This window comes from Pistacia vera, unplaced genomic scaffold (genome assembly GCF_008641045.1).
Source record: "Pistacia vera cultivar Batoury unplaced genomic scaffold, PisVer_v2 Contig910, whole genome shotgun sequence".
In the NCBI taxonomy this organism is placed as follows: domain Eukaryota; kingdom Viridiplantae; phylum Streptophyta; class Magnoliopsida; order Sapindales; family Anacardiaceae; genus Pistacia; species Pistacia vera.
This window is the reverse complement of record NW_022196791.1, coordinates 117,044-189,132: the sequence shown is the minus strand read 5'-3', so window position 1 is coordinate 189,132 and position 72,089 is coordinate 117,044. Positions and strand designations below refer to the sequence as shown.

The 72,089-nt window shown below is 37.7% G+C and overlaps 5 protein-coding genes and 1 pseudogene across 7 annotated transcripts; 4 read left to right on the top strand and 2 right to left on the bottom strand.

Moving 5' to 3' along the window:
* Positions 1-18,963: 18,963 nt before the first annotated feature.
* Positions 18,964-21,595, top strand: LOC116119899 (chitinase-like protein 1; the record flags this gene model as incomplete). The annotated part of the gene is made up of 3 exons (XM_031405838.1): positions 18,964-19,468; positions 20,400-20,559; positions 20,865-21,595. Coding segments are annotated over 3 exons (1,083 nt in total), but the record flags the coding sequence as incomplete, so codon positions are not given.
* A 772-nt stretch (positions 21,596-22,367) lies between these two features.
* Positions 22,368-23,862, top strand: LOC116119916 (annotated as a pseudogene).
* A 444-nt stretch (positions 23,863-24,306) lies between these two features.
* On the bottom strand, positions 24,307-25,925 carry LOC116119913 (UDP-glycosyltransferase 92A1-like). Its single transcript, XM_031405858.1, has one exon. It carries the CDS (start codon positions 25,923-25,925, stop codon positions 24,426-24,428), a length of 1,500 nt encoding a protein of 499 aa, XP_031261718.1. The 3' UTR covers positions 24,307-24,425.
* Positions 25,926-55,277: 29,352 nt separating this feature from the next.
* LOC116119908 (probable protein phosphatase 2C 58) lies at positions 55,278-58,311 on the top strand. Of its 3 annotated transcripts, none has more exons than XM_031405851.1 (6): positions 55,278-55,348; positions 55,739-55,984; positions 56,121-56,397; positions 56,763-56,917; positions 57,136-57,232; positions 58,249-58,311. In XM_031405851.1, the coding sequence occupies exons 1-6, from the start codon at positions 55,316-55,318 to the stop codon at positions 58,284-58,286; spliced, it is 846 nt and encodes a 281-aa protein (XP_031261711.1). In that variant the 5' UTR covers positions 55,278-55,315; the 3' UTR covers positions 58,287-58,311. The 3 variants fall into 3 exon arrangements, with proteins under 3 accessions (XP_031261711.1, XP_031261710.1, XP_031261713.1); XM_031405850.1 differs by lacking the exon at positions 58,249-58,311 and adding an exon at positions 57,374-57,506; XM_031405853.1 differs by lacking the exons at positions 56,763-56,917; positions 57,136-57,232; positions 58,249-58,311 and adding an exon at positions 56,653-56,723.
* Positions 58,312-59,618: 1,307 nt separating this feature from the next.
* On the top strand, positions 59,619-60,966 carry LOC116119912 (zinc finger CCCH domain-containing protein 2-like). The gene has a single exon (XM_031405857.1). The coding sequence runs from the start codon at positions 59,681-59,683 to the stop codon at positions 60,851-60,853; it is 1,173 nt and encodes a 390-aa protein (XP_031261717.1). The 5' UTR covers positions 59,619-59,680; the 3' UTR covers positions 60,854-60,966.
* A 1,921-nt stretch (positions 60,967-62,887) lies between these two features.
* On the bottom strand, positions 62,888-70,308 carry LOC116119898 (phospholipid-transporting ATPase 2-like; the record flags this gene model as incomplete). The annotated part of the gene is made up of 6 exons (XM_031405837.1): positions 62,888-63,516; positions 63,680-63,830; positions 69,008-69,135; positions 69,734-69,785; positions 69,893-70,066; positions 70,184-70,308. Coding segments are annotated over 6 exons (963 nt in total), but the record flags the coding sequence as incomplete, so codon positions are not given.
* Between the last annotated feature and the right edge of the window lie 1,781 nt (positions 70,309-72,089).

The window sequence follows — 72,089 nt, the reverse complement described above, 5'->3', positions numbered from 1 at the left end:
TTAGTGTTCATCCTTCATCAGGAGAATCTCTAACTTACCGGTCCTACAACAGCAAATTACCCGCCAACCTGAACCTGAGCAAACCAACCGGCGTGCTGAAGGGATTCCCTAAGTCCAGGGGGACATCTCTTCCAAAATACCTTCTGTCCCGCAAAATGCTGCAGGGGATATCCCTTCAAGTTCACAATTAGACCCTGTCATTAGAAGCTACCTGGAGAGGTTCGACAATACTCTCCAGACGATCAACCGAAGGTTAGACCGTTTGGATCAAGGCGTGCCATCCAGATCAGATAGGGCGGTGCAACCACCAAAAACGCTTGTAGGTCGCGCGAAAGTGCGGCAACAGGAAACAGCCCGTGCCGCGACCATTGTAGCGCTTCGACGAAAGGGGAAGCAAGTGGCAAAAAAGGGGCCTACGGGCTCCAAAGGGCCAGCAAACACTGACCACGTCCCAAGCAGAATACTGGTCTCGTTAAGACTCGGTGAAAGGACGCAACCCGAGCTGTCCCATGCCACGTCGCAAGTACACCCCCATAAAAGTGATGGGCGGGAAAATTCTTATCACCGCTAGCAAAACGATCTAGATCGTCACCGTGCGAGAGGTTCCCACACTTCGCGGGGCGGTTCTTACCACCGCGAAAGTCGTGAAAATATGCCGCACTGTTCATCGTCATCATGTGCCTCTAGCCAGCGTGTGTCGAGAGTGGTCAGAACCGCCGACCGAGGCGAAGAGGAACCCGACCTCCAGATTTTCATCAACCATAATCGCGAGGGCCGAACTCGCATGGGTGAAAGCAATCCCTAAGTGGCTCCATTGCCACAAATTGAGGAGCTGCAGCGAGCTCTAGACAGACTAAGAGCTCAGCAAAATGAGCAAGCGCAGGTAGCGTCTGCGTCCCCCTTCTCTCCCAAAATGCTAGCTGCTCCACTCCCTCCAGGATTCTGGATGCCCCACATGCGGGCATTCGACGGAAAATCTAATTCGCAGGATCATCTATATGAATTTAACGACCTGATGGAGCTTCACCAGGTCTCAGATCTAGCAAAATGTCGTTGTTTGGCAGTGACTTTGAGCTCTCATGCCAAACGGTGGTTCAGGTCGCTCCCAGCGGGATCGATCAGTTCGTGGCCTCAGATGAGTGCGACGTTCCTAAGGCATTTTCAAGCAAATCGAAAGTTCTCAATGCCTTTGAGCTACCTCAACAATATAAGGCAAGAAAGGGATGAATCCCTCCAGTCCTACATCGACCGTTTCCACAAGGAACTCAACAAGGTGACTCATACTCCAGAAGAGTCAGTTTGGACTCTCATCATAGCAGGGGTTCATCACAAACCGACCTGTGGAAAGAACTACAGGTTGAGGACGATGTTTCCCTCACAGAGTTCTATAACCTTGCGGAGAAGTACCTCCGGATAGAAAATTCATTGGCGGCGCTCCGCCGTCGTGACCTCGGCGCTTCAGGCAGTACGTCTGGTCGGGGGGAAAGTAGAAGAGCTAATCGCGGAAAGGCCGCTGACGATCAGCGAAAAGGAAAGAAACCTCGCTACGAGCCCAAAAAATCTTATGCTTCTATCCCTCGTCGCGATCGCGACAGAAACCAATATACGCCTCCGAATACATCTATCTCGGCTATTCTTGATAAATCTGAAGAAGCCAGCCTGCTCGGGGAACTTGAGCCCATGAAAACTCCTGCGACAACTAGAAATAATAAAAAGTATTGTCGCTTCCATCGGGACAATGGGCATCACACAGATGTGTGCCGAGCTCTCAAACAGGCAATCGAAGAGCTCATCAAGAAGGGGCATTTCAAGGAGTATATTGACGACTCTGCTCCTGCACAAGAGACAAGTCAAGGGGAACAGGGAAAAAAGCGTCATGATCGCTCAGGGTATTGCAATGCAACCTGATATTCGGGGGCCGCACCTCGCGGGGAACACGCGGGGTGCCCAGGAAAGATATGCTTGCGCGGCTCATCACGACCCAATCAGTGTGATGAACATGTCGCAACGACCACAAAAGGTTCACAAGGAGGAGCCAATTACCTTCTTCGAAAAGGATGCAGCCCATTTGCATCATCCCCACGACGACGCACTTATGATCACACCCCTCATAGGACACCATAACGTCTACAGGATGCTAGTGGACAACGGAAGCGCTGTGACCATCTTGTTCCAGAGCGCTTTTGAAAGAATGAACTTGGACGAGGCCGACCTGAAGCCCGCCTCGATCCTTTTATATAGTTTTACAGGGGACCACCTGATCCCCAAAGGAACGATCCAACTTCCAGTCACGCTGGGTGACTATGATGAAATGACTAAAGTTACTGAATTCTTAGTCGTGGATTGCCCATCTGCCTTCAATGGAATCTTGGGGCGACCTCTACTAAGAAGCTTCAAGGCAGTCACTTCGATATACCATCTGAAGATGAAGTTCCCCACCCCGATGGGGATAGGGGAAGTTAACGGATCACAACATGTATCTCGCGACTGTTACATAAAAGCAGTGCAGATGGCGTGCAAAGGGAAGGGTATTTCACGTGGCATTCCTCGACAGGCTATGGCGATCAGCCGGGTCGAGCCACAACCTGGTCCAACTGAGGATAACATGGATCCTCGAATTCAGGGACGCCCTTCCAACGGGCCAGTTGAGGATCTGTCCGAAGTTTCAGTCGACTAGAAGGAACCGAGCTGAGTATTAAGGATTGGGAGCGATCTCAACCCCTAGCTCGCCTCCGAGCTGATCGGCTTCCTAAAAGAAAACATTGATGTGTTCGCCTGGTCGCACGCAGATATGGTCGGGATCAGCCCGGATATCATTTGCCATGCGTTGAACATCAACAGCGAAGCTAAGCCAGTTCGCCAGAAAAGAAGGGCGATGGATCCGGAGTGGTATACCGCCTTAAAACTAGAGGTGGATAACCTCTTTCGAAACGGGTCCATCCGTGAAGCACTCTACCCGACCTGGGTTGCCAACCCGGTTCTGGTAAAGAAGCCCAATGGAAAGTGGCGAACCTGCGTCGATTTCAATGACCTCAACAAAGCATACCCGAAAGACAGCTTCCCCCTCCCCAGGATAGATCAGCTCGTGGATGCCACCTCGGGGCACGAGCTGCTAAGCTTTATGGACGTGTACTCGGGATATAATCAAATTTTGATGTACACACCGGACGAAGATCATACATCCTTTATTACAGATCAGGGATTGTACTGCTATAAAGTTATGCCCTTTGGCCTCAAGAACGCTGGCGCGACCTACCAGCGATTGGTTAACTGAATGTTCTCCGAACAGATTGGCAAGTCAATGGTGGTCTATGTAGATGACATACTAGTCAAATCCCATGTCGCTTCAGATCACATAGCGCATCTCGCTGAGATGTTTGAAATTCTCCGACTATACAGAATGAAACTGAATCCTCTTAAGTGCTCGTTCGAAGTATCCTCGGGGAAGTTCCTAGGGTACATGGTTAACCAACGGGGAATAGAAATCAACCCCGAGAAAATTCAAGCTCTCCTCAATATGGAAAGCCCGACCAGTAAAAAGCAGGTCATGAGCCTTAATGGGAGAATAGCGGCGCTGAGTCGCTTCATATCGAGGCTAACATATCGCTGCTTGCCGTTCTTCAATGTTCTGAAGGCCAATAAGAAGTTCGAATGAACTCTCGAGTGCGAACAGGCTTTCCAAAGTATTAAAGAACACCTCGGGAAGCCACCTCTCCTGTCTAAGCCTTTTCCGCAAGAGATCCTGCTCCTGTACCTGTCCGTCTCTCAGTTCGCGGTCAGTGCAACCTTAGTTCGGGAAGAGGAAAAGGTCCAATGGCCAGTATACTACGCGAGCAAGCATCTGTTGGATGCTGAAATGCGATATCCTGAAATGGAACAATTAGCCTAGGCCTTGCTGATCGCTTCTAGAAAGCTGCGACCTTACTTCCACGCCCATAAGATCCATGTAATGACTAATTACCCGTTTAGGCAGGTCCTCCAGAAGCCAGAGGCATTGGGTAAATTGCTTAAATGGGCCATGGAATTAAGTCAGTTCGATCTTAAGTACAAGCCGAGATCGGCTATCAAGGGGTAAGCTGTTGCTGACTTCATCTCAGAATTTTCCTATCTTCCAAGTGAGTCAGAACAACAACCCAGCGAAGCCATCCAGGAAACTGCTTAGAATCTATCGACCTGGAGCCTCTACGTCGATAGATCATCAAACAGAAAGAGGGCTGGTGCAAGTCTTCTCCTATTGAGTCTCGAAAGGGCTCGCGTTCATGGTATCCTCCGGTTCGGATTTAAGGTAACCAACAATGAGGCCGAGTATGAAGCTCTGCTCGTTGGATTACGGTTGGCTAGAGAAATGGGCGCAACTGCGATCAGCATCCACAGCGACTCCATGCTGGTCGTTAACCAGATCTTAGGAGAGTACCAAGCCAAAGAAAATATGATCCGCTATTTAAAAGAAGCTAAGGCCGTACTCGAGTCGTTCAAGTACTTCGCGATCACTCAGATCCCTAGAGATAGCAACTCTTTGGTAGACGCCTTGGCAAGGATAACCTCATCGTTGGACTCAGACGCACCGGATAACATTCCTGTTTGATTCATTGAGACCCCTAGTATCAGCCCGATTGAACAAGCCATGAATGTAACAGAATCAGATTACCGGATGACTCCCATTTTTTAATACCTGAAGGATGGGACCTTGCCTGACGACAAGGTTGAAGCAAGGGTTCTGCGAACAAGATCTGCTCATTACACCCTCATCAGGGACCAACTGTACAGGCGAGGGTTTAGCGCCCCTCTCCTCCGATGTGTAACCAACGACGAAGCATATTACATCATGAGGGAAATACATGAAGGGATGTGTGGTAATCACACCGCCGCACGATCTCTTGCAAACAAGGTTGTTTGTTAAAGGTACTATTGGCCTCGAATCTAAGATGACGCCTACAACTTTGTCAAGAAGTGTGATAAGTGTCAACGGTTCGCGAACATTCCGCGAGCTCCCTCTTATGGGCTAATAACAATGACTAGCCCCTGGCCATTTTCCATGTGGGGAATCAATCTCATCGGTCCCATGCTAGTCGGTAAAGGGGGAGTCAAATATGTCGTGGTCGCGGTAGATTACTTCACTAAATGGGTAGAAGCTGAACCGCTAGCTGCGATCACGACTAGAAAGCTCAAAGACTTCGTTTTTAAGAACATTGTGTGTCGATACGGAATTCCTTACACCCTCATCTCAGACAATGGTAAACAGTTCGACAACAATGAGTTCAAGCAGTTTTGCGACGAGCTGGGCATCCATAAAAAATTCGCCTCAGTCGCAAGACCACAAGCAAACGGTTAAGTTGAAGCTGTCAACAAAACCATCAAACACACTCTGAAAGCCAAGCTTGGCGCAGCCAAGGGGAATTGGGCCGACGACCTCCCCAAAGTCTTATGGGCGTACAGGACAACTTCGAGAACCTCTACCTCAAAAACCCCTTTTTCGCTAGCATACGGTTGCGAAGCGATGATCATTGTGGAGGTAGGAACTGGTTCGCTGCGGAGGGACTTGTACAATGAGGTTGACAATGAGCAAGTCTGGACCTTGTTGAAGAGCATCGCAGCAAGACATCGCTTAGAATAGCAGCTTATCAGCAACGCGCGAAGAGGTTCTTTAATTCAAAGGTCAAACGAAGAGACTTCCAGGTCGGTGACCTCGTATTAAAGGAAGTTCTTCTCGGTACTAGAAAACCAAGTGCGGGAGTGTTAGGACCAAACTAGGAAGGTCAATACCACATCAACAAAGTGATAAGACCGGGGACTTATCATCTTAAAAGGCTGAATGGTTCCAAAGTACCCCGAGCTTGGAATGATGAGCATCTCCGACCTTACTATCAGTAATTCCGAACTCAGTTTTCCTTGTAAATTAATTTTTGATCTTTGCAAATTATTTCCTTGTAAAGTATTGTTTTGTTCGCTTGTAACAGTCTTCGCATGTAATCTTGCTCGTATAAATGTGTAATCTTGTTCGCATATACTTGTTCCAAAACTGTAAGTAATCAAAATGTACTAATGTATAATAAAGCGAACAGAAATTGTAAAAGAAAAATGTATTTCATTAATGCGAAGAGTACAACAAGCAAAATGATAAGACTATTAGCCTTAATCTGACTCCTCGAGGACCGACCTCATCATCCTAAGGCTGGTCGGCTGTGGGCTTCTTCGAGGCATGTCCCGAGCCTTCTGTCTGATCAAATTTTCGGATGGCCGTCGCTGCATCATCCTCATGCTCCATGGACCTGAGAGTTTCCTGCCAATCCTCCAGGAGGTCAGACACATCAATATGCAGGTTCTTTGGCCGCAAGGCATAGATAGATTCGATTGCCCACTCAGCAGCCTTCTCCTCGACCTCTTCTGCCTGCCTCTGCATCTCTTCGGTCAGGGAAGCGACCTTTCCCTGACTTATCTGAAGTTCGGCCTTGAGAACTTGCCTTTGCTTCTCAAATGCATCCCTTTCTTGTTTTGCTCGCCATGCCCGCAATAGGTCGCTTTGAGCTCCTGGTCCTTCTCTTCGACCTCCCCGGAGAGTCTGGCTATGGTCCTTTGAAGCTCCTTTATTTCCTCTCCATGTCTCTCGAGCTCCGCCTTTTGGAAGTCCACTGTGCGAAGAGCCGTGTCCCTTTCATTCAGGTACCAGTTCGCCGACTCAGAGGACATGTTTCTTTCTAGTTCGACAGCTTCCAGGCTTCGCTTGAGTAATGCGTTCTCTTCCTTCAGTGCGACCTCTCCCTTTGCAGCTCCCAACCGAATCTTCTCCAAGGATAGCTGCATGGTAAGCAGGGCCTGCGAACAAGGAAAAATAGCAAGTTTATCAAAAGAAACTAAAAGAAGTCCCCGCCAAGGGCAGTTCGTTTACCTTGCTTAAGTGCTGGACAGATGTGGATATTAGGTCCACGTCGCTGGAGCCTACGGACTGCTCAAATACCTCCGAGAGTCCGCACTCCAGCAAAGTGTAGACTATCGACTGCAGGTACTCCGACAGGTTTCCCAGCGAGTCTAGCACTGGAGTATCCTCCTTGTCGTTTCGCCCGTTGGTTCCTTACCCGACCTCTTCCCGACATCTAGCTGCGACCTCCCAGGTTGATCGCCCTCAGATTCTGTCTCGGACTCTTTGACCTGAATTTGCCTTATCTTCTTTGGTCGCTGAGCCATTGTCTTTAGCCTCGGGCGAATAGCCGATGGCTGAGGGGCCTTTGCGGATCGGATCGGTGCGTCCTCCGAAGGTTGCTGAGTTCCAACAGGTCGCATCGGAGGGCCCGACGTGGTACCTTCAGCCGGGGGATCAGCAGGAGCCGCATTGATTGCCTTAGCTTTCCTTAAACGAGGAAAATTGATTTGCCTTTGTCTCGGCTGCTCTGGCTCCTTCGGAGGCATGGTCGCTGCATACAAGCATCGTTAGTAAAAGCATTTCATTTCACGACGGGGGCTCTAAAGATGCGTTTGCGTTGAAGAAACCGTATTTCCGCAGATTCGCGGTTGTCACAAGCTTCTTCGCGTCACGCTTGTCCTTGGGCAGGAAGCCGAAAGATATGATCCTATCCGGATCGAAGAGTAACCCTAGATCGGTCGTCTTGTTAACTACCAACAAAAAAAGAAACAGGTCGTTAGAAAGAAAACGCATTTCAAATTTAATCAATTCGCCAAAGGAAAAGAGCCTACTCGGATCTTGAAAGCGGCAGTGGTCGCCGTAATGAAAGAAGAAAAACTTCGTTTCGTAGGCCCCGCATTACTAGGGTAGCTGTGTATCCTCTCAGCGATAGAAGGTCGCCTGGACAAGGAATAAGAATCCTTGTCCTTGCTTTTCTTCAAGTAATACGAGTAGCCAAGCTCCATCGTGGTTAGCTCGCCTAGCCCATTCTCGCGACACGCGATGTACATGGGAACAGCAATAACATACGCGTTCGGGTTGAGTTGCATCGGTGCTATCCCGAAGTACTCCAAGACCGACCTGACAAAAGGGTGGAAGGGGATCAATCCCTCACCCTTGATGATCTCCTCAGAGATTGCGGCCAACCCAAGGGATGGATATCGCGATGAGTCTCCCATATCACGGAAAACTTCCACCTCGATGCTGTACTGTTTTATTACCCTCTCGAGCTCTTCCCCGGTAAGTACCGAGTAGACCTCGGAAGTGACAGTCGGAGCACCCTGCGAGGATGAACCGGTTCCTTCCTTGGATCTGGTCGTTGAGGGGTCCATTCTATTGGTCTACAAAAGTGACAAGCGGGGGGGGNATAAAATTAACATCTAAAGGACTATTTTGAGTTAGGAACATACCTTTGATATCTTGGGTATTACAGAGCTGCATCGGTGCTATCCCGAAGTGATCCAGTATCGACCTAACAAAAGGTGGAAGGGAATCAACCCCCCACCCTTGATGATCTCTTCAGAGATCACGGCCAACCCACGGGATGGGTATCGCGATGAGTGGGCCACGTCGAGGAAAACATCCACGTCAATACCATACTGTTTTATTACCCTCTCGAGCTCTTCCCCAGTGAGCACAGACTAGACCTTAGGAGTGACACTTGGAGCGCCCTACGAGGACAAACCGGTTCCTTCCTCGGATCTGGTCGTTGAGGGGTCCATTCTACTAGTCTGTAAAAGTGACAAGCAGAGGGGTCATTTAGCCATCGTACACTACTTCGCACAATGACGTGGAAGGAAACAAACCCCCTAAAACCTAAAGAAAACCCTAACAGAATGATTCGAGTCGCCATTCATGGCTCAAACCCGACATGAGCGTTCTGTCTCCAATAAGTTACCGGAACACCAACACCATTTTCCATAAAGAGAGAAAAAACAAAAAACAGAGAAAGATTCTTACCTCTTGGAGTACGAAAACGGCTTCTGCTTTGAATATCGAAAAAACGCTGGTTTGGAAGGCAAAGACTCCAAACTTGCGAAAATCTCTTTCTCTCTGTAAAAAAGACTGTGTGGTGACATTGCTTGAGAAAGATCTGAGTTTTTATAGCACATGAAACGGCGTTCGTTTTTCTCGGAATCAAAATGACGTTTGGGCGGCAAATATTTCTCACCATTGATCACGACCACATGTCACAAATCAGTGAGGAAGAGTGAGCGCCACGATTGAAGAAAATCAAATCTTCATCTTTTCCGTTGAAAAGCTCAAACGATGGCACTCTCTCTCTCAACATTAATTACACCTCTATCTGCATTTAATGCTCTGATAAGGGCTTTCGTTTCAGCATGTCACGCATTTAATGTTCTGATAAAGTGATACCGTGTCAGCATACAGCGCATTTAATGCGCCTAGTTGGCGCTTATCACACGCAGGACATGTCTGTCTGAGCAGAGAGTGCTTCATTAAATGCACCCATACCAAAAATATGATGGGTAACGCCTGACGAAGTCAGGTCGCTCATCCTTAGCAAGCAATGACCATGCGAGGTCGTGTTAGCAAAGAGTGCTACCCCGACCTCTTTTCAAACAGGTCAGAATCGCCAAAATGTCCAGATCATCCAATCGCGGCATGACTTATAGTTTCCAAGGTTCGATTCTCAAACCTTAAAAACTAGGGGACTTCTGTTATGCCTGAAAAATATAGGGCTGACGTAAGGTCCAATCAGCCTACAAAAATCAGAACATGGGTAGACCCGCAACCTGCTTCTGTCAGAATAGTGGGCGCGCGCCAGGCACACGCCCACTATTCTGACAGAAGCAGGCACGCGAGGAGCTGTGATGATCCCATGTATCCAATCCCTGCTCCAAACCGCGCAAATCACTCTAGAAGGTGGGCAATGTGACATAAAGAAGTATTTGCACGGATAATCCCACCCACTCACAGATCTAGTAATTATTTCCTCAATGTATCCCATTATAAATTGAGAGCCCCTCTCTCATTTAAGAAAATTCGCTCATTCTTACTCTTAATTAGCTATTCTCTCTCTACAATATATAGCATTCTCTCTCTTGTATTATCACTTGGTGAATCATTTGTAAATCATTTGTAAGTCAGTCCGCTAACGCGACCTGAGCCTTATCATTAATATAAACATCAGTGGATGCAGGACTTGCTACCTTAGCCTCCGAACCACTTTAAAAACTGTCCCCATTGCATTTATTCTCCTTTTTCTTTATATTCATGTGTGTCTTCTGGGCTAGCTCAGCATTTCACATGTGTGTTTAGTTGGTGTAAAAATCACGCATCAACATATTCAAACTATCATCAATTAATATGCTCAATCATCACTGTCATCATAGCATGATAGCAAAATATTTTTACTTTTAGAAATGCTATCACGGTAACAAATGCAGATATTTCAACCAAATGAATAATAATACGAATAATATTAGATATATAAAATTTTTGTACATATTTCTTATACAATTTCTACAAATTGATGTATCACAAAGTGAATATATGAATTTGTATATAAAATTAATTCAAAATACTAATTTAAAAAATAATAATGTGATAATAAAATAGTTTTACTACATCAATTTATATACAAAAATTTGTATAATTTGTACATAAATAGGATCACATATAATTTAGCAAAATCCCATTATTTTATATCACTTGTTAATAATTAATATCTTTTTTTTTTTTTTTTTTTTTTGTGGTAAGTGTAGATGCAAAAAATCTACCGTCATGAAAATAAGGTCTGATCCCGTGAGATTGAGGCCACTGACAATCCACTAGACCAGCACACATGAAAGGACAAGTGTGAAGCTTACGGAAAACACCGGGGTGGTGTTTGCCGTAGGCACTCCGACTCTCAAGTCAGCAAGGTTGAAAGAGATTGTTTGATAAGAATTAAGGAGAAGAAGGGTTACCAGGAGTCTTGTCAGAGGCTAGGACTACGGCGGAGGAATCGGGTTCTTGGGAGCAAGAACTTTAGGAGCAAATAGATGGTTTTGAGTAGTTGAGATTGATTATTTTTTCTAATGAGAAGGCATACCTCTGTTTTATAGTGAACCCAAGGGGTTGGAATCCTAGTAGGACACTAAGTCCTATTTTGGGAGATAATCCCTATCAGGAAAGAAATATGATTTCTTGACTTTATCAAATTAAGTTTAATAGTTTGAGTAAGATTTAGAATCTTAGTAGAAGAGGAAATAGAATGGGATTCTGATTTTATATTTATGGACTGTTGCAGGCTAATGGCTTGAAACCTAGTTTAGCTTAACTTATAGGATAGCCCAACTCATACAGTGAGTGGTTCACAAGGTGACTTTAAGCGTAGGCGCAATCGAGATTAGGCTGAGGCCTTGGGCCGTGACATGTTTATTTCGTTATTGGGTCTCGTAGGCTCAAGATGATTTTTGGCTCTAACAGTTAGTCCCCCACTCTCTAAGTTAAAGGGTATTTAGCTTAGAGAGTAGATTTAATCAAATAAGTGCGGATTGAGCAGATCAGTGCTAGCAGCTCGTTAGGTCGAGTGAACCATTGTTTGGAGAAAGTTCACTCGACCAACCTGAGTTGGGAGGAGTTTGTTCGACCAACCTGAGTTGGGAGGTATTTGTTCGACCAACTTAAGTTGGGAGGAGTTTGCTCGACCAACCTGAGTTGGGAGGTATTTGTTCGGCCAACCTGAGTTGGGAGGTGAATGCTCGACCAACTTGAGTTGGGAGAAGTTTGCTCGACCAATCTGAGTTGGGAGAGGTTTACTCGACCAACCTGAGTTGGGAGAAAAATGTCGACCAACCTGAGTTGGGAGGTGAATGCTTAACCAACCTGAGGTGGGAGAAGTTTGCTCAACCAACCTGAGTTGGGAGAAGTTTACTCGACCAACCTGAGTTGAGAGGTGGATGCTTGACCAACCTGAGTTGGGAGAAGTTTGCTCGACCAACATGAGTTGGGAGAAGTTTACTCGACCAACTTGAGTTAGGAGGTGAATGCTCGACCAACCTGAGTTGGGAGAAGTTTGCTCGACTAACCTGAGTTGGGAGAGGTTTACTCGACCAACCTGAGTTGGGAGATAAATTTCGACCAACCTGAGTTAGAAGGTGAATGCTCGACCAACCTGAATTGAGAGAAGTTTGCTCGACCAACCTGAGTTGGGAGGTGAATGCTCGACCAACCTGAGTTGGGAGAAGTTTGCTTGACCAACCTGAGTTGGGAGAAATATGGATGTTCACTCGACCCACTTGAGTGGGGAGGTTAAGTATCCTGGAGAGTATGTTGTTCCTTCCACAGGTGTGAGAATGTATACATCATAGCCCTCCACCGAATCACTTGGAGATGGCAATGTGTACCTCCCACTTGGCTCAGCTCATGTTGATGATTAGACGGTGTATGCCAAGTGGAGCTTGTGGTCGAGTCAGTGTGACCGACTTGTAGTTGAAAATTAATGTATTGGGCCTTGTGGCCGAGTCGATGTAAACCAATTGTAGTTGAAAAAATTATAGATACTGAGTACCGAGGCCCTGTCGGCGTGACCGACTGTTGATGTAATTTGGGTCTCGCGTCTGAGTTGATGTAAATCAATTGTAGTTGAAAAAATTTGTAGATGCCGAGAACTGAGGCCCTGTCAGTGTGACCGATTGTCGATGTAATTCGGGCCTCGCGTCCGAGTTGATGTATATCAATTGAGGGTGAACATAGTAGACGACTTGAAACAACTTCATATGGTATTTTGCATGGTATGCAGTTATCCACAATAAATTGAATAAGAGAAGTAGTGGCGTGCATGTGCAAGACCAAATGAAAGATCAAACTCAAATGAAAAATGTCATGCACGTATCAAGTAACAAGTCGTATGGAGAAGTGGTGCAAGACCAAGGGAAAAATAATCTTACCTGGAGAAGAGACATGCATAGTGCGCATGTTTTAAGCAACAAGCCGATTGTCATGCAGTGGCGCCTAACATGTTGAGTTGAAATGAGACATCTTTTCCCCTTCAAGTGCTAGCATTGTACTAGCAAATATACTCACTCGGTTATTACTGCTGAGTGGGGTTTCTGATGGTGTTGCTAACCCTTACTAGCTGAGTGAAGTTGGTTGGAGCATATATTCCCGTGTCAACGCAAAAGTCGTGAACATGTTTAGAAAGGCCTTCGTGAGTTTGGAAGACTCCAACTGGTGGAGGCAGCATATTCGAATTTGACTAGAGGAGATTAATATATGTTATTGTTGCTATTGTTCTGGCCTACAAACTGATTGTGTGTGCGGTTGAGTCATGGGTTGTATCAGATTGTTGAACAAATGACTGATGGTTTTGCTGCAGACTAGAGAGAGGCTGATTGGGTCAAAGAAAATTGCACATCAAATGATGATTGCATACGTAGTTGCTGAGAAGATTGTGACTGTTCATGCTGTAAGTTTTCCTATTGTCGTTGTTGCTACGAATGGTAGTTTGTTGTGTGTGCTCTTTTCGTCTTTTTGTTACTTCTCATTGAAAGTTAGAGAGAAAGAAAGAGCCAAAAGTTTGAAAGATTGAAAGAGAGGGTCAGGGCAAGAGGTGTTTAATGATGGCATGCGTCCCTTTTAGCCATTCTTGGGGGAGATTAATGAAGAAAGCATGCAACAACGCAGCTATGTTACCAATGGTTGTTGATGTATTATTTTCGGCAGCTCATGTTGGATCCAACAAGGCATAGCCAATAGCACAGTTTGGCTTAAACGGCTATCTTTTCCCATCGGTGAGCCACCAACTATCTTTTATAACATGCGATGCCTCTATACAAAGTTGTAAGTGAAATTCTTGAGGAAGCCGAGCTAATAGGAGATCGTAAGCTTGAGTTAATAAGCAAGATAATTGTTGGCATTTCTAGAAGGCTGGCTTTGCATTGCTCGACTCGGTAAGGTTAACGGAGTTGAGTGGAGAAGTGACACCTGGCATGCTCATGCAAGGCCAAATGAAGGATAAGTTTATGCGGAGGGGGAAGAGAGTTGAAACTAGCCATGGCAAACATTTTTCAGTTGCCATGGACTGAGGGGATTAGTCCAAGACTCTGAGTGATTCAATTTACGAGACCTCAAAAAGCCAAGTGACAGTAGAGACTCACTTCAATTTTGTTTGGCCGACTGCGTCAGGTGATCTTCTTGACAAGAGACCGAGTCGAATGGAGATTGAAGATAACTCCTACTCCAAGTGTCAGCCTCTTAAATTCTTCTTGTTTGCCTGGTGATTAGGTTGAGTGGTTTTGCCGTGTTGACAAATTTCGGTAGAGTCGAGTAAGGATAATGATTCTGGCTTCATATACTAAGTTAACAAGATCGAGTAGAGTCTAATGAAGCTTAATATAGTCAAGTGATCTTTGTTGAAATCGTAGGGAGACCGTAAGAGTTAGTAGTATGGCCATGTGAGAAGGTTCCAAGCTAGTTAGCTCCTAGACTTGGGGGGATGACGATCAAACGCTACTTCGACTGGAGAATAAATGTTTTTTTATGCTTGTATCTGGACCACCTTGACAAGGTTTTTCTCTTGGTTTTTGTGGAGGACTTAAACTACCATCATGAATCCTTGCATGTTTGGTCTGCCTCCCAAGACTTTCATACGTACTAAAAGACCTATCTTCAACAACACTCATTTTCCTTGTTGCACGTGGAGGTGATTCTGGTACAGTATGATATCTCTCTGATGATGGTGAAAAAGTTGACCTCTTACGTAAATCATTCTTGTCCTTTGAATTTCCAGGTGGTGATCTTAGAGAGCTGGAACATCAATGTGCAACTTTCATGGATTCTCATTTCCTCTAGGAGATTGCACAGGTGATCTCCTATAGTCATTAGGAGACTTCCTCTTGACTGGAGATAGAGTCTTATGTCGTGGAAGAGATAGAGTTTGTGGTTCAAATCCTTTATATACCAAAAAAGCTTGGTTCTATCATCGCCATCTGAGACTGAACCCGTTGATGCTTATGGTGCAAAATTTTCATCCAATTTTGTTGCTCATAGGAATCTCCTCTCATGTTGCAAGTCATTGTTGGCAGATAATTGTCAAGGCCCCACGGTGGGCGCCAAACTGTAGATAAAAAAAACTACTATCATGAAAATAGGGTCTGATCCCGTGAGGTTGAGGCCACTGATAATCCACTAGACCATCACACATGAAAGAACAAGTGTGAAGTTTACGGAAAACACCAGGGTCGTGTTTGCTGTAGGCACTCCGATGCTCAAGTCAACAAGACTGAAAGAGATTATTTTATAAGAATTAAGGAGAATAAGGGTTACCAAGAGTCTTGTCGGAGCTAGGACTACGGCGGAGGCTTCAGGGTTCTTGGGAGCAAGAACTTCAGGAGCAAATAAATGGTTTTGAGTAGTTGAGATTGATTATTTTTTCTATTCTAATGAGAGGGCATGCCTCTGTTTTTATAGTGAACCCAAGGGGTTGGAATCCTAGTAGGACATTGAGTCCTATTTTGGGAGATAATCTCTATCAGGAAAGAAATATAATTTCTTAACTTTATTAGATTAAGTTTAGTAGTTTGAGTAAGATTTGAAATCTTAGTAGAAGAGAAAATAGAATAAGATTCTAATTTCCTATTTATACACTGTTGCAGACTAATGGGCTGAAACCCAGTTTAGCTTAACTTATGGGATAGCCCAACTCATAGAGTGAGTGGTTCACAAGGTGACTTTAAGCGTAGGCCCAATCAAGATTGGGCTGAGGCCTTGGGCCGTGACATGTTTATTTTGTTATTGGGCCTCGTCAGGCTCAAGACGATTTTTGGCCCTAACAGTAAGTTAATTAATATTATAATGTCAGATTCTTTACTAGTTTTAGAAAAAAGAAAAAAAAAAAAAAAGACAAAGGAAAAGGAAAAAAGAGTTAACGATGGGTGCGTTTGGTTCCATATTATTATCCATATTCCCCAAATATTGTTTGGCACATTATTTGAGAAATATTATTGTATTTTTTTAATTATTTTTAGACCCTTTAAGTTTATTAATTTCATTACATACCCCCAGAAAAAAAGTTTAAAAAGTAACAAAAACACCCCCTAAACCCATACTTGCCAGATTCCGGTAACCACCGTCGGTGGTAGCCGGAATCTATTACAACGGCCTACACCACGACCGGAAAAGGCCGGTAAGTCACCGATCTAGCCTTTTCCAGCCAGATCCACAGTGGATCTGGCTAGAAAAAGCTAGATTTGGCCGTCAGCGACAGCCAAAGATGGACTTTTGCGGCCGTCGAGGGCCACTTATGGTCTTCGATTTGGCCTTTTCTGGCCAGATCTGTGGTGGATCTGGACGTAAAAGGCCATATTGACACGTTACGACACAGATCCGACCGGTTTGTGTCGTAATGCAATTTTTCGACCAGATACTGGCCGGAATCCGGCATTGTTTGGGGGGGGGGGAGGTGTTTTTGTCATTTTACAAAATTTTTATATATTGGGTGTTTAGTTAAATTAGCAAACCTAGGGGATTTTTTTGAAATTTTTAAATTTTACCTCGTAATACTCCCCTATTCAACTATCCAATATTATTCCCAAAATCCTATCCAAAATAATAAACCAAACGCACCCGACATGTTCCCACCCAAAAAATGGTCAATTGACACTTTCTCACCCATAGACTTTTAAAATGCCCATTTACTATCTAAATAATATGTTTTCCTCTGATTTGGGGGGAAATATAATGATTTATGAAAAAACCCTTCTTCTTAGCCTCTTCCATTGCGCGTAATTGCCACCAGCATTGGGGAGTGCCGTCAACCAGAAAATACTACAAACAAACATTCCTTGATTGCATTTCAACCCAACAAACAAAAAAATTGAATGAATCAAACCCAATTAATCTAATTAAAACTCGAAAAACCCTAGGGTGGGGAAGCTTCAATCGCTGGTGATTGGTGAGCAAACGGGATCGAGAATGTTAGGGCTTTTTGGAGTGGAAGATCCAAGGAGTCAATTGGTGGTGGTAGGGATGATTTCCAACACCAAAAATTGGTTTGAAAGTTGAAAGGTTGCATGGTGCATGACAGTGATCGACAAGCGAGGTACAGTGCTGGAGGCACCATTTTGTAGAGTAGGTTGTGGGGAGTGTGATGGTGGTGTATGGGGGAATTTATGGCAAAGAAATCAACCGGAAATCTGGCTTGAAGATTTGGCCATGCGAATGGAGGTGGTGGTGGGAAATGGTGAGTGATTACGACAAATGGAGGCTTGGGCTTTGTAGAGGAGGTGATAGGGATTGTGTGGGTGGTCTCGGAAGTGATTTTGAATGTCGGGATTAGCCGAAAAACGACAAAAACTGCCAGCTATGAACGCTGCTAACGTGCGCCATCCTTGTTCTTTTCTTCTTCTTCGGTTGCCAATGTTTGTTGATCATTTTGCCTTCATTAATAATGGACTTTTAATCATTTCGCCATTTCTCACAACGAAAGTTACTAACAAAATTATGCTTTGGATAATAAAAAGGTATTTAAAAAGTGAATGGGTATGAATTTGTCAATGACCATTTTTTGGGTGGGAACATGTGGTTAACTAAAAACAACCCTTACGTGTGTACCAAAATTGGTTCAATGAATGTGGAGACCTCATTTTAATAGGAAAAAAATTAATTAAGTTTTTATTTTATTTTATTTTAATTCAAATTCATGCAATGAAATGAATATTTGTTATTATTAAGAGAATATACATTTAAAATTAATTGTAACAACCCTAAAATAAAATGTGTAATACCTATTATCATATTTTATGTGTAATATTTTTAAAATTTAAACTAATATAAATAATTTTTCTTTTGTCTTTTTTTGTGTTATCCTATCTATAGCATTAAAGGAAAGAGGCAGATTATTGTAATACAGATAAATGACACAAATTCATTACCATTAATTAATAATAACTTAAAAAAGTGTATAGATTAAACAATGAAAACATATTAGAGTTATAAAATTTAATATTTTATTACAAAAAGAAATGTATAAATATAATATTTTGACTCCTAAATTTAGATTATAGAGATTTGTTGATGCGTGATTTTGATACCAACAACTCGCACGTGCAAAGTGCTAAGCTGTTCTTAGAAATTACATGTGAATGATTCATGAGAAGTATTTATGGTGCTGAAATGATATATGTTTGATGAAACATAAATAAAAGATGGATAAGAAGGATTTTTATAGTGATTCAAATGCTTAAAGCGAATCCTATATCCACTGTAATTTTATTATTCTTTGACTATTTTTATGATATTGTCAGTATGACGTATAAAGATGAAGAAAAACTTTGTTTATAGAGAAAAATAATGAAACACAAATCTATGCCCAACCTCATTTTTTCATGAAGAGAGGTGCCAATTTATATATTTGAGATTAATGTAATGAGTGTTTTTGCAAGTTGTCTTGACACGTGGAGACCACTTATTAATTCTTATCTTAATTGGAGGCGGTTTGAGTTTTTGACAACTAATATCACCTTATCTTTAAGTGTTTGTTGAATTCTGATTGATGATACTGACATTAGTGTGTATTTTTGGCATAACAAAATTATAAATATTTAATGTGGAAATGAATAACACAAAATATATCTTATTTGGAGGGATATTAATAACATTAATTTAGTATTAATGAAAAAATAATTTATTTAGTGAGACCATAACTTAGGGAAAGGCCTAAGGCAATTGCTAAGTTTGCTTGAGCCAGTACGTGTGCAGCCTGATTTTGTTATGTATTTCAATTTAATTCGATGTTTTAATTAAATTTGTTTATTAAGTAGGTTAAAAAATAATGAAAATTATGATTATAGAAATGAAAATAATTAACTGAAATAAATTAAACAAGAAAAAAGAAAAGAAAAATAGGGGTTTCAAATTTTACCCGGGAGTGACTTGGACTTGGGTTTACTACGTTGTTAGTTGTCGGTGGAGTTTAGTGGGGTCACTCCCTTTAAATTGTTCCTTTCCTCCAAATCCAGCCTGTTCTCCCTTATATCTCCACCATCTTTCCTCACCTACGCGATCTCCACCGTCGATTCCATCAAAACTTGTTCGACTTTTAACTCAACAACACATGGCACCACTCGTCTACACACCCTGACAAAGACTCGCGATCTAACACTCCCTTCTTTCCTTATTTCTTCGCCTTCATTTTCATTCTTTCTCCAATCCAATCGATCTCATTCTCAGTAACAACAATGAGGAGCATTCTCGTGACGCTAACGGCGTTTCTGGCGCTGTCAACTCTGTTTACACTCGGCGTTAACGGAGATCTCTCGGAGAAGACGGTGGTTAAGAAGGTGAAGGGGAAAAAAGTGTGCACGAGAGGTTGGGAGTGTAGCACGTGGTCAAAGTATTGTTGTAATGAGACGATTTCGGATTTTTTTCAGACGTACCAGTTTGAGAATTTATTTTCGAAAAGAAATTCGCCAGTGGCTCACGCTGTGGGCTTCTGGGATTATCAAGCTTTTGTATTGGCTTCGGCTATGTTTCAGCCGCTTGGATTTGGTACAACTGGCGGGAAGCTCATGCAGATGAAGGAGGTTGCCGCGTTTCTCGCTCATGTTGGCTGCAAGACTTCTTGTGAGTTCTTTCATTTAATTTAATTTTATATTTACTTAATTAATTAATTTATTTATTTTTTATTCTAATTGTTTGGAAATGTATTGAGCAATTGTTTTGTAGAAAGAAAAAAGTTGTTAAATTTTGTGTTTTGGAGATATTGAATATGTCTGCGATTGTTTCAGTAAGAGTTCTTGAAAATTGCTAAAAAAAGAACTGAATTTATAGTGCTGGATTGATGTTAAAAATGAAATTTAATTGAATTTCATGGTTTATTAAGTTGAATTCAAGTGTATTACGTGGATATGTACTCAAAAGAGTTGAATTTATTTAGGCAATTTCGTCTTAGATTTGATTTGGATGGAGACGGGGTCATATTTGCAAAGTAATTAGGGTTTGTTTTTGTAAATGTATTGGGTAATTGTTTTTGAAATTGTTTTGTAGAACGAAAGTAGTTAAATTTTGCATTATTGAGATACGTGAATGTGTTTATTTTTATACTGAAAACAGTTTTGAAGAACTAAAATTGGGAAAATCACTCTAGTACTGATATTTGATAATCTTGAAAAGAGATTTTAGAGAAATAAAATTGGAGTTTTGTGTGTTTTCTGAATTCTGTCTTCAGAAAGCTGATATAATGTCTAATTCGTTTTCCAATTACGTTGAAATCATTTTATCTACAGTTTTGTTTGTACATCATAAAATAGCTGAAATGATAATGAGCAAGCCCTTAGCAACTGTCAGCTTAAATTCTTAATTTCCAGTCCTAAAGTATAATTACGTTGGAATTGAGCAATATTTTTTTATCTGTTCCAAACACACTATTAGAATTTGAAGTTTTAAAGTACTTTTCATTAGATTTAATCGTGTTTGAAATTTCAATCGGTTGTCTTGTATTCAATCACACTCTTTTATTGTTTACTTAATTTGTGATGGTTGATGGCTATATTAGGTGGTTATGGAGTGGCCACTGGAGGACCATTGGCATGGGGACTTTGCTACAACAGGGAAATGAGCCCAAGCCAGTCATACTGTGATGACTCCTACAAATTCACCTATCCTTGCAGCCCTGGAGCTGAATACTATGGTCGTGGTGCAATTCCTATTTATTGGTATGCATCTTTTATTCTGTTATGTAATTGAAATACTCTTTCATTGTTATTTTCTGGCATGCTACACAGTCTTTCTTTCAATGGAATGTTGTTTTTCCATGGAAATCACAATGATATTAGCCCGTGTGACTGAGTTCTTTTGGAAGACAATTCAAATGATACTTTTCTTGGAACACATGCGTTACACTCTTTCTTTGGAAGAATTTTTGTTAGTATTTTCCGTGGAATGACAATGATAATAGCCTATGTATGAGTTCCTTTAAAACGCAATTCAAATGATGCTTTTCTTGGTGTTTTTGTTATAGGAACTTCAACTATGGAGCTGTAGGAGAAGCTTTGAAGGTGGATCTTTTGAACCATCCAGAATACATTGAACAGAATGCTACCCTTGCCTTCCAGACTGCAATTTGGAAGTGGATGACCCCGATCAAGAAAACCCAGCCTTCATCCCATGATGCCTTTGTTGGCAACTGGAAGCCGACCAAGAACGACACTTTGTCCAAGCGGGGGGCTAACTTTGGCACCACAATGAATATCCTCTATGGTGATCTTGTATGTGGTCAGGGTGATATTGATCCCATGAACAACATTATCTCCCATTACTTGTATTACCTTGATTTAATGGGAGTTGGCCGAGAGGAGGCAGGGCCGCATGAAGAACTCACTTGTGCTGAACAGGTGGCATTCAATCCGTCCAAACCCACTTCCACTGCATCTTCTTGAGGTCTGTATAATGAAATTTGGTGCTCAATTGCCCTTGCTATTGATGGACTGGTTCTGTCCAAAAAGGAACCATTAAGAATAAGACTGGGCCAATTAAGTTATTTGTTGTAAGATTATTCTTTTTTTTCAGCTTTAGTCTTTGTGTGAGTATATACTGTCAAGTACAATTATAGTGTGTGGATTGTTTTGTCACTACTGGTCATTCTACATCGTTGTAGATTTGAGATTCATTTTTTTGGTTTGTAAGATCTATCTTATATGTGGTTACATTTTATGTACTAAATGAACCATTTTGTTGTTACGTGTTTCAATAGCAGAACTGTAAAATACAAATATTATATTATACTTCTCCTAGCTTTTGATCGTCTTAATTTGTTTCACTACACTAAGGAGGAACAGAATAGAAAAGCAAGGCCTCTAAGCATAAAGCCTTTTCCAGTCAATTCGAAATGGGTAGTGTACTAGTGCAATGGATGGGTGACATGGGTCCAAAGTGATATTGACACTTTCATCCTTGAGGTTTGAGGTAAGTTCTACCTGTCTCAGTATCATGGGATACAAACACTTTAATCTTGTTAGATGATAGATGTAACATGTAAGTGTTGTTTACCCACTTTCTTAACGTCATAAGGGTAAATCTGACATATTGAAGAACTGTATACTTTAGAAACCTCTTACGGAGTTAAAAAAGTGGGGCAACATATTGATGTTATTTATCCAAAGTGTTTGTACACTATAGTACTATGGCAAAGTAAACAAACCTCAGGGATGCAAAGGGTAAATAGCCCCGAGTTCCAAATCTTCAAGCAATCCATTAACAGAGTGAAATGTGACAAAGAAATTGAATCAAAACATGTTAGATTGTGGCACCTTTTCTTTGTACAAGATATCCATGCGTAAATCGGTGATTTTGACGAACAAATTGCGCTAATAATTGTCAGCATTACCACAGTTTTCCATAATTGGAATTAAAGATTGTCGTTTACAATAAATCCACTGCACCATAAACCAGTGGAATTTTATGCGTACACTTGAACTTTGGAAGGTCAGCTTCGTCTCGTTCAAACTTACCAGCATACCAGAGTCCCCAACCACTAAAAATTCAAAGAAGAAATGCATCGCAATGAACACATTGTGATGCTGCCAATGATGGCTCATGGCCATCTGATTCCTTTTCTGTCTCTAGCAATGCACATCCACCATACAACTGGCTGCACCATAACCATTGCCAACACTCCTCTCAATATCCACTACCTAAAATCCACCATCTCCACCAATTCTAATCCAAACATACGCCTAGCCTAGCTTCCTTACTGCAGCTCCGATCATGGCCTACCACCCAACACTGAGAACTTGTCTTTGGATCAAATTGGCAGATTTGTTGCTTCAACAGAAAATCTCAAATGTCTTCATAATCTCTTAGTGGATATCACAGAAAAGGAAGGTAAAACTCCCCTTTGTACAATAACAGATATTTTCTTTGGATGGGCTATTGATATTGCTAAGTTCTACAACTGGTGCCTATGGAAGCTTGGCATATTTTTCTACATGGCTTACTCTTCCTCACAGGAAAATGGACTCTGATTTCAATGTTCCGGGGTTTCCTGAAAGATGTCGTTTTCATGTCACAAAGCTGCATCATTTTTTCAGAATGGCTGACGGTACTGATCCATGGTCGAGGTTTATGCAGCCCCAAATTTCAATGTCATTAGGGTCATATGGAATGTTATGCAATACAGTTGAAGAAGTTGGGCCACAAGCATTGGAATGGCTGAGAAAATATACCAAAATTCCTGTTTGGACTGTTGGTCCTCTTCTTCCGCCAGCTTTTCTCAAGAAGTTGTCGTCTTCGGTGCAGTCTAGCAATCATAAACAACATTCGGGTAAACTTCATGGAATAAGTCTAGAGATGTGTGTTGAATGGCTTGATTTGCAGTATCCTGATTCGGTTCTTTATATTTCTTTTGGTTCACAAAATACTATTAGCTCATCGCAAATGATGGAATTAGCTATAGGATTGGAAGAAAGTGAGATACGTTTCATTTGGGTCATAAGGCCACCTACGGGTTTCGACTTTAGAGGTGAGTTTAGAGCAGAATGGTTGCCTGAAGGCTTCGAAGAACGAGTGAAAAAAAGTAAACAAGGCTTGTTGGTGAGAAACTGGGCACCTCAATTGGAGATATTGTCACACAAATCGACTGGAGCATTTTTAAGTCATTGTGGGTGGAATTCAGTGATGAAGAGCTTAAGCCAAGGAGTGCCATTGATCGGGTGGGCTATGGCAGGAGAACAAGCTTTCAATTCAAAGATGCTGGTTGAGGAAATGGGTGTTTCTGTAGAGTTGACAAGAGGATTGCAAAATATTGTAGGGAAGGAGGTGAAAGAGGTAATAATATTGGCTATGAGTAAGACACAGAAAGGAGAAGAAATGAAACAAAATGATGCAAAGATTAGAAAGCAAATAAGGGCATCAGTGATGGAAGAAGGAGAAGCCAAGGGATCTTCCATAAAAGTGTTGGATGATTTTGTTAGGTCCATTGTTTCAAGGAGACTGAGAGAAATCAGTTTGTTAAAATAAGTGATACGGATTTTTTTTTACATTTTATAAATATGTTTCAAGTCCATCTTTGTTAGTATACGGATCTTCTCCAGATCTGAACTTCGAGTCCACTGTTTGGTGTTTCCAGTCCATTGTTTTATGTTTCAAGTCCAATAACAGGGTTTGAAGAAAGAATAAGTAAAAACAAACAGGTTTAATTGTACACTAATGGGCAATCCAGTTAGAGATATTGTCATAGAAATCAACAGGGGCATTTCTTAGCCACTGTGGGCGGAAAGGGTCATCTCCTAAATCAATGGATGATTTTGATTAACGGGGGAGAGCAATCAAAGTCGTTGAAACAGTACCAATGACAAAAACTCTCTTCAAGTCTTTGGTGGAATTTTAGTAGAACAGGACAGAAACACACTTATCAAAGCAAATAATATTCTTTTGACAGATTAAGGTATGCAAAACTGTAGTGGTTGAGCTCAGAATAGAATATAATCTTATTCAGAATAATCTTCCAGAATTAAGAAAATTAAATAAAGCTTGAGATGTTCATCCAAAAAAGAACAGAAAAACAAATTATATAAAATTTATTTCAACCAATCGATTGTTGCACTTGTCTCCTTGACAAAATGTTTCTCAAAAACTCATCCAATGCTTTTACAGAAGATCCCTTCTCTTCTCCTTCTTCCTTCACTGATGCCCTCATTTGCTCTCTAATCTTTGCAGCATTTCGCCTTATTTCTTCTCCTTTACCTGTTTTACTCAAAACCAATTCTATTACCCTTTTCACCTCTTTCCCTTCAATACTTAGCGGCCCTCTTGTCAACTCCACAGAAACACACATTTCCTCCACCAACATCATTGAATTGTAAGATTGCTCTGCCGCCATAGGCCACCCTATAAATGGCACTCCTTGGCTTAAACTCTCCATCACTGAATTCCATCCACAATGACTTAAAAATGCTCCGGTCGATTTATGCGACAAAATCTCCAATTGGGGTGCCCAGTTTTTCACCAACAAGCCTTGTTTTCTTTTCGTCACTCGTTCTTCAAATCCTTCAGGTAACCATTCTGCTCTAAATTCACCTCTTAAATCGAAACCAACAGGTGGCCTTATGACCCAAATGAAATGTTTCTCACTTCTTTCCAATCCTATAGCTAATTCCATCATTTGCGATGGGCTAATAGTGTTTTGTGAACCGAAAGAAATATAAAGAACCGAATCAGGATCTTGCAAATCGAGCCATTCAACACACATCTGAGGAGATACTCCAGGAATTTTACCTGAGTGTTGTTTATAATCGGTAAAGCCTGAAGGTAATGATTTCTCGAGAAAAGGCCGGGGAAGAAGAGGACCAATAGTCCAAACAGGAAGCTTTGTATAATTTCTAAGCCATTCAACTGCTTGTGGCTCGATTTCTTCAACTGTATTGCATAACATTCCATATGATCCCAATGACTGCGAAAGCTGTGGCTGCATAAATCTAGACCACTCATCACTTCCATCGGCCATTCTTAAAAATCGATGCAGTTGTGTGATATGCAAACGACATCTGTCGGGAAACCCCGGTATACGAAACTCATCGGAATCAGTTTTCCGATGAGGAAGATTCAGCCACAAGGACATATATGCCAAGGTGCCATAGCCACCGGATGTCGAAAAAGTAACATTAATAGTTCCTGCACTTCTTGCAACATCCACAGCCCATCCAAAGAAAACATCTGTTATCATACAAAGAGGAGGCTTGCCTTCTTTCTCTTTGATATCTATTATGAGTTTATGAACTGGGGTGCTAAGGCTTTTTGAAGATGCATAAAAGGTACCAATTAGATCAAACGGCAAGTTCTCAGTGTTTTCAGTATTGGATGGGAGGCCATGATCGGAGCTGCTGTAAGGGAGCTCAACAAGACGTAGTTTTGGATTTGAGTCTGTGGAAATGGTGGATTTGAGGTACTGGATATTCAGAGGAGTGTTGGCAATGGTTATGGTGAAACCTGTTCTTTGTTGGATCTGTCTTGCTAAAGCCAGAAAAGGAATCAGATGGCCATGAGCCATCAGTGGCACCATCACAATGTGCTCATCACCGCCCATTTTCTGTACTCTCTTCCACTTCCATCAGCTGATTGTTGTTGGAAATTTAACAAGGACTGTGCGTCGGCAAATTAAATTCGAGGTCGGCCCGCTGAAGTTTTTAGGTATCGATGAATACGAGTAATGTTAGGGCTATAATCCAATCTCATAATCTTTATCGCACAATTCTCAGTATGACAGTTTCAACTCATAAATGAATAAATGAGATCTATAATAAGCAGGTGAGACCATTTAAGAAGTGGGGATTCTTAGATGAGAATGCGGACCACTGGACCTAACATTATTGTATGAATAATGTGCTTTTCATTTTTCAGGCCCGGGGAATGACTAAGTTTTACAAAATTTGATAGTACAAAATGAGAGAAAACGACTAAACGACGTGGTGGGAAAGAAGTGGACCCACGTCCTTTATAGACAAAATTATCCGCCAGAAATTATATTAAATGACATGGTTTTGGACTGAAATTGAGAAGTAGTTATATTTTAACTTTTTTTTTCACAAACTGTCATTTTTTTTCATTTTCTATTAAATTTCAGATGAAAATATCCCTACATAAAAATAAATTCTAACCTCTTCCACTCCATCTTCAACTCCATTAGCTTGTTTTCGGATCTACGGTATGTAATATGCTTGTTCTCCTAATTTTTCAATAAACTTATTATGAAATGTTATTTTGTTGCTGTAAAATATTATTATGTTGCTTTTTTTTTTCTAATTTTTTTATTGAGGAGTGTAGGGATGAAAGATTCAAAGTATAGAGAGTTTTTAGGGTTTAGTTTGACTTATTTATTAAGTTTTGCTTCAAAATATAGGGTTTTTAATGGAGTTTTGGTCTAGATTGAGATATTGGTTTGATTGTTCTGTTATTGTGTGAATTTGGGTGGATTGAATAGGAATCAGACCGTGAAAATGGAAAACGAAGACTTGCATTTTTTGGCCCAAACCCATGGATTCAACCGGATTTAGACATTTGGCCAAAGATTACAGGTCATTTTGTGAAGAAGAAATCGGGATTTGGTTGAATTATGTAGATTCAACTTAGATTTGGCAAGGTAGGTTCTATCAAAATGGTCAAATTTGACCGGTTGAATTATGTAGATTCAACTTAGATTTGGCAAGGTAGGTTCTATCAAAATGGTCAAATTTGACCACATGACGTGGTTTCAACCTTATTTGGTCAATTCGACCAATTTCATACCAAGTGCAAAGTTAGCCAAATCTAGCCAATACGTGGGTTTCAACCAAAACTCATCTTCAATCTCCAACAAATTTTTTGTTTGAATCCTTCGAAGTTGGCTGAAACCTATACCCAGATTACACGTAAACCACCAATTTTCAACATATCTATTGAAATTTAAGCTTAATTAACTATAACAACAACTTATTTCAAAAATAACTTATTTAACAGATTTCCTAAACATATATGCAACATACTCAAAATTTTAAATTTCAAACAACTTTCAAATATCAAAACTTACCTCTTTTCTCTTGTGAACCATTTAATAAGCCAATATATCATGAAATTCGCTAAAAAGTTCTCCTTAAGATCACAAAATCAAGTCTTTAGTTGAGATTTTAGAGTGAAAGCATGGGTTTTGAATTAATAGTTAGGGATTTGAACATTAGGGACAATTTCATTTCGCCAAATTTTTGCTAAATGAAAATGTGATATTTCTTGAGACACTTTACAAAAAGTGCTAGTTTTCAACTCCCTCTCCCCATTTGTGCCATTTAATATAATTTATCCACCTCTTTTACATAAGGGCTCATCTTTTTTGTTTAAAAAATTAAATTTAATAATTAATTAATATAATCTTGCTCTCTTAGGATTTTACTGTTTTGCCTTTAGGGAAATTCAGATACTATAGAGGCACCTTGGTTTCCAAAGTAAAACTGTTGTTTCTATAAACCAATTACGCCCCTCATGCTTTTAGAGTCTTGCAGAGTTCCAGGTAGTACAGCGCTGCTGCTTTTTTATTCAAGGTTTGGCTTCTGCGCCACAATCCTTTGGGCGGTTAAGTTTTGAATTTTGAAATTGCAATTTTATGGCGGTTGGACTTCTTACAGAAGTGGGTGACAGTTATGGCAAGTGGGCGATTTGATGGGGACATATTTATGCATCTACACCTGCCACGTTAGTTGTGTTACAACTATTGCTGGGCGTGTGGGTCTTGTGGTCGTGACACCTTGCAGCTATTTTCGATAGTCGGGATTCGACGCCAGCATTGCCTTATAAATCTTGCCTTGCTGTGTTCTTTCTATTTTGGCTTTGTCTAGTGATGAGAAGAGTGGTGGTGTGTTCTGTAGGTTGGAGATTGCTAGTGTGGAAATTATTAGTAGTGTAAAAGCTCCTGTTAAGAGAATGAGTCGTAGGGTACGACAAGGGGTGGGAAATTGTGGCGCCAACACTAAGCCCTCTAAACTGGTGAAAGCAGGCTCATATACTATAGGGTTAAGTATAAAATTCTAGACATTGTTACACTTTGAGCCCTCCAGTGAGGTTTGTAGTCTTTTATCCTTACACTTTTAATTGTGGCTTGAGACTTCCCCTTCCAAATGAGTTGAGACAATTTCTTGTAGATACCAGGATAACCCTTGGTCAAATTGTTATAAACAGACAGAGGGTGATTATGGCTTGTAGGGTTTTGTGGAGGAATTGTTTCTTTCGTGAGATTACTATTAGAGTAGATGCCCCAAAGCCAATCATATTGTTGCATGTTGACTCTATGAATCATGTTATTCTATTAATAAAATGCATTGTTTGTGTTATGTAAATCATATTCTATATGTATGTGTTAATATCTATCCTTAGAGTGGTTGAATCGTGACGAGAGAATCAAGTAGTGATAAATCTTGATTGTGAGATCCCTATGATCATATTTGGTGGTCATTCTAGAAACATCCGTAGCCCTAGTATTATCCTAACTTATGGCACAGGTAATACGATAAGACTATCATAGCATTGAATGACCCTACCGGAGAATAGTGACAGATCTCACATGTCAAGGTTGTTAGGTGACAACTTGGTGCGACGCATGGGTGCTTCTTATTCACAAGTTCACCGGAGTGGCCCATATAGAGGATTCCAATAGATAGCAACTTCAATGTTTATGGTATACATCCTCTAACAAATGGTGGTGCATGTGGTCCTTAGACTTGAGATCACCAGAGCGCTGTGTGTAAACATTGGTGTAGTTTGACACTAGCTTAATGTAATCATGTTTAGGGTTATTAGTATGGTAGTGATTGACTACATTGAGAAGTGCACTATGACTATGGTGGATCAACAAATGATTCATCACCTCACAGGTACAGGAGAAATTATCTCGGTGAGACATGTAGTAAGAGACAACGACCTTAAACCTATGGCCATAGTGGAATCGAGCTGTTGCTCAGTTGGTCGATTAGTCTGATAACCGAATTTGAATATGTCAAGGTGGTTCATACTTGGAGCTGATATTATTTCTGTGCTTCAAACTTTGATGAGATAATAAATGATGAAATGATTTGACTGCACGATAACCATCCGTTGATAGGTAGCGAATACGCTGAATCTGAATCTGTTGGGTGGCCATGATGCCTTGCTAGAGGCCAATCTTGGTCTATGTGTAATGAGACGATTAATAAAGTGTTGATCGCGAAATTACTCATTGTCAATATGATGAGGAGCTTACGAGTCACACACTTAAAATACAATTTCAAGAAGATAATGAGTGAGGGGCATTTTCGTCATTTATAGACAAGGGGTATTTTGGTAAATTTTACGGAGCAATTAAATTTGCTGGAAAGGTTGTTGCCTGGATCTAATCTTGTATTGGATTTAATTTGTAAGATTGAATAATTATTTAAATATATATTGTGTCATATGTATATTCTAAATAAATAAAATGACATTATTTAAATATATATATATTGGTGTTATATATTTTAAATATTGAATAATTATTATCGGATGAATAAAATAATAATTGCTTAATACCTAATTAATTAATTTCTTTGGAAATCATTATATCTAATTATTTAATTAGATGGGGGTATATTGGGAATATATCCTAAAAAGGGAAGATTAGGGTTGGTCTATAAAAGGGCACTTTTCCCCAAATCTCCCATACCCTTTGAATTGCCCTCCAAGCCAAAGGTTGAGAGAAAAAATTTCTTTAAAATTTTTCTTAACTCTTTTTTTCTTTAAACTACATAAATCACTCTGGCAAATTGATTGTGTGTGGAGTCTTGTCTTTGTGTGGTTTTCCATTCGTTTACTTCCATTCTTGAAGTGGGAGCGTTTTCAACGATCAATCGAAGGAGCCATCAATGTGGGTGAGAAATTGAAACCTTGAAGGCATGGGTTTTATTGTTCTTAAGCATGTAAACAACGTTATATCTCTTATAAGGATTTTGGGCTTTAGGTTTTAATCTGGAAATTTTTGGTTTTCACTGCGTATTTATTTGATTAATTCATAACAATTACATCGCTTGAGTTGAAAAGCCTTTATCAGTTAAAGGATGTGCTAAGGGATAACCCCTATGGCTGGTATTACATGTGTGCTTGGAGTAAAGCCATTGTCGCAGGCATCACTAGTCCCACCCATGAATGGAAACACAAAATGTTTTATGTAGGTGGCAATAGGGGAAAGCAATATGTAGGAAGAGATGGGGAAATCCAAGTGCCAAACGTGTTCCATCTCACAGGTTTTTATCTTTCTTAATTCATAAGTCTTTTTGTAGATTCCTATCATTGGTAGTTTGTTTGGGAGGTTTTTATTTTCTTTCTTAAATTTAGTGTAGGTACGTATGGACCAAACAATGGTCTATGTCCTGGGTTTGAGGAGAGGGTTAGATTAGTTATGTCCAAATCTGTTAGGTTGCACGATAAGCACGCACATTTTGTTACATACTGAGTCGTTGAGAGGTATGGGGTTGGTTTACTGCTCAACCGTTGTTGTTAGTGAGCTTTTTTGCATTTTTTTTTTCTTTCGTTTTATGCTTTTGTGATGTTTGTCTTGGCTCCACACTGTAATTCTTGTTGGTTTGTCTTTTGTTGTAGAGGAACAAGTTATGGCTCCTAAGGGTGACCTTGAGAAGTTAAAAAAGTTGGCTGAGGCATTGAAGGGTACTAAGAAAAGGAAGAGTACTCCCTCTCAGTTATTGATGCGATTAAATCAACCCTAGAAAATGCACTAGTCGTGTTCAAGTACTAAAGTGATGAGTTTGAGTATCGTCTCATAGAGATCAAAGCAATTATTCGTAATTACCTAAAACTTCCTACACATTATTTGAGAAAATGAAATTTTAGAGTGTAAAACTAACAGATTAAAAATAACTAAATTAAACAAATAAATAATGTGAAGAACTTTGCAGTATTAATGAAGTTAGAGTGCAAATTTCTCCCTAATTATGCTTGACAACTACTCTTAATACCCCGTTTGTGCTATGAATTGGTAGGATTCTTCTAAGGCCAATTATCCTTATTCAGGCATCATATTCAACTTAATACAGATCCCTATTCGGTTACTCTGAAATTAAGAAACATAAATTCATTAATCCCTTACGACTAATTCGCCTTAATCCGTTATAAATTAGGTGGACCACAAATTAATTCTAGAATCTCTATTCGATTACTTCTAGTTTTAATACGCTATGCAATGTTATTCCAATAAAACAATTATGAATATGAATTAAGCAATAAACCCTAACTTCTCTATTCGAAACATCATCAAGGTAATTCAATCAATCCAACATTCATAAAGCATTAAACCTTAACTCTTGTACAAATTCATCAACATAAATCTGGTATTAAGAATCAAAATTGTTTAAAACATAAGTAGGGTTTCATCCTCCCCTAACAAAAGAGATTTACTCTATCCTAAGAACAAAGAAATAAATAGAGAAGAAAGAAAACATATTCAGACTTGAAAATAAATAAAAAACAAACTCTTAAATATGATCTTCAGTCTTCAAGCCCCAATAATGCGTTTTCTCCTCTCGAAAATATGCAAAATTCATTCCTTGACAACTAATCTCAATTATACTTAAATACCCAAAAGAGTCCTAAGTGAAAAAGGAAAGAAAAACTGACAAAAATGCCCTAATAGTTTTCGCCATGGCCCTGGTCGTGGCAAAATTTAAGTCACCACAGCCTAGGCCGTAGTGATTTTTGGTCTCTTTGTTTTATCTTTGTTCCTTCACCATGGCCATAGTGAACTACCAAGGCATGGCCGTGACCTTAAAAAATGTCAAGTAGTGCCAATTTTTTCAAGCTTTATGTCTCAATTTCATTCCAATGCTCAAATCTACTCAATCAAAGCTTGAAAACACACAAAAACTATCCAAATCAATTCCTGACCATTCACATCTCAAGCTTAATAAAAAATAACACCAAAACAAATAAAACAAATGAGAAATTAACTAAACTAACATCAACACTGTTAGTGTATGCCCTAGGAACCAATTGTGTTGTCGGTTTCAGGACATTATATCTTGTAAATGTATTATGAATAAAAGAAAGTGTTCTTATTTCACATGTTTATTTTTTGCTTCATTTATATTACATTATATTTAATATTGCATGTGAAATGTTCAGAGGACACGGATCTTTAGAAGATCAAATCATCAAAGAATTCCCTACGCAAGTAATGTTAATTGGGCAATAACATTGCATAGTAGGCATGCTGAATGTCTCCATTAAATATCATGTGATTGTATTAGTGTAGGTGATTATAAGAGGTAAGTCACTAAGGCATTAGCATGGATAAACGGTTAGTGAATTGTTTATCGAACACGACCGATTATGATGAATCACATGGATATGGTCAATGATGCATCGTAGGATCGTGCTAGTGTACCATTGATCCTTAGACTTGAGACATCACAGTTAGATTCAACATATGATGCATATGGTTCATATGGTGTATAAGCACGAGACTATTCATGTCTTGTGTAATAAGTCGGTTTGGTCATATGTTATTCATGTGCGAGAACAAGTGATGGTCAAGATGGGATCCATTAACTCAAAATAATCCAATCTCGAGTTCCCAGACGAATGTCAATAAACATTGGAAAAGAGAAATCTCTAGTTAGAGTATAATGAATGTCAGATGAAAAGTAGTTTCATGTTGACGAGTTCCATTGTATCGATTGACAATTCAATTAAAGATTAAGTTAAAGATTTTGACATACCATGAACCATTCTTAATCGGGATTAGATAACGGAGGGATTTGACTACATGGTACGTACGATCAGAATAGGTTCATTGGAGTTTACACTTCATTGTGGTTTAGGGGTTATGGAACATTGCTAGACGTCTAACATAATCAGTGGGAGTTTCGATTATAAAGAGTTATAACGAAACATATCAAAATCTGATATTGGGCCCACGGCTAGATCATAGTGAACCAAAATGGTCACACATAAAACCAAGCTCAAGAGGAGGAGTAATACATATCATTAATCAGATTAATGATGTACGGACGTAAACGGTTGCATCCGAATTAATGTATTGTGAGAAATGATTATCCATGGATAGCAAGCAAAAACCAAGGGTAATAAGATTTATAATATTATTATTGAATTGGATTCAAGATGGGAGCAAAAGTGCATTGGTTTTATTCTAAAGGGTTAGAATATTTAATGGAATTAAAATTTGGTCTAATTATGAATAACCCTAAAACCAAGGACTTGACATAAATGTTTATTCTCAAGTATATAAATTATTTGAGGCCTTCCTAAAACAATTTAAAATTACACTTTGTGCCTATGGTATATAAATTAAGTATTATATAATTTTAATGAAATTTGAAAGAATTGAAACAAAATCACTGTCTCATTTTCTCTCTCACTCTCTGGTTCTCTCTCATCTGGCTTGGGTGGATTTCATTTGAGTTTCTTCATTCTTTTGAAGAATCTTGACTCCAAGTTTCAACATCAGGCTTTAATAGCAAAAGGAGTGGTTAATTTTCTATCATTTTCTTACATTAACAAGTTAATGTTTTAATTGTTGTTTTCTTCCTTTGTCCATCATCTTGATCATCATTTTCTCTCCATTTTCATGTCCAAAATGCATGAATCCCAACATGGTATCAGAACATGTTAAATTCATGCATGATGTAGCATTTTTGGTGAAAAAGGGCTTGGTTTGGACATGAATATGTTTTTGCTTTGGATGCATGTTGAAGTTATTGTGTATTTTGAATACAAATGATGATGGATATGTGATATTCATGTTATTACATGCTTCTATGAAATTTTGATATTAGAATAAAAAATTCTTTGTTCTTGAAGTCATATGTAACATGCATGTTTGATTATTGTCTTGATGCATTTTGTTAAATACGAATATGTCTCATTCATGTGATACATGCATGTGTAAATAAGCATATTTGATGCAAATTTGATGATTTTGAGAAGGGATGAATTCGGTCAAAATTGATTCAAATGAATAATATATTTTAAATGCCTATTTGAAAGTTATAGTGATACAATAGTCTATAAATGCTTAGTGTATTGTGATGCAAGTTGGTTGATTCATTTGAGTAAAAATCAGTGCATGATGCATAGATTGCATTTTTAATTTTATTTGTTTGAATGTGATGTGAAGATTTTTTAATGTGATGGGTAATATAATATTTTTTATAATAGTATGGTGATGAGATTATGCATGTACCCTTGGTTTAATCATGATATATGTTACATTTATTGCATGAATCCTAGATATATATATATATATATTTCTTATATTCATGTGATGGATAATATAATGATATTATAAGTTTAAGGGTAGTAAAATATGCATGTACCATTTGTTCAACATGGCATGTTTTTATGTATTATTACATGAAATCTTTATTTATAATATTGCAACTTGCATAAATTTATTTATATGTCCTTGATTGAATTGATTTATTAAGTGATGGATGAATATTAATTAGGGGTGATCATGGGTGCATATTTATTTTTCCCAAAAATATTTGATATTGGGCATGTAAATTCTTTCAAGGGCTTGTAATAATAATTAATTTATTATCGGCCTGCGTGTCTAAATTGGTTTATGTAATCGTACGACCAGACGGAGATGGAGATCCGATCAATCACCGGATGAAGATCCGCAAGGAGTAATAGAATTAGGCGAATAGTTTACCTAATTAGGATGTATTTTCAAAGACCCCCATGATCATTCCACCATGTTTATATTTATATGGATGCATTGAATTAATGTATGTGATAAATGTAAAACATTTTTTAATCAAAGGTTAAACCTAATAATCTCCCTAACAAACAATATTAGATCCAAGCCTTCCATTACGGGCCAATTAATTCTTTGACATAAAATTAGAGATCCCAAGAATTCTATTATGTGAGGGATGCTAATTTTAGACATGAAATTAATTGTCTTAGTTCTTGGATAGAAATTTTCATAATACCCAGATTTCTATTAAGTGAGGGTATGATGGAAATTCTATTAAGAAAGCATAATGGGTTGGATTTAACTAGTCTAGGGTACCAAGATTTCTATTATGTGAGGTATCTAAAACTAGAGGCAAGGAATGAATCATACCTTATATTGAGATAAAAGGAAATAGTTTCCTACTTGTTAAATTTAATTGACCAAGATTTCTATTTGTGAGGTTTAATTAAATTAATAAGATTTGATTCCCCACTAGAAATTTATTCCAACGAATTTCCAAATCGTCATTTAGGGGAGTATGTGATTTGAATAAAATAGTGGGAGCTAATAAGATTAGCATTAAAGGGTTTAAATTTACAAGACACTAATAAAACTTATATTTTTCCTTGCAGTCTTTCGATATTTTGTATTTAGTTAATGAAAATGAGCAATAACCTGCTTTGATGATTCTCGATGAGAACAAGTTGATCGGACCAAATTTTAATAATTGATTAAGGAATTTGAGAATGTCTAAATTCCGAAAAGGTTGGGTATGTCTTGGAAGCACCCCTCCACTTTCTTTGCCTCTTGATGCCACACCGCAAGAAAAGAAGTTTCAAGAAAGGGCAAGAGGATGTTTTTGCAGCTTCTTCTAATAAGGCTAAGAAGAAGAATGGAAGCAAAACAAAAGTCCAAAAGTTGGACCACATAAAAAACCTTTAAGACGGATGCTTCTAAGACTGAGAAGGGCAAGAAAAGGTTGATGATAAAGGAAAGTGTTTCCACTGTAAGAAAGATGGACATTGGAAGAGGAATTGTCCTCTTATCTGGAGAGCTTTATGAAAGCTCGAGCAGTAGTTCCATTCTTATGTTATAGAATTGAATAATGTTAGTTCAAATGATCATTCTTGGATATTAGATTCAGCTGCTACATCTCACATTGTGTTTCATTGCAGGCACTGCAGAATAGTTCTGCACTGTTAAAGGTGAAGTCATTTTGAAGATGGCAAATGGAGCAAAAGTTGCGGCGAGGGTAGGGACTTGATTTGACATTGCCATCAGGACACATTTTATATTTTTGCAGAGCTTTTTATTTTGCCAAAGCAACTAGAAACTCGTTTTATTTCTGTTTTATGTAAATCTGGTTACAAAATACAGTTTAATGGAAATGAATGTCTAATTATTTTGGAAATGAATTAGTTGGCAAAACAATTAATCAAATGGTTTGTATGTTTTGGTAATGAATGATTATGACATAAAATACCATTACAAATAAGAGATCTCGAAATAAAATTAATCCAAAATACATTTGGCATCATCGATTAGGTCATATAGGAGATAAGAGGATAATCAGGTTAGAAGCAAATGGGCTTTTAAGCCCATTGGGTTTAGAACTCTATCTAACTGTGAATCTTGTCTTCAAGGAAAAATGACCAAATCATCATTTAAGGGTAAAGGGGAAAGATCCAAAGATATTTAGAGGTTGTACATTCAGATGTATGCGGACCATTTAATGAAATGGCTCGAGGAGGTTTTCAATACTTTATTACCTTTACCGATGATTATTCTAGGTACGGGTATTTGTATTTAATGAAATACAAATCTGAATCCTTTGAAAAGTTCAAAGAGTTTAAGAATGAAGTAGAGAAACAAAACAAAAAAAATATTAAGTCTCTGCGATCAGATCATGGTGGTGAATACTTAAGTACAGAATTTTGAGATTTTCTAAAGGAGAATGGTATAATATCCCAGTTGACTCCTCCATATACACCGCAACATAACGGTGTCTGAAAGGAGGAACCTTACTTTATTGGATATGGTACGGTCAATGGTAAGTTTTACAGACTTGCCAACGTCACTATAGGGATTTGCCCTTGAATCTACTGTGCATATTCTGAATAGGGTACCATCTAAATCTATTGAGATGACACCATATGAGATGTGGTATGGTAAACCTCCTAGTCTCAAATATATGAAAATTTGGGGTTGTCCAGCTTATGTCAAGATTGTCAAGATAGACAAGTTGGACGTTAGATCTGAGAAAGGTAGGTTTATAGGGTATCCCAAAAATAGTTTAGGATATTATTTTTACTTCCACATTGATCAACGATTTCGATTAGTAGGAATGCACACTTTCTTGAGAAAAAGTTCTTAGAAGAGAGTGGTGCGGGAAGAAAAATTGTGCTCCAGGAAGAGTTCGGGGAGCCTCAGGCCGAAAATACTCAAATTGGTGGTCCCTCTCAGGAAACATTAATACCTGAAACGGTTTCAATTTGTAAATCATCTAGAGTATCCCAACTTTCAGAAAGATATGGGTTACTTCATGAACAGATTTTTGAATCTATCATGATTGGATAAGTCAGTCATGAGGATGATCCTAGGAGTTATGAAGAAGCGATTGTAGATAACGATTCTAGAAAATTGCTAGAAGCTATGAATTCTGAGATAGAATCCATGCATGCTAATCAAGTATGGACTCTTGTTGATCCTCCAGAATGAATAGTTCCTATTGAATGTAAATGGATCTTCAAGTGAAAGATTGGCAAAGATGGAAAGGTAGAGACCTACAAAGCAAGACTAGTTGTGAAAGGTTACACTAAAAAGTAAGGGTTGATTATGAGGAAACTTTCTCACCAGTCACTATGCTTAAATCAATCAGAATTATGCTAGCCATAGCTACACACTATGATTATGAGATATGGCAAATGGATGTCAAAACAACATTCCTCAATGGATTTATTGAGGAAAATATCTATATGCAACAACCTATAGGTTTTGTATCCAGTTTTGAAAGAAATAAAGTGTCCAAGCTGCATAAATCTATTTACGGGTTAAAACAAGCTTCAAGAAGCTGAAACATTCGGTTGGATGAAATAATCAAAATGTTTGGTTTTATAAAGAATCTGAATGAACCCTGTGTTTATAAATGGACAAAGGATCATGCAATCATATTTCTCATACTGTATGTAGATGACATACTATTGATGCGAAATGACATTGGGATGACGACTGAAGTTAAGTTGTGGTTATCCGAAACTTTCTCCATGAAAGACTTAGGAGAAGCGATCTATATCTTAGGAATTCATATCTATAGAGATAGAACGAAAGAATTAATGGGCTTATCCCAGAAGATGTACATAGAAAAGGTGTTGAAACGGTTCGGCATGCAAGACTCTAAAAGGGGAATTTTGCCTTGCAGTCACGAAATTCATTTTTCAAAAGATATGAGTCCAAAGATTGATCAGGAAAGTGAGCGGATGCGTGGAATACCCTATGCTTCAGTCGTAGGTAGTCTCATGTACGCTATGCTATGTACTAGGCCTGATATTGCATATGTTGTGAGTGTTACAAGCAGATATCAGTCTGACCCAAGGAAAAACACTGGTCAGCTGTTAAGACGATCCTTAAGTATTTAAGAAGAACTAAGGGTCTAATACTAAGTTATGGAGGTTCAAATTTCAAAATTGAAGGATACTTTGATTCTGATTTTCAATTAGATGTGGATGATAGAAAGTCTACATTCGGGTTCATTTTCATATGCAATGGAGGAGCAGTTAGTTGGAAGAGTTCTAAACAATCAACTACTGCCGATTCCACAACTGAAGCTGAATACATTGCCGCTTCAAAAGCAGCAACGGAAGATATCTGGATGCGCAAGTTCATGACTGAACTTGGTATGGTTCCAAACATGGTTTATCCGATAACCTTGTACTGTGACAATACTGGTGCTATTGCACAGGCAAAGAAGCCAAGAGCACACCAGAAGTCAAAACATATTTAGCGTAAATATCACATTTTGAGAGAATTCGTTGGATCTGGAGAAATTTTAGTGCAGAAAACACTTTCAGAAGGGAATGTAGCTGACCCACTCACTAAAGTGATGACACAGAAGTAGTTGGACTATCATCTTGAGAAGATGAGTACTAGATACCATAGCAATTAACTCTAGTGCAAGTGGGAGTTTTGTTAGTGTATACCCTAGGAACCAATCGTGTTGTTGGTTTCAGGACATTATATCTTGTAAATGTATTATGAATAAAAGAAAGTGTTCTTATTTCACATGTTCATTTTTTGCTTTATTTATATTATATTATATTTAATATTGCATGTGAAATGTCCTGATGACACGGATCTTCAGAAGATCAAATTATCAAAGAATTCTCTACGCAAGTAATGTTAATTGGGCAATAACATTGCATAGTAGGCATGCTGAATGTCTCCATTGAATATCATGTGATGGTGTTAGTGTGGTTGATTATAAGAGGTATGTCACTAAAGCATTAGCATGGATAAACGGTTAGTGAACTGTTTATCGAACACGACCGATTACGATGAATCAGATAATATGGTCAATGATGCATCACGGTTGGATTCAACATAGGATGCATATGATTCATATGGTGTATAAGCACAAGACTAGTCATGTCTTGTATAATAAGCCGGTTTGGTCATATGTTATTCATGTGCGAGGATAAGTGATGGTCAAGATAGGATCCGTTAACTCAAAATAGTCTAATCTCGAGTTCCTAGACGAATGTCAATGAACATTGGAAAAGGGAAATTTCTGGCCAGAGTATAATGAATGTCAGATGAAAAGTTAGATGAAAAGTAGTTTCATGTTGACGAGTTTCATTGTATCGATTGACAATTTGATTAAAGATTAAGTTAAAGGTTTTGACATACCATGAACCATTCTTAATTGGGATTAGATAACGGAGGGATTTGACTACATGGTACGTACGATCAGAATAGGTTCATTGGAGTTTACACTTCATTGTGGTTTAGGGGTTATGGAACATTGCTAGACGTCTACCATAATTAGTGGGAGTTTCGATTATAAAGAGTTATAACGAAACATATCAAAATCTGATATTGGGCCCACGGCTAGATCACAGTGAACCAAAATGGTCACACATAAAACCAAGCTTAAGGGGAGAGAGTAATACATATCATTAATCAGATTAATGATGTACGGACGTAAACGGTTGCATCCGAATTAATGTATTGGTGAGAAATGATTATCCATGGATAGCTAGCACTAACCAAAAGTAATAAGGATTTATTAAATGTTATTATTGAATTGGATTCAATGATGGGGGCAAAAGTGCATTGGTTTTATTCTAAAGGGTTAGAATATTTAATGGAATGAAAATTTGGTCTAATTATGAATTAAACATAAAACCAAGGACTTGACATAAATGTTTATTCTCAAGTTAATATTAAATTATTTGAGACATTCCCAAAACAATTTAAAATTACACTTTGTGCCCATGGTATATAAATGAAGTATTACACCATTTTAATGAAATTTGAAAGAATTGAGAACAAAATCACTCTCTCATTTTCTCTCTCACTCTCTCGACTCTCTCTCATCTTTGGCTTGGGTGGATTTCATTTGGAGTTTCTTCATTCTCTTTTGAAGAATCTTGATTCCAAGTTTAACATCAAACTTTTAATAGTAAAAGGAGTTGGTAATTTTCTATCATTTTCTTACATTAAGAAGTTAATGTTTTAATTATTTGTTTACTACCTTATGTTCATCATCTTAATCATCATTTTCTCTCTATTTTCATGTCCAAAATGCACGAATCCCAACAAAAACACCCTAAAAAATCTCAAATTATGCAACTTATCAGTTATCTGGCGTTGTAGAAGAGGGTCTTATGAAAGTCTAAAGGCTCTTTGAATCTCTTGTTTCTATAAATGGCTAGTTGGTTACTCCAACAACAAAGAGCAAGGCGACTATGTTGCTCAAGAACAGGACAAGACACAAATGATGTCGTATAGGTATAAGAATATGCTTAAGGAGTAGAGCGAGGTGAAGAAGTTTTGGCCTTTGTCCATCTTTTGTCTTGTTTGCTAGGCTTTTTAAAATCCATTCCTCCTTCTCGGTCTTCCAAAATTGATGACATGGGTTGGGAAGAGACGCTTTGCTCTATAAGGGACAACTGGGCCTGGATAAGCTATTCTATCCTTTTACTTTACAATGTTTTGCTTCTATCGTTGTAGTTTTGTTTGACTGATTTGTTGTCTTCACAAAGCTTTTATGCTATCGAGTTGTGATGTCCTTTGCGATCATAGACGCAAGCAAGTCTAATGATAAGATCACCAAGTTAAAGTCCCAGTTGCAGTAGATTCAGAAATAATCCAAAGACAAGGTGGCTGTTACTTTAGAGAGAGCTTGCGACACTGAGGCTCAAGTCAAGATTCTAATAAATACCAAGAGCAGTTTGTCTTCCATGTTGGACCTGAAGTAGACCCAGCTAGATGAGTTGGAGAATGTTAGAGTTTAAGTGGAAAAGATGTGATTATTGAGGGCAATGATAAGACGTTAGAAAGCAATCAATTGGCTCAATTTGAGACTAAAAGGTGGGGCAAAAGTGTGGATCTCTCATGGATAGAGATAGGGTTTGATGAAGAAGCATACACTGAATAGAAGTCTCTATCAGTGATAGTATAGTAAAAAGAATGTGGGTGGCATTTTAAGTTGTGCCATAGAGGCTCAAAAAGAGGTGCATGAGCTGGAGCCACTTAACATTATTCTCCCTGGTGATATTAGTGCAGTTGACGTTGAACCCCATACAATAGAAACACCAGATATCCCTTACTTTGATAACTGCTTGGATTCCTATGTTTCCTGCCTTTTTATTTTTTGTAATCGTTGAATAATGGCTTTGGAGAGCCACTTTATGTTTCTTTGTCTTTTGCTAGTCATTTCTAAGGCTAGGTAGAATGATTTCCCTAGAAGGCTGGATGTGTAGCTTTGGCCGTAGGGCCTTTCTGCTTCTATCTCTATATTTTGTTGCTTGCCCCCATGATCATGCTCTACAACTTGTAGGCGGTCGGAATCTACTGTAGATGCTCTTGAGGATTGTTTGGTTCATGCATTTTGGACATGGAAATGGAGAGAAAATGATGATCAAGATAATGGATGCAAGGTAGAACACAAACATAACACATAAGCCCAAAAAAAATTTCAAGGTAAGAATGGAATATTTCTTACTCCTTTGCTATTCAACACTTGAATCTTCTTTCTTGGAATCTTAGTTCTTCAAGTGAAGTTGAAGAACCTCAAAATGTGATCCACACAAGCCAAGGAAGAGAGAACCGTGAGAGTGAGAGAGAAAATGAGAGAGTGATTTTGCTTTAATTGATTCAATTCAATTAAAATGGTATAAAACTTAATTTATATACCATGGGCACAAAGTATAATTTTAAATTGTTTTGGGAAGGCCTCAAACAATTTAAAATAAACTTGAGAATAAACATTTATGCAAGTCCTTGGTTTTATGGTTAATTCACAATTAGACCAAATTTTAATTCTATTAAATATTCTAACCCTTTAGAATAAAACCAATGCACTTTTGCCCCCATCATTGAATCCAATTCAATAATAATATTTAATAAATCATTATTACCCTTGGTTAGTGCTAGCTATTCATGAATAATCATTTCTCACCAATACATTAATTCGGATGCAACCGTTTACGTCCGAACATCATTAATCTGATTAATGATATGTATTACTCTCTCTCCTTGAGCTTGGTTTTATGTGTGACCATTTTGGTTCACTGTGATCTAGCCGTGGGCCCAATATCAGATTTTGATATGTTTCGTTATAATTCTTTATAATCGAAACTCCCACTAATTATGGTAGACGTCTAGCAATGTTCCATAACCCCTAAACCACAATGAAGTGTAAACTCCAATGAACCTATTCTGATCGTACGTACCATGTAGTCAAATCCCTCCGTTATCTAATCCCAATTAAGAATGGTTCATGGTATGTCAAAACCTTTAACTTAATCTTTAATCAAATTGTCAATCGATACAATGAAACTCGTCAACATGAAACTACTTTTCATCTAACTTTTCATCTGACATTCATTATACTCTGGCCAGAGATTTCCCTTTTCCAATGTTTATTGACATTCGTCTGGGAACTCGAGATTGGACTATTTTGAGTTAACGGATCCCATCTTGACCATAACTTGTCCTCGCACATGAATAACATATGACCAAACTGGCTTATTACACAAGACATGATTAGTCTTGTGCTTATACACCATATGAACCATACGCATCCTATGTTGAATCTAACCATGATGTCTCAGGTCTAAGGATCAATGGTACACTAGCACGATCCTACGATGCATCATTGACCATATCCATGTGATTCAACATAATCGGTCGTATTCGATAAATAGTTCACTAATCGTTTATCCATGCTAATGCCTTAGTGACATACCTCTTATAATCACCCACACTAATACCAGCACATGATATTCAATGGAGACATTCAGCATGCCTACTATGCAATGTTATTTCCCAATTAACATTACTTGCGTAGGGAATTCTTTGATGATTTGATCTTCTGAAGATCCGTGTCATCCGAACATTTCACATGCAATATTAAATATAATATAATATAAATGATGCAGAAAATCAACATGTGAAATAAAAACAATTTCTTTTATTCATAATACATTTACAAGATATAATATCCTGAAACCGACAACACGATTGGTTCCTAGGGCATACACTAACAAAACTCCCATTTGCATTAGAGCCAATCGCTATGGTATCTAATACCCATCTTCTCAAGATGATAGTCCAACTGCTTCTGTGTCATCGCTTTAGTGAGTGGGTCAGCTACATTCTTTGCCGAAGGTGTTTTCTGCACCAAAATTTCTCCAGCTCCAACGAATTCTCTCAAAATGTGATATTTACGCTGAATATGTTTTGACTTCTGGTGTGCTCTTGGCTCCTTCGCATGTGCAATAGCACCAGTATTGTCACAGTACAAGGTTATCGGATAAACCATGTTTGGAACCACACCAAGTTCAGTCATGAACTTGCGCATCCAAACAGCGTCCTTTGCTGCTTCTGAAGCGGCAATGTATTCAGCTTCAGTTGTGGAATCGACAGTAGTTGATTGTTTAGAACTCTTCCAACTGACTGCTCCTCCATTGCATATGAAAATGAACCCGAATGTAGACTTTCTATCATCCACATCTGATTGGAAATCAGAATCAGAGTATCCTTCAATTTTCAACTCTGAACCTCCATAACTAAGTATTAGAGCCTTAGTTCTTCTTAAGTACTTAAGGATCGTCTTAACAGCTGACCAGTGTTTTTCCCCTGGGTCGGACTGATATCTGCTGGTAACACTCACAACATATGCAATATCAGACCTAGTACATAGCATAGCGTACATGAGACTACCTACGGCTGAAGCATAAGGTATTCCATGCATGCACTCACGCATCTGATCAGTCTTTGGACTCATATCTTTTGAAAGATGAATTCCGTGACTGCAAGGCAAAACTCCCCTTTTGGAGTCTTGCATGCCGAACCGTTTTAGCATATTTTCTATGTACATCTTCTGGGATAAACCTATTAATCCTCTCGTTCTATCTCTATAGATACGAATTCCTAGGATGTAGGTCGCTTCTCCTAAGTCTTTCATGGAGAAAGTCCAGATAACCACAACTTAACTTCAGTCATCATCCCAATGTCATTTCCCATCAACAGTATGTCATCTACATACAATATGAGAAATATGATTGCATGATCCTTTGTCTATTTATAAACACAAGGTTCATCCAGATTCTTTATAAAACCAAACGTTTTGATTATTTCATCAAACCGAATGTTCCAGCTTCTTGAAGCTTGTTTTAACCCGTAAATGGATTTATGTAGCTTGCACACTTTATTTCTTTCAGAATTGGATACAAAACCTATAGGTTGTTGCATGTAGATATTTTCCTCAATAAATCCATTGAGGAATGTTGTTTTGACATCCATTTGCCATATCTCATAATCATAGTGTGCAACTATGGCTAGCATAATTCTGATGGATTTAAGCATAGCGACTGGTGAGAAAGTTTCCTCATTATCCAACCCTTGTTTTTTAGTATAACCTTTTGCAACCAGTCTTGCTTTGTAGGTCTCTGCATTTCCATCTTTGCCAATCTTTCTCTTGAAGATCCATTTACATCCAATAAGAACTATTCCTTCTGGAGGATCAACGAGAGNACATCGACATTACACCTTCACACCCGAGACTCTTTACTCGAGAGTTTCACTGATTCGCCGTAGTCACAGTCCCCGACTAGACTTCCGGTAATCTCTTATTCCTTAGCCCTCACTATATTGGCCCCTTTCAGCCTTGCTGACTTGAGCGTCGGAGTGCCTACGGCAAACACCACCCCGGTGTTTCCCGTTCGCTTCACGCGTGTGTTTCTCTACGTGTGCAGGTGCAGCGGATCGCTAGTGGCCTTAACCTCACGGGATCAGACCCCCCTTTCCGTACAGGTAGATTTTTACGTCTACAAAGGTTTACTAAAATTTTGCTCAAATTAAACATGAATGATATAATTTAATCAATAAAGCCACGATTTGGAATTGGTTTATTATACACAAATTGTAATTTAATTACCAATTAAACGACTCCATACTATGAATAAGTAGAAAAATGTGATTTTATTAGAGGTTTACCATACCACATCTCACATGGTGTCATCTCAATAGATTTAGATGGTACCCTATTCAGAGTATGCACAGCGGATTCAATGGCAAATCCCTATAGTGACGTTGGCAAGTCCGTAAAACTTACCATCAACCGTACCATATCCAATAAAGTACGGTTCCTCTTTTCAGACACACCGTTATGTTGCGGCCATATACAGAATAGTCAACTGGGATATTATACCATTCTCGTTTAGAAAATCTCGAAATTCTGTACTTAAGTATTCACCACCACGATCTGATCACAAAGACTTAATACTCTTTCCGGTCTGTTTCTCTACTTCATTCTTAAAGTCTTTGAACTTTTCAAATGATTTAGATTTGTATTTCATTAAATACAAATACCCGTACCTAGAATAATCATCAGTAAAGGTAATAAAGTATTGAAAACCTCCTCGAGCAATTTCATTAAATGGTCTGCATACATCTGAATGTACAACCTCTAATAATTCTTTGTATCTTTCCCCTTTACCCTTAAAGGATGATTTGGTCATTTTTCCTTGAAGACAGGATTCACAAGTTGGATAGGGTTCTGAACCCAATGGGCTTAACAGCCCATTTGCTTCTAACTCGATTATCCTTTTATCTCCTATATGACCTAATCGATGATGCCAAAGTAATTTTGGATTAATTTCATTTCGAGATCTCTTATTTGTAATGGTATTCATTATGTCATAATCATTCATTACCAAACCATTTGTACTAATTGCTTTGCCAACTAATTCATTTCCAAAATAAATTAGACATTCATTTCCATTAAACTGTATTTTGTAACCAGATTTACATAAAATAGAAATAGAAATGAGATTTCTAGTTGCTTTGGCAAAATACAAAGTTCTGTACAAATACAAAATGTGTCTTGATGGCAGTGTCAAATGGCAAGTCCCCACTGCCTCGGCCGCAACTTTTGCTCCATTTGCCATCTTCAAAATTACTTCACCTTTTAACAATGCAGAACTATTTCGCAGTGCCTGCAATGAAACACAAATGTGAGATGTAGCAGCTGAATCTAATATCCAGGAATGATCATTTGAATTAACATTTAATTCAAATTCTATAACATAAGAATGGAACATACCTGCTGGAACTTTCTTCAAGCTCTTTAGATAAAGAGGACAATTCCTCTTCCAATGTTCATCTTTCTTGTAGTGGAAACACTGGCCTTTATCATTGACCTTTTCTTTGTCTTTCTCAGTCTTAGAAGCATCCTTCCTAAAAGGCATTTTCTGTGGTCCAACTTTTGGATCTTTCTTTTGCTTCCATTGATTCTTCTTAGTCTTACTAGAAGAAGCTGCAAAAAATCCTCTTGCCCCCTTTCCTTTCTTCCACTGTTGAATCTCATTCGACAGTTCTGCAAGAGTGCGCTCAATCCTATTGAGATTATAATTTGTGATGAAGGGGTTGAAACTTGGTGGAAGGGATTGCAGAATCAAATTCACCTCAAGACTATGTGGCATCACAATCTCAAGTGTATGCAATTGCCCTATAATATTACTCATTTTCATAACATGATCATCTGGGGCAACTCCCTCCCTAAGCCTCATTGTGAATAGTGTCAAACACAATTCGTATTGCTTCACCATTGAGTTCTCACCATACAACTCTTGTAAATGGATCATTATCTCATTCACACTTTCCATCTTTTCATGCTCAACCTGGAGCTCAACATTCATTGATGCTAGCATGTAGGTTCGAGCTCGTAAGTCATCCTCCTACCACTTATTGAAAACTTCATTTTCTTGCGGTGTGGCATCAGGAGACAAAGAAAGTGGAAGGGGTGTTTCCAAGACATACCCTGCTTTCTCGAAATTGAGAATAATTCTCAAATTCCTTAACCAATTATTAAAATTAGGTCCGATCAGCATGTTGTTATCGAGAATCCTCAAAACCCTAAACCCTAAACCAAGTTGTTGCTCATTTTTGTTAATTAAATATCACAAAATACTGAAAGAGACTGCAAGGAAAAATATAAGTTTTATTAGTGTCTTGTAAATTTAAACCCTTTAATGCTAATTTTAATAGCTCCCACTATTTTATTCAAATCCCATACTCCCCTAAATGATGATTTGGAAATTTCATTGGAATAAATTTCTAGTGGGGAATCAAATTCTTATTAAATTTAATTAAACCTCACATAATAGAAACCTTGGTCAATTAAATTTAACAAGTAGGAAACTATTTCCTTTTATATCACTATATAAGGTATGATTCAATCATTGCCTCTAGTTTTGGATACCTCACATAATAGAAATCTTAGTACCCTAGACTAGTTAAATTCAACCCATTATGCTTTCTTAAAATAGAATTCCCATTATACCCTCACATAATAGAAATCTTGGATATTATGAAAATTTCTATCCAAGAACTAAGACAATTAATTCCATGTCATAAAATTAGCATCTCTCACATAATAGAAATCTTGGGATCTCTAATTTTATGCCAAAGAATTAATTGGCCCATAATGGAAGGCTTGGATCTAATATTGTTTGTTAGGGAGATTATTAGGTTTAACCTTTGATTAAAAAATGTTTCACATTTATCACATACATTAATTCAAATGCATCCATATAAATATAGAACATGGTGGGATGATCATGGGATTTTGGAAAATACATCCTAATTAGGTAAACTATTCACCTAATTCTATTACTCCTTACGGATCTTCATCCGGTGATTGATCAGATCTTCATCCTCCGTCTGATCGTACGATTACATAAACCAATTTAGGACACGCAGGCCCGGATAACAAACTAATAATAAAATTAATTATTATTACAAGCCATTGAAAGAATACATGCCCAAATATCAAATATTTTTGGGAAAAAAAAATATACACCCATGATCATCCCCTAATTAATATTCATCAATCACATTAATAAATATTAATTCAATCAAGGGCATATAAATAAATATTTATGCAAGTTGCAATATTTATAAATAAAGGACTTCATGTAATAAATACATAAAAATATACCATGATTGAACAAAGGGTATATGCATAATTTTACTACCTTTATACTTATAATATCATTATATTATCCATCACATGAATATAAAGAAATATATATATCCTAATTATTTCATGCAATAAATGTATAAAATATGTCATGATTAAACCAAGGGTGCATGCATAATTTCATCACCATAATATTTATAAAAAATATTATATTACCTATTACATTAAAAAATCTCTCACATCACACTCAATTAAATAAAATTAAAAAATGCAAATCTATGCATCATCCACCGATTTTTACTCAAAGATGAATCAACTAACTTGCATTCACAATACAATCTAAGTCAAATGCATTTATAGACTATTGTATCACATATAACACTTTCAAATATGCATTTAAATTATATTATTCATTTGCATCAGTTTTGACCGAATTCATCCCTTCTCAAAATCATTAAATTTGCATCAAATATGCTTATATTACACATGCATGTATCATATGAATGAGATATATTCATATTTAACAAAAATGCATTAAGATACAATAAATCAAACATGCATGCCACATATGACTTCAAGAACAAGAAATTTTGTATTCTAAATATCAAAATTTCATAGAAGCATGTTAATAAGTATGAATATCACATATCCATCATCATTTGTATTCAAAATACACAATAACCTCAACATGCATCTAAAGCGAAAACATATTCATGTCCAAACCAAGCCATTTTTCACCAAAAATGCTATATGCATGCATGAATTTAAACATGCTCTGATACCATTGTTGGGATTCATGCATTTTGGACATAGAAATGGTGTAACATAGATGAACAAGATGATGGATGCAAGGTAGAACACAAACATAACACATAAGCCCAAAAAATTTCAAGGTAAGGATGGAATATTACTTACTCCTTTGCTATTCAACACTTGAATCTTCTTTCTTGGAATCTTAGTTCTTCAAGTGAACTTGAAGAACCTCAAAATGTGATCCACACAAGTCAAGGAAGAGAGAGTCGAGAGAGTGAGAGAGAAAATGAGAGAGTGATTTTGCTTTTATTGATTTAATTCAATTAAAATGGTATAAAACTTAATTTATATACCATGGGCACAAAGTGTAATTTTAAATTGTTTTGGGAATACCTCAAACAATTTAAAATTAACTTGAGAATAAACATTTATGTCGAGTCCTTGGTTTTATGGTTAATTCATAATTAGACCAAATTTTAATTCTATTAAATATTCTAACCCTTTGGAATAAAACCAATGCACTTTTGCCCCCATCATTGAATCCAATTCAATAATAATATTTAATAAATCTTTATTACCCTTGGTTAGTGCTAGCTATTCATGGATAATCATTTCTCACCAATACATTAATTCGGATGCAACCGTTTACGTCCGAACATCATTAATCTGATTAATGATATGTATTACTCTCTCTCCTTGAGCTTGGTTTTATGTGTGACCATTTTGGTTCACTGTGATCTATCCGTGGGCCTAATATCTGATTTTGATATGTTTCGTTATAATTCTTTATAATCGAAACTCCCACTGATTATGGTAGACGTCTAGCAATGTTCCATAACCCCTAAATCACAATGAAGTGTAAACTCCAATGAACCTATTCTGATCGTACATACCGTGTAGTCAAATCCATCCGTTATCTAATCTCGATTAAGAATAGTTCATGGTATGTCAAAACCTTTAACTTAATCTTTAATCGAATTGTCAATCGATACAATGGAACTCGTCAACATGAAACTACTTTTCATCTGACATTCATTATACTCTGGCCAGAGATTTCCTTTTTCCAATTTTTATTGACATTCGTCTGGGAACTCGAGATTGGACTATTTTGAGTTAATGGATCTCATCTTGACCATCACTTGTCCTCGCACATGAATAACATATGACCAAACTGGCTTATTACACAAGACATGACTAGTCTCGTGCTTATACATCATATGAACCATATGCATCCTATGTTGAATCCAACCGTGATGTCTCAGGTCTAAGAATCAGTGGTATACTAGCACGATCCTATGATGTATCATTGACCATATCCATGTGATTCATCGTAATCGATCGTATTCGATAAACAGTTTACTAACCGTTTATCCATGCTAATGCCTTAGTGACATACCTCTTATAATGACCCACACTAATACCGTCACATGATATTCAATGGGGACATTCAGCATGCCTACTATGTAATGTTATTGCCTAATTAACATTACGTGTGTAGGGAATTCTTTGATGATTTGATCTTCTGAAGATCCGTGTCATCCAAACATTTCACATGCAATATTAAATATAATATAATATAAATGAAGCAGAAAATCAACATGTGAAATAAGATCACTTTCTTTTATTCATAATATATTTACAAGATATAATGTCCTGAAACCGACAACACGATTGGTTCCTAGGGCATACACTAACAGATTCCTCGATAGAGCAAACCATATAATCATACTTAGGTGTCATTGATCTCAAAATCTTCTCAATGACCACCACATCTCCCATCTGTTCTCCATGAATTCTTATCTTGTTAGCCATTGTCAGTATTCTTGCAAAATAGTCATTGACTGATTCTCCCACCTTCATGTGAAGCAGTTCAAACTCTTTATGAAGAGCCTACAACTGTGCGTGCTTGACCCTAGTCGTGCCTTGTGTCACGGGCTAGGAGTTTCACACCCAAAAGGCTAACCTATTAGGTAGAGGGACTCCCCCCATTTATAAGCCCAAGACCTCCCCAATACGCTTCCAATGTGGGATTTGTTACATTCTCCCCCAACCAATCTTGTGACGCCCTCGTCACAGGTGGGGTCCCCTGCCTACCCGTCTACCTCACTCTCGTGTGGACCCACAATCACATGTGGACGCCCCTGTGTGGGCACTTGGCGGGACATCGAAAGACGGATTGGGTCTGCTCTGATACCACTTGTCACGGGCTAGGAGTTTCACACCCAAAAGGCTAACCTATTAGGTAGAGGGACTCCCCCATTTATAAGCCCAAGACCTCCCCAATACGCTTCCAATGTGGGATTTGTTACATTTGGTACTTCTTCTTCATCGAATCCCAAATGTCTTTTGTTGAGTCCTTTAAAATAGTCTCTAGTATGGCTTGATTTGTAGCTTGAAATAGATAATTCTTGGTCTTCAAGTCTTTCAACTTCTATTCTTCTAGAGCTTTGGTTTGGACATCAATTAAGACAGTTTCATCAGGATATTGTGTGATCCCACTCTCTACGAGGCTCCAATACTCCTTAGACTTCAAGAGATTCTCCATCAGCATGCTTCAATGGTCATAATGGCCATCAAATCATGGGATAGCCGGTTGTATGAAGTTACTTCCGTTTCCTACCATTGGTGCTTACTGCTTCTTTGTTGGTTAGGCCCCGTGTAAGAGCTTTGATACCAAATGTTAGATAATCAAGTGTTTATGCTTTGAGAGAATGCCTCACTTTTACTAAAGGAGAAACGTGGCTTAAATAGCCTTTACAACATTGGACAAACAGAAAGATAAACTCAGGACTAACAACTCCTAATTTCATGGGATTCTTCTAAGGATTTAAACACTAATCTAGTTTCCTCAAGAAGAGAGATTATTCAACTAAAATAAACAAACTACTGAAACTAATAGCTTAAAAAATTAATCCTGAGTAATTTACTATATTAGCTCAATTGTCACGAACATGGATTAAACCAAATAATTTAAAGCTTTTATATAGAAGCTAGCTAAAAAATGGCTCGCCTTCTGATGTTTGTTATCTGGTTCTCCTCATGGTTTTTAGATCAACTAGAGTTCAAGAATTCAAGTAGTGCTCGCAAGTGTCAGAATTTGCTTCCATGCGTAAGCTATCTTGCGGTGATGTGCTTTGAACCAAGTAGCAAATGTTGCAATCTTTTAGATTTGAGTTGCATGTAATCATACAAAGAAGTATGATATATATGGTTTCTATGTTATACATACATTCCTTTAGACCACGCAAGAAGGAAAATGATAAAAATGTGGTATACTGCTATATAATAAGTTGATTTAACTCTATTATGATTTGGTTTAATCATTTTGAATATATAATTGACTGAAAGATGTTAAATATCATTTTCAATTTTTATTTGATTTAGTCCATTACGAGTAATTTTACAATTTTGATTGAAATGTTTTGCATGTGCTGAAATGGAAATGTATGTATATATGTATAATAATTAATTGGATTTATTCAACTACTGTATATATAAAATCAAAATGGAGCAGCCATCGTGTATTCACTTGCATGTGAATTTCTTATCATCACTGCCTAGTCCTCGTTATATATGTTGAACGGTTATAATATTCTTCATAAAGAAAAGTAAATATTAATTCTTAAAAATCTAAAAACAAGGTTTACTAAAATTTTGTTCAAATTAAACATGAATGATATAATTTAATCAATAAAGCCACGATTTGGAATTGGTTTATTATACACAAGTTGTAATTTAATTACCAATTAAACGACTCCATGCTATGAATAAGTAGAAAAATGTGATTTTATTAGAGGTCTTAAGAATGGTGTTGAAGAAGGTTAGTTTAGATTCTTAAATGAAGGCGCCACCAAATCAACCTAATGCTATGATATATATTTCCAAGCCCACCAACAAACTAATTAACAACTGAATTTTGTATGAGAAATGTTAGCCTTACGAAGATGCATACAAAGACAAATCCTACCCTTAATCTTTATGATTGTCTTTCTCTTTCTCTCTTTTTTCTTTTTTTCAAGGGTTGGATTTATCTTTGTATACCCCTCTTTGTAAGAGTAGCATTCCTCATTGTGTATTGTCATCAGCTGACTAACAATTGCACGCTAATGGATCATCTTCCTTGATTATGAGTTGGCCCAATCAATTTTAAACATTATATGAAATAAGAAGAATAAAGGATTATATTCTATGTGTGAATTAGATGCTTCTTACCCTAATAGAATCCATTTTATTAAAATAATAATTAACATAAATATGCTTTATTTTTTAACTCTTATTAATCTCTATAATATTAGGTGATCAAATATAATAACATCGATGCATGCATCCAACATCTTGCCCTTCCCTCTTCCATGTGTCAAGAACCCCTTGATTGTTAATAGAAATTAAATTTATTTTTATTCGTCCTTGAGATAATATATTTTACAAATTTTCCTAATTTATATTCCTACATACAAATAAATAGAATTCAAATTAGAAGTTTAATTAATAGATAGAAACACATGACATTAAGGTGCGTTTGGATGTAGGTATTTAACATTACTCCAGTAATGTTATATTATATTATTTACATTAATATAAGATTTTAGTAATTCTCAAATATCAATAGTAATTATTGTTGGTTATATAAGTAGTAATCTGATTACTACATTTTTCTTAAGTATTCTGAGATTATTTGATAATCTCATTTTTGTTATAATTTTACCCTTTATTAATATATTTTTAGGACAGTAATGCCCTTGTTATGTAAACAATTTACAAGAATTTTAATAGACAATTTTAACCTTATATACAAGATTTCTAGGACATTATTGTCCTTGTACTTCAACCAAATTACCCAAGATCATAGCCAAATCTGGCCACCGGCGATAGTCACCAAAATGACGCATGACTGGCTAAATCTGACCGGTCATGCGTCGATCTGACCGTTTCTAGCTAGATCAATGCCCGTGGATTCGGAGGAAATCGCCAAATCCATGATTGTTTTCAGTCATTGATCTGGTCGAATCGACTCACGGTTGACCATATCTGGCTGGTTGTGCGCCGTTCCGCTGACTACCAGCGGTAGCCAGCGATGGTGGTCGACGGCCGGCAATGGCTTGGGTGGATGGGGATATTTTTGTTAAACTTTAAACTTATATTATGATTGGGGTGTTTTAATAAAATTTTAAATATATGGAGTTAAAAAATAATCTAAATGATAATAATAATGATATTAAAAAAGAAAAACAATTCAATAATTGATATAATATATCTTCTAATTTATATTAATCTAATTAAACACATTTAATATAATATTCTCAATAATCTTTAAAGCAATCTATCTTATAACGTTGGATGCACGAATAGCAGTTTACATATTAATTAAGTAGAAATAACGAAATTTATCAACTCCGTAACGCGAAGTCCACCAAACCTTGAAATCATGCCAAGTTATCGGGGATAGTGAACATAAATTAATAAACAAGGTACGCCAACATTGAACATAAATTAATTGATTAACCATTCTCCTAATCCGCCTTATTATAAAGAGATAAACATTGATGACCAATTGGAGGAAATAAATATCCAGTTGGCAATATCAATAATTGTCCAACTTGACTTGTTTGACTAACAGGAATTATTAATTATTTTTGAGAAAAGAAAAGTCGTCGGCAAGAACGCGTTGTACAATTGTAATGGCTGTATTTCTAAAGTCAAACAAACAACGCCTTATTTATGTACCTTCACTTTTTCATTTTCACAAAACTTTTCTTCTCTCTCAAACACCATGACTGGCCGAGAAATTCTTCAAAAGATCAAGGTATGTTCAACTTAATTAACTTTTAATCATGTAATTAATGTTCTTCAGTTAATCAACTTAAGAAATGAATTTCGATTCTCTTCTGCTCAAGTTTCGGATTTAGTTTGATCTTCTGCAATTCATGTATAAATGTGTTTGAGTTATTTGACGTTTTGGCTGATGTTACTTCTTGGAAAGTAATAAGGACTTGAAGTATAGAACTATAGATGCTTTTCCAGAGAGTGATTTCTATCAAGGCATTAGCTAATGAAGCTTTAGTTTTGATTTTCTTGAAATTTGTGGAAGCTGTCACTGTTTTTGTGTCTGTGGATTCCACAGAGGAAGTTTAGTTTTTTTGAAAATCATTAACTTGAATTATGTGGTTTCATTGTTTATATTTTTTATTTTCAGGTTAAGGCTTTTGGTTCGTCTGCAGCTGATACAGGGAAAGGGAAGAGTAAAGTTTTAAAGCATATCACGCATGGATTTCACTTAATGAAGGGAAAATCAAACCATGCCATGGAGGATTACCTAGTTTCAGAATTCAAGCAAGTACATGATACTGAGTTGGGCTTATTTGCTATATTTGATGGCCATATGGGCCACGATGTAGCAAATTATTTGCAAACTCATCTGTTTAATAATATTTTGAAAGAGGTACTCATGTCTTCTGATTTTTCTAATATTTTCATTAATCGGTTTACGGTTTTCAGTAGGTCTTAGCATTACCTCCTGTGACTACAAATCTTTCAGGAAGTCATTTGTGATTATATTTTTAATGTTTTGCAAGCAGCACGACTTTTGGACTGAAACAGAAAATGCAATAAGGAAAGCTTATCGTACAACAGATGCTGAAATATTGGAGAAAGCGTTTGTCCTGGGAAAAGGAGGGTCAACTGCAGTAACAGCAATTCTAATTAATGGTCAAAAACTAGTAGTTGCAAATGTGGGAGATTCTCGGGCTGTTATATGCAAGAATGGGGTGGCCAAACAACTATCTGTTGACCATGAACCAAGCAAGGAAAAGAAGAAAATTGAGAGTCGTGGTGGTTTTGTATCAAACATTCCAGGTATCAGGTTTCTTGAAATGCGAACTGGTAGATCTAGTTTTGCTATTAGCTTAGTTTGATCACATGAAATCTTTTGGTACTTGCTGAAAACAAAGAAATAACGAATTTTAGCTGGCTTAAAAAAATTGTCTTTGGATGATCTGTCCTGCTGGAACTTTCTTTTATTAGTGAAACTTTTAAGGTGGAACACTTTTTTCTTGTTTGGAAAAAATGTTCTAATGTATAGAAAATTATTAATTGAAATTGTTTGGCCAGGTTTTCATGTCTCTCAAACAGCCTCATGTGTGCAGATAGGGACTAAGAAAACTTGAAAGTTTTTATCTATATATTGGTCTTAGAAAATAAGTTCACAATCTATTGCACAGGGGATGTTCCTCGTGTTGATGGGCAACTGGCTGTGGCAAGGGCATTTGGTGACAAGAGCTTGAAAATACACCTTAGCTCAGACCCAGATATAAACGTGGAGATGATTGGTGATGATATACAGTTCATCATTCTGGCAAGTGATGGAATATGGAAGGTCAGTTAAGTTCTTAATGTTGATTATCACGTTCATGTTGTTTTATATCTCCTGCAATAAAACTGGAGGCAAAACTTAGTTTTTAATTAAGGAAAAATCAGTGGCCAGATTTTCAGATTTTGAAGCTACTTTTCTCTTTCCACCCTTCTGTTATGGGTAGTTTTAGTTTGAATGTGATTGAAGTTTTGGGTTTTCTGACTTCTCTTATTACCTTACAGGTAATGTCAAACCAAGAAGCTGTGGACTCAATCAAAAACATAAAAGATGCTCAATCAGCAGCAAAGCACTTGATAGACGAGGCTGTTTCTAGAAAAAGTAAGGATGACATATCCTGCATAGTTGTAAAATTGCATTAAAAATTTTCTTCGTATGGGTCAATTTCTTTTTGCCTCTGTTCAATGTAAGGAAATTTATTAATTGATTCGCTGTATTACCATATGTAAACTTGTTTTGTAGCAACTGTGAAGATTTGTGGAACTGGTTTCAAAACTCTTGCGTGTACAAATAGAGCATTATAAAAAATTGATTGCTTCAACTTGATACCCTTCTTGTTATGTTAAATTAACGATTTTTATGGGTATTGTCCTGATGCGGTAGCCATTGGGGCGACTTCTGATTCTTCTTTTAAGCTTGGATGCTATATATATCTTTACTATAATTTTCCGCTTTACCGAATGAAGAAGTTTAAGGATCTGGATAGACCATAACATTTGAGTATGCGGTTCACATTTTTTGGCCTTTCCTTACCCTGCCAGGCCACTTACACTGGTTGAAGTTATGTCATGACAACAATTTTGTTCATGTTTCATAATCATATTCATTTACGCCATATGATTCATCCAAAGCAATTGGCATGTGGGAGGGAATGATCAGTTATATCATATGGAAAAGAGATTTTATTGCTAAATCATTTTGGAACAGGGATTGCCCCTGTTACTGCTTAAATAAGGAACAGGATAGCTTCTTTACGTTGCCTTCATGGATAATCTTCAAATTCTGGTTTAAGAAATTTCCCATAGTCTAGTACAATGGTATGCCCTTCTTTTTTTGGCTAATCCGAAATGGATATAGCCTTGCAACTTGGCTAATCCCAAATGGATATGGCCTTGCAACTTGCGAGTACAAAAGAAAGAGAGCTAGCTGCACATTCAATTCAACTGGTATTTGGTGAGTTTGATCACATGGTGGAAATGTGATGATCTTAAAAGCACATCTGTCTTAATTTAAATAATGTCCAAGATGGAGTAAATTTGCAGCTTATTAGACGACCTGTTACTAATCTTATTTTTATCTGGTCTATTAAATGTACCCCATTAATGTTATATGCAGAGAGAGAGAGAGAGTTCAAAGGATGAATCCATGGCATTAGGAATGCGAAAACTCATGTGCACACGGTGAAACAGCTTCAATGCCATAGAAAATCATTTTACCTTCGTCGAGTTTCATGTGCTCCATGCATTTGCCCCACTTATATTATTAGTCCCCTGGAAAAAGAGTGCCATAAAAAGTTGAATGCCTAAACTGGGCTTAAAAGCAGTTGGTTTAATAGCTGACTAATTTGTTATCATGCAGTATATGTTTTCCTGGAATAACTGAAAACATGACTTCGATCCTCTTATGTCTACATCAAGGGAGCACATAGTTTCCTGAAATGAAACTACAATGTCGCTGGTTGATTTAACTGGATTCGAACTCTTTTCTGCCTCTTCAACTGAGGTATGAGAAAATACAACTTGCATGACTGAAAAGGATTAAGATAAGTGTTTTTGCTCCGTAGCCCATATGACATGTCCAAGAGAAGAAACATGACTAAATAAATAATGCCTTTCTTTTTTATCAACTATACTAAAACACTTGCGTTATATCCTCTCAATATCTGTAAGACTAAAAATAATAAATTTGTGGGCTTCACGTAATTGACTGAACTCGCAGCGCAGGTGGTGTTTATCTATCTCTTATTCCTCGCTGTTTTTATTTTATTTATAAACTGTTATCTTGCTGACGGATAAGATAACCGATGGACATGGACATGGGCTTGACTTGAGCTTGTAAAGCAAATCGGTTAAGAAGCCCAGATGAAATTAGCCTTTGCTTCTTCAATATGATCACTTGTTGTGTTGGAATTTGATTTTGCTTTGCTTGGTCATATATTCTAGAATTGATGAGATATTGCTCCATCTTCGAATTTATTTAATTTAATTTGGTGTAGTGTAAAAAAATCTGAATCTGAAGATTTTTGTACGTACAAATAGATACGCGGTGATCTGCTTAAGTTAAAAGTATCAGAGATTCATATTCAAAATCTTATTATTAAATAGGCGAATTAGATGGAAGTAATCATAGAAAACTAAGGAAAAAAAAAAAAAAAAAAAAAAAGGGTTTAAGTACAATGTAGTATTGTACATATATTCAATATTCAATCAAATAAACAGAAGAGTATGTGTAGAGAGTCTAGAACAATCAAAGTAAATCCAAGTGTTTGCAAATGAAACACATAGCAAAATCTAGCGTGCCAATGTATTGTGAAGTCGCCACATATCCCTTTTTGCATGCTCATCCCAAATTCTATTCTGCCACGCATCTCTAACCCCACACCCCCCCATTCCCTTCTTTCTCTCTAACCTATTTAATTAGCTCTTCCTTTGTTCCCTTCTCCCTCAACACCACCACCATTTCCATTTTTATTATTTCTCTCATTTCTACATTCATTTCATTTGATACCTTTTCCTTGTTACTTTGTTTTGCATTTTGATATTTTGAGCTATGACCACCATTTGTGCTGACCAACATCAACACAAACTCCATCATCTTCTTTCCCCCAAAAGTCCTACCAAACCCTTCAAAGATATTGAGGTTCCTCCCAGGAAACTTCTTCTCAACAGCAAGAAACTCTTGCACCATCACCATCATCATCAAGATATCAATAACATGTTTTTCCCTGAAGAACTCAACAGTCTTCATAAGTTCTTGCCTTTCAACAATACTGATGCTGATTCTGATCCTGACTCTGACTCAGATCCTTATGCTTCTGATCATTTTCGCATGTACGAATTCAAGATCCGTCGCTGTACTCGCAGCCGTAGCCATGACTGGACTGACTGTCCTTTTGCTCATCCTGGCGAGAAGGCTCGCCGCCGTGATCCTCGCAGGTTTCATTATTCTGGAACTGTTTGTTCTGAGTTCCGTAGGGGAGGTGGGTGTAGCCGTGGAGATGATTGTGAGTTTGCTCATGGAGTCTTTGAGTGCTGGCTCCATCCATCACGATATAGAACTGAAGCTTGCAAAGACGGCAAGAATTGCAAACGAAAGGTGTGTTTTTTCGCCCACTCTACACGTCAGCTTCGCATTTTGCCTGAGATTTTATCATCTCCCAAGTATAGTCACCCTCTCTGTGGCAATTCTCTGGTGAACAATCATAAGAATAATCATTGTTGCATGTTTTGCCATCATTCTGTCAATTCCTCTCCAACTAGTACTTTGTTGGGTATGTCTCATTTGTCACAGTCACCGTCTCAGTCACCACCATTGTCGCCGGTGAATCACGGATTCTCACCCATTTCTCGGTGCAGTGATCGTTTGATAAAGTTTAGCAGTACTCCTGATGCGGCCATGAGTTACAAAGATGTGCTCAATGAGCTGATGAGTTCATTGGCTGAAATGAATTTCAATGAAGTTTCTTCTCCTTTGTCAGTCCCCGGTGGTAGCAGCATGAATGGTAATATTCCTTGGATTGATGCAAATTCTTTTAATATTGAAGATCAGCAACAGTTTGTTCTTTCTCCTTCAACTCCAAACCCTTCAGGGTCAATGAATCCTTTTGGTTGGGATTGTTCAAACAAATGTTTGGTTGATGATCAGAAGATTAATGACATTAATGGCGGGCAGCTGGGCTGTCCTGATCCTGATCTGGGTTGGGTGAATGAGCTCTTGATGTAGATGAAGAAGATGTGTAAATACGCTGTTTGCACCAGCCGTATATATATATCACTTTATATATATGAGATTTGGTGTATATTATTATTGTTATTATTGGTTTTTCAGTACTTAAATTTCCTTGTTAATGTCTCTTTTTCCAAGTATTCCTGTTGTTTAAAGCTCAGCAGTGGAGCGAGATTTGATATCTTTGTTTCATCTACACACTTTTTTTTTATCATTTTGGTGGTTTGCTTTTAAGTATTGTCTTCTCCCTGTTAAGTGGAGAGCGATTTGATCTTAATTTCATGTACTGACTTGAACTGTAAGCAAGGTGTGATAATGAAGAATCTTTCTGTTTTCTTTTATTTCAGTAAATCTCTGTGAATGTATACAAGTGTCTGGAGAACTACATGTTTAACCTAACAACACAGTTTCTTAAACCCACCCAACCCAGTTGTTGCTTGGCTTGAATTGAAGATCTTGTGGGTGATACGTGGCTTACATGCACAATGGTGACTAGGTTTTTGAGAATTTCAGGGAACAGATTCTGTAGATTTTTTTTTTCTTTTTATTTGGCAGATGCGTATCCCATCCCTCATCCACGGTTAAAACTTTCAAGCGCGTTATTAATTTACCATTTAAATTGACATGGCCATGTATTTCAACAGAAAGATTAATTATTGTACACTGTACATGAAAAAGAAAACAGATTCTTTTATTTCAATTAAAGAGTAAATAGTGACCAAATTTAGTTGAATCTTAATGTAGATATTAAGCAAAAGAAGTCAGATACGATTAATTTTATATGTGTAGATGGATCACAGTGCTGCCAAGGTTAGTTAATTCACCAGATTTGATTTTCTTGGTGGGAAAGAATTAATATGTAGCAGATTACTTAATTAATCAACACTAATAAACCAAGTTTAAAAAAAAAAAAACTGTGTGAGGGAGCAGCTGCCTCTGCCTCTGCCCATACTAATTTTAGGTTCAGATAAGGTTTTTGGGGTCCCCTTCGTGTCTGCCTTATTTCATTCATCCATCTTCTTAATTGATCAATTGGAACAATTCAATGCAATTCCCATTTCCACTTGTGCCCATACTTTATGTACTCTCTTGCTTCACATCCAGATCAAAGTATGGCTACATACCTTTCTCTAACTTGGTACAAATCTTTTCATCCTATTTCTATTTTAATTTGCTTGTTTGGAAATTATCAGAGGGAAAGTGGGAGACTGTGTGTCATTGAAGAAGGCCAGTATGGGTACATCATACAAATAATTAATAGAAGTGGGAAAATATCACCTTCCAAATACAAAGTTGTAGAAATGGTTAAATGTTTGTGAGGGTTTCCAAAAGATGTTACTGTGGGCAGCCATAATGTCTCATTTAAATCACTCTATTATGGTAATAAATAATTAATATCTATTATTATGAAGTTCATAATGAGGTACTCTAGTAAATGAAATGTGTTATTTATCATATAAATATCCACCTAATCCATCTTATTTGGATGAGTTTGACACCACACATTTAAATTTTCATTAAAAGACCGGTTTAATTACTTAAAATAAAATTTTCAAATTAGATTTTTTTTTTCTCCAATTAACCATCTAATTTAAATTATTCAATTAGAATTAGAAATTGGATTAAATCAATTTAAAATTCCTATAAATTTAGTCAGCATTATAATTGAGTTTTGAGTTTTGATAAAAGGCTTCCATTTTTCTCCACCTAAATAAAATTAAATTTCAAGTGATAAAATCACTTATCAATATAAATGTGAAATTTACTAGTCGCAGCTACTATACTAAGTAGCAGAAGTATAACCCACATATACACCCAACCATATACTTTAAAATTACTTTAATTAAATCATTTATATTTATAGGTTTAACATGACGTAAAGATTAAATTGATGCGGTTTATCGTATTTATGTTATACTTTGCCAACAGCTATACAATATATGTTACTGAAGATTAATTACGCTATAAATAATTTGCTAACCAATAGTATTACCTTATTTCAATTTTTATTCATAAATTCATGATAAACAATTTTGAAACGGCAATTATATCCATATGTTATCACTCAGTTTCTTTCAATCGTTGAAATACATCGATCAGAGTAAGTTCCAGCCTTCCAGGTCCACCCCATAAGCTCAGCCTCAGGCTCAGGTAATTAAATTATACCTGTATTTTCACTGTAAAAATAATTTATGGAGTTCTGTGAATGTATAACCTATGAAACAACTAGATACAATGAGGTATCACCAAAAAAATTTTAAAAAAATCCTACAGCTCAAATAGCGACTTATACATTTTCTAGCCATCAAATAAGTAGTGTAGTAAACTCAGTTATCCTTGCAGTTTCTCGAGTAAACAGAAGACAATCTGGACTGCGACGGAAAGAAGTCAAATGGAGTACCTGCCCCGAAAGACCTTCTAGTATTTGGAGAATCAGATAATAGAGGTTCATAAACTGGACTTCTGCTCTTAGGTTGAGTAATTGATAATGGTGAAACTTCTTTCTCTAAAGATCTTGCCTGCGGTTCGATAGTCCCCAGAGACAAAATGGGACCACCCATACGTTCAGCCTGCTGAAGTGTATGGATTTTACTTGGTCTGTAGGTGTAACGGAAATATTTTAAAGCCATGATTGGACCTATTCCTGCCCCAACTATGAGCTGTAATGGAATTACAATTTTAGTCAGTATATAATCCCTTCTACCTAAATAAATGGGGACACCTTCCATAACTTAAATTTCACCTTGTCACTTTTCCTGGTAACATTGATAATACTGAGCATAAGAAACTAAAAGTGAAGTGTATTGATGGGTGAAAACTTACCAACATAGTTAACCAATAAGATGGTTGGCGACACAACCGGAACATAATTGTGTACATCCCAGATGATGGAATAGCACTGAAGATCCAGTTGATGACGTAGAAGGCAGCTAAATTCCCCCATATGGCAAGATGTTGGAACACGGTAAAGGAACTGCATGTGACAATCAAAACTCAGAGACAGTTAGTACAGATTAATCAACGAAGAAAGGATGAGCCATCAAACTCTCCTATCCATATTCCTTACTGTTGAAGTGTATAATTCTATATTAGGATATTAAGATTGTAATCAATATATATTATGAACATAATTTGTAAAATAGCAAGTTAGATTATTCATTTACTAGATTACATTATTTGTTTCCTAAATTAGTTCTTTATTTTCCTATATATTGATATATTATTTTCTGATCATAATACAAGAAATATAAACACACTATTAGTTCTCTCTGATTTTTCACATGGTATCAGAGCTAGGTTGTCAAAAATTTTAAATTTTTTTTTTCCGGCGACGATTAAGTGTCTCTCTCCAGTGGTCAGAACCTCCATCTAACCATACATGTCTCATTGTCTCCATCTCGCTGGCAAAACCTCACAAAGATCAACGTCATCGACCGCCGCATGCGCGCCTCCACGCACAGTGTTTCTTTCCGACAGATCCAACTTCGATCTCCTCTTCCAGCGAGCGTCAGTTCTCACCTTTGGCACCAGCTTGCTCAGAAGATGACAGCGAGCAAAACCCACTAAGGTTCTATTGCCTTCGACGTCAAACTCCGACAGCTTCACCGGATTCCGCCGCTGTCCTCGTCAGATCTTCTGCTCCGATCTGTTTGTTTGCTCCGTGTTACCTCTGGTTCTGGTTTCCGGTCAGATTGTGTAGTTATCATGGTTACTTCCAACTCAAACTCCACTTCCGGTGGTTTTTCTTTCTTGTCTCTCCCACTAATCACCACTGATAAGTTGATTAGGAGTGCGAATTATTCTTCTTAGGTTGCCTCTTTCGAGTTATGGTGTACAGGTCAAGGTCTGGAGGATCACTTGACCACAAAGGTTGTTGACATCACATCAGATAAGTCTTCCTGGATCAAAACTGATGCTTTATTATGTAATCTATTATAGCAATCCATTGACACTAATCTACATCCAATTTACAAAACATACCACACATGTTGTAAGATATGGAGTCAGGGTAAACTATTATATACCAATGATATCTAACGCTTGTATTCCATTGTGTCCAATCTGATTCATCTAAAACAACAGGATATGAGTATATCAGATTTTCTTGGTAAGATGACCTCTCTCAAGGCAGTGTATAATCTTCTCCTACCCGTTGGTAAATCTGCTGCAGAAGATCTAGCACAATGAGATAAATTCTTCATGGTTCTAACCCTTGCTGCTATGAGTTCTGATCTCACTCCTATACGAGATCAGATTTTAGCTAGCGCTACTGTGCCATCTCTTGATGAAGTATTTGCTAGGTTACTTCGGGTTCCATCCCCAAGTATTGTCCCCAGCTCTACCGCTATTGACTCTGCTTCTCAGTCTCAAACTACTTATAAAGGAAAACAAGGAGATTGTGGTTGAAGCGGACGACCCAATTGTAGTTACTGTTATCGTTGGGGGCATACCAGGGAAAAATGCTACAAATTACATGGTCGCCTTACTCGAACCGCTAATGTTGCTCAGGCTGATCTTCGTTCTGACTCTTCTAAAGGACACACCCAACCATCATTAACTCTCACTGGGGTTGATTATGAAGAATAACTCTAGTTTTAGGCAAATAAGCAGTCTTTTTCATCTATTGCCTCCATTGCTCAATCGGATAATTTAGTTGCATGACTTACTTAGTCTTCTTCTCTTGGACCTTGGGTTCTTGACTCGGGTGCCTCTGATCACATTTCTGGTAACCCTCACTTACTTTCTCATTTAACTAATGTTGCATCTTTACCATCCGTTACTTTAGCCAATGGCTCCAAAGTTGTTGTTAAAGCTGTAGGTCATGCCAAACCACTTCCATCCTTAGAATTAGACTATGTTCTCTATATTCCCAATTGTCCATTTAATCTTGTCTCTGTCAGTAAACTTATCCGCTCTTTAAATTGTTTTATATCTTTTGATATTGACTCTATTGTTATACAGGATCGAGGCACGGGACGGATGATTGGCACAAGACATGAGTCATAGCGCCTCTATCATCTACACCTACCATCTATAGAATGCACTGTCACTGAATCTCCAACACTCCATCATAATCGTTTAGGTCATTCCAGTTTAGTAAAGCTTGTAAAGATGCATCTTGGTTTATCTAATTTATCGTCTTTAAATTGTGAGTTATGTCAGCTTGGAAAACATTCTCGTACCACCCTTCCAAAGCGTGTCAATAAATGGGTTGTCCCCTTTTGAGTTAGTTCATTCAGATGTGTGGGGACCTTTATCGTGTGTCATCTGTTCTAGGTTTTCAGTACTTTGTTACCTTTATTGATGATTACTCATGCTGTACTTGGTTATTCCTAATGAAAACTCGTTTCGAGTTATTTTCCATCTTTGAATCTTTTTGTGCAAAAATTAAGACTCAATTTAATTCTATTATTCGAGTATTACGTAGTGATAATGCTTGCGAGTATTTCTCCGATCCCTTTACTAAATTCATCTCTTCTTAGAGAATCCTTCATCAGTCCTCTTGTGCTTATACTCCACAACAAAATAGGGTTGTTGAGCGTAAAAACATGCATCTCATTGAAACTGCCTGTACCCTGCTTTTACATAATAAAGTCCCTTTTCGTTTTTGGGCGGACGCTGTTTTGACTGCCTGTTTCTTAATAAATTGGATGCCCTCTTCTGTCCTCAATGACAAGGTACCTCATTCCATTTTATTTCTAGATCAATCGTTGTATTTTATCCCTCCTCGTGTCTTTGGGTGCACATGCTTTGTCTATGTTTTCCCCATTGGTCAGGACAAACTGGCAGCTAAATCTACTAAGTGTATTTTCTTAAGGTATTCACGTCTTCAGAAATGATATAAATGTTATTCTCTATCAACACATCGCTATTTTCTCTCTGCTGATGTTACGTTTTTTGAGTCGTCTCCATTCTTTTCTTCTTCTATCTTAGATTGTGAGTCAATAACCACGGTCCTTCCTATACCGTCCATTACCAATCTTCCTAAGTCTATCATAGCCCCACAATCTTCTACTACCGAGTCTTCCATTACAAACCATAGTCTTGTTTCATTTACAGGAACTACTCCTGATCCGGCTAGTGTCCCTAAAGCTCCTATAGATGGCAATCCTGCTCTTGATTCCTCTAATGCCACGGTCCTCTCTCCTGATGATCAGTTTCCCATTGCCATTCATAAAGGTATGCGGTCTACTCGCAACCCTCATGCGATATATAATTTTTTAAGTTATCATCGTTTATCTTCATCATATTATGCATTTGTGTCCACACTTTCTTCTGTTTATGTCCTTTCAAATGTTCATGAGGCACTCTCTGATCCCGGATGGCGTCAGACCATGGTTGATGAGATGATTGCTTTGCATCATAATCACACATGGGAGTTAGTTCCATTACCTCCAGGACATTCGACTGTTGGGTGTCGTTGGATTTATACGGTCAAAGTTGGTCTTGATGGTCAGGTTGATTGCTTAAAGACCCGACTAGTTGCCAAGGGCTACACTTAGATAGATGGGATGAATTATTTTGATACTTTTTCCCCAGTTGCTAAGATGTCTGCTGTCCGCTTATTCTTAGCAATGGCTACTATTCAACATTGGCCTCTACATCAATTGGATATTAAGAATGTCTTTCTTCAAGGTGAACTTCAGGAAGATATTTATTTAGAGCAACCTCCTGGGTTTATTGCTCAGGGGGAGTCTGCCTTGGTATGCAAACTTCTTCGTTCTCTATATGGCTTGAAACAGTCTCCTTGTGCTTGGTTTGGATGATTCAACACTGTTATCCAAGAGTTTGGTATGATTCGGTGCGAGTCTGATCATTCTGTCTTTTATAGACATACAGCATCGAGGCAATGTATCTATCTAGTTGTCTATGTTGATGATATTGTCATTACAAGGAGTGATCAAGATGGTATTGAACAATTGAAGAAGCATTTATTCAGATACTTACAAACCAAAAATTTAGAACTTCTTAAATACTTTCTTGGTATAAAAGTTGCTCAGTCCAAATCTAGTATTATTATATCTCAGAGAAAGTATGCACTAGATATTCTTGAAGAAACAGGAATGTAAGATTGCAGACCAATAGACTCTCCTATGGATCCTAATTTAAAACTCTCACCTGGATAGGGGGAGCCGCTGGCTGATCTTGGAAGATATCGAAGACTGGTTGGTAAACTTAATTATTTCACTATCATATGACCTGATATTTCCTTTTCTGTTAGTGTTGTAAGTCAGTTCCTATAGTCTCCATGTGATAGTCATTGAGATGCAATTGTTCTAATTTTAAGGTATATAAAGGGTGCACTAGGCAAAAGCTTGTTATATGAGAACAGGGGTAATTCACATATTGTTGGATATTTTGATGCTGATTGGGCAAGGTCTCTATCTGATAGACGTTCTACTTCGGGTTTTTGTATTCTTATTGGAGGAAACCTAGTGTCTTGGAAAAGTAAGAAGCAAATTGTTATTGCCCGATCAAGCGTAGAAACTGAATATCGTGCAATGACCTTAGCTACTTGTGAGCCCATTTGGTTAAAGCAACTGATCCAAGAGTTGAAATTTGTAGAAGTGTCACAAATGAAGTTACTCTGTGATAATCAAGCTGCTTTCTATATTGCCTCTAATCCAGTATTTCATGAGAGGACTAAGCACATAGAAATTGATTATCATTTTATTCGGGAAAAAGTTCTATCTGGATGTATTACCACTAGTCATGTTAGTTCCAACGACCAGTTAGTAGACATCCTCACTAAATCTCTCAAGGGTTCGCGTATTGATTTTATCTGTAACAAGCTTGGTGCATTCGACTTATATTCTCTAGCTTGAGAGGGAGTGTTGAAGTGTAAAATTCTATATTAGAATATTAAGATTGTAATCAATATATATTAAGAACAAAATCTGTAAAATAGGAAGTTAGATTATTCATTTCCTAGATTAGATTATTTGTTTCCTAGATTAGTTCTTTTTTTTCTTATATATTGATATATTATTTTCTGATCATAACACAAGAAATACAAACACACTATTAGTTCTCTCTGATTTTTCATACCTACAAACATTAATAGAAGCTACTCAAGCCAGTGTCAATAAGGCCTCATTAATTTTTTTTAAAAATCGTTGCCAAACACATATTTATGAGATGCAAGCTTACTTGGTCTCCAATGCCACAACAAAAGCCTGCAACCATATACATCCTGACAGTGCTACCATTGAAACCTCCTCCATTTCGCTTTTTTCATAAGCATAGACGTGTATGCTGATTACAAATACAACAATTGCCTACAATAGCCCCAAGTATTAAATTGAGATACAACAATAAAATAATACAAATAACAACAATCGAATCCACCATCACTCTCATGATCAAGCAAATCAACTCATTAGTTGGGAATTAAGTTGCTTTAGTGTGAACTGAGAGAAGCCCACAACAGGTGGTCATGACTGATGACTTTCCAAACTCATAGAGCTACAGCCATTTACTTCGGCTTCCTAACCGTCCCATTCACAGATATATGAAGAGAGAAACATATCAAAACTGAAAAGATCTCAGAAGTCATGCTACCTAAAAGAGATTTCCAACATCTTTCATTTGTAGAGTAAGTTTGCCATTAAGTTTTGTTCGCCAGGTCCACAAACTATTTTCAACCTTACATCTTGATATTCAATTAGTTTATCATGTTTATTCAAATTAGATAGGACAATTGGATGCTTTTATAATTCAAACCAGTTTCAATGATTTAAAATCAAGTTTCACGTATATAACAGATCTGTAGAAGTTTTAGGTACTGGGTCAAAACCTCAGGAAAATAAAAAAACTGGATCCACAAAGATATTTTGAAATGTGAACTAGAAAGAAAAACCAAATGATAGCACTCACATGGAATAGGGACCGGCCAAACCATCCAGCAAATGTGCTAGGATTAAGAAGCCTGTTTCAATAAAGGTCCTGAGTCAGTAAGATGTATAATAGCTTATACAGCAAGTTCCAAGTTCTACACCCCAAAAACTCAATCTACAAAGAGAATAAACAGCATACCTTCCTGCCTGGCAGTAGAATAAAATTTGAGGATGCTGCATCACAGTTTGTTCACTAAGATCTTTGTCAAGGACACTGACAAGAACAGGAATACTAGTATAGAAGACATTATAAGCCATCAAGCTAACAGAATTGAAAAGACTAGTTCCAGAGACACCTGAAATAAAAGAGAAGCTGAATATGGCCTAATGTCAGTATATCAGAAACAAAGCAACAACCTGATTTCATTAAGGAGAACCAAGATTGAAAAAAAAAAAAAAAAAAAAAGGGCAGCGATATAATGTAACTCACAAGATCTGGATAAAACATATCAAGAGGGATTTATAGAATGAATATTGGGATAAAAATGCTGTACGGTTGTAAGAATACCGCCCGTGAACAAGTATCAATCTTTTTAGAAACCTGAACTCTGCAATTCAGAAAAAAAGACTAATACTAAAACTGGAAATCAGACCAAAATCTACTTTACACCTCTGTTTTAAAACCTGGACCGGACCGGCCGGTTCAACCGGGATCCGGTCTCATGTCCGGTCCGAGCCAATATAAAACCTGGTTATAATAAAAAAACCGTGTTAACCCGCCATTGAACCGAATGAACAGTGCCACCCACCTGGTCCAACCAGCCTGCCAGGTAAACCGGTTCACTTTTTCAAATGAAAAAAAAAAACCCTAACTCTATACTTTTTAAGTTTTTCTATGCAAAACACCAAAGGCAATCACACACAACCGCTCTTTACATCGCAGCCACTTTGAGCCCTCTTAGAAATTGCAACCCAATCTCAATCAACTCCACTCTCTCAAGTTTGAAATCGCAACCACTGTCTCAATCTCAATCTCAATCGATGACGACGACACCTCCCTTGCTCGACGACGATGACGTCTCCCTCCCTCATTGGAAATCGACGACGATAGCACCTCCCTTGCTGGAATCGACGACGATGACACCTCCCTTGCTCGACGACGAAAACGCCTCTCTCCCTCGTTGAAAATCGACGACGACGACGCCTCCCTTGCTCGAAATCAGCGACAACGACGCCTTTCTCCCTCGTTTAAGCTTTGTAAAAGTATTTCCACTGTAAAAAATGCTTAGTGTGATCTGGAAATCGACGACAACTCCCTTTTTCTGGATTTTGCATGTTTCGGCTGAGTTGAGTTTTGCTATCTCAAAAATGCTTGGAAGTTTTGTTAGTTGTATTTGTTTTGAGAAGGGAAATAAGAGTCGGTTAATTAAATAATGGAAAGCTTGCTTGTTGGGTGAAATTTTTGGGCGTTGGTCTGCACTCTGGTGTGGTTGTCATTAATTCTGCCTATGGGTGAAATTTTTGTTAGGTGGAACTGGAAAGAATGGGTGAGAGACAAATGTTTGGCTTGTTCATTAATTCTGAAGTTGACTCCCTTTGTTGGCGGAATTGTAATAACAAGGAAAGTTCTTTTATTTATATATTGTATTTGTATTTTATATGTTTATGGACTCCATGAATTGATGGATATTGAAGGATACAGGACTTGGGTTTCAGATTTAATTAAATTGGTGTTTGGGTTCAATCATCAATGGAAGTAATTGGGTTCAATGGAAGTAATTGGGTCCAATGGTAAACATAACAATAATTATTTAAACATATTGGAAAATAATACAGCCACCGACGGTAATGCACCGAATTTATGCACCGAATGACGTGACAAAATTCTGACCGTTGATTAATTTTAACTTAATATTAATCAACGGTTAGGATTTTACCACATCATTCGGTGCACTACTTTGGTGACTGTAGCATTACTCAAAACATATTATATTAAAGGATATGATGATGTCACCGGTTGGACCGGTTGACCCGTGACCCGGGTAGTAAAACGGGGTTGCCCTCCGGTCGGGGTTTTAAAATAGTGCTATACACCTATAGCAATCTTGTGAATGAACAGGATGAAACAAAGCTTGACAAGCTACAAACTGGAGAACTCCAAGAAATTAATGATTGAAATAAACTATATTCGAAACCTCCCTGCTACTCCAATCAAAATATAGAATTCTCCAGGAGTGGAAAACTTTTATCTTTAAGTCAAAATAATCATCCTGCTGAAAGTAATTACTGGGAAGCTCGAGTGTTTTCAAAAAAGGAAATCAGAAGTTTGATTTTTTTTTATAGGTAAAATTATCATTTTTTTCAAAACAATATCTGACGATGAAAACACATTTGTT

What these genes read in the sequence shown, in the direction of transcription:
- LOC116119913 (XM_031405858.1), bottom strand. Translation starts at nt 25,925, where the DNA reads ATGGGCGGTGATGAGCACATTGTGATGGTGCCACTGATGGCTCATGGC.
- LOC116119908 (XM_031405850.1), top strand. Translation starts at nt 55,316, where the DNA reads ATGACTGGCCGAGAAATTCTTCAAAAGATCAAG. An exon ending in AAATTCTTCAAAAGATCAAG is followed by an intron (nt 55,349 to 55,738) that starts GTATGTTCAACT and finishes TTTTATTTTCAG; the next exon opens with GTTAAGGCTTTTGGTTCGTC. An exon ending in CGAGGCTGTTTCTAGAAAAA is followed by an intron (nt 57,233 to 57,373) that starts GTAAGGATGACA and finishes CTTGTTTTGTAG; the next exon opens with CAACTGTGAAGATTTGTGGA.
- LOC116119912 (XM_031405857.1), top strand. Translation starts at nt 59,681, where the DNA reads ATGACCACCATTTGTGCTGACCAACATCAACACAAACTCCATCATCTT.